We start from the raw sequence: 62,581 nt of genomic DNA, 5'->3' as shown, positions 1-62,581 counted from the left end.
AGTGGCATTTAAAAAGAATGTTAACTTTGTGCGATTAATACCTTAATTGTCAAATGTTCACCATTTGAGTCAATAAAGCTAAAATATTCAACAAAGACACCATGACGTTCAGTAACAGTTTTAGTACTTATAGACAGACAGACAGACAGACAGACTTTATTGTCAGACAAGCACAACGCAGTGAAAAATTGCTCAAAGTATAAAAATTTGCGGTTAATTAAGCAGACACATTTAAAAAGCAAATATAAGTTCATATGAAGTTAATAAATTTGTATGCAATGAAATTCACTGTTGCTAATTATTTTAAATATACCTTGAATTCAAAATATCATCTCGAGACACAGGACCACTCAATTAGTGTTTCTTTCTCACCTGGACTTTAAAATATCAGAACTTCTGCCTTGAATTTCTAATATGGGCTCATATTTTGCATAAACTTTGTTTTTCTTTTTTATTTGTCTTAGTTGTGTCTAGAAACTTAAATATGTCTTGAGATATTTCATAGAAAAAAGAAAAAGCAAGCGAGCTAATGTTCATTGGTTCCATTTGACCACCAATTTTATATTTGCTGTTGCTTCAATAATGATTTTGTTTTTAATTTTTCAAGTAAAGTGAACTCAAGTTTTGCTAAACCATTCCTCAAACACCTTGTTTATTGCAGCTTAATTACATTTACTTTTTCTGATTGTGACTTTTACAGAGGTATAGCATTTGATTAGTTTTATTGGTTTATTAGGTTATATGGCTGTGGGGTAGATAAAGAACAGTACATTTCTATCAGAGTCAAAATTATGGCAGGTCAAATATTGGCTTATGTCCTCACATAAAACCATGACAGCAACCTCTGTAAATCTACGAGTAGAAAGTAAAGATAACTGAGTAGCCAATCAGAAAACGTATAAAGATTCAGTGGTTTCCACTAAATGATTGGTTAATGTGAAATCCTGATATCAGCTGTGAGTCTCAGTGTTTTCTCAGCTGGTCTCCAACTCAAACTGACAACCTGTGGCAGGAATGTGTAGATGCACAAACTCTAACAAATACTTTTAATTTGAAAAGAAATCAATGTTGTTTAAACAAGAAGTGACATGTTTTTTGATTACTTTAAAAAATAATTGTTATCCATTATTATCTCTATTTATAATCCTGCAAACTAAACCCTGAATAAATAACAAAATCTGAAAACTTTCACTATTTACTAGTTCAATCGGCAAAGGCATCTGTCTGAGACACCACTGTCCTTATAAAGGATGTTTCATAAATGTGTCATTTAATAATTCATATTCACAAAGTCCTGTTGAAGTAGCAGGTTAACTTGATCTAAGAGTTAAGTGCTCTTTTACCTTGAGGCCTGTGAAGTCAATTTTCTGTCCATTTGGTATCAATTTGACTTAAGATCCAAGATTTCAACCATCAAGCCAAGACAACTTTTTAAAAATTTTTATATAAAATAGCAGGAACTAACCAAAGTGGTGAATGATCCATAAAATTAACAAAACAATAGAATTTAAAACTTTCAAATGATTAAATGCAACCAGCAGTTGTAGCGTGGAAAAACGAAAACATAATGCATTCCACAAAAATCCCCTCATTTGTTAAGTTTATTCATGTATTTTTATTTTTTATTTTCTTAATTTTATTGTCTTTCATTTTTATCTTGAAATTATTATTTTAAAAGAATCTATAATTCTGAGAAAATTTCGCTTAGCTGAAGTTTTGCGGTCGTGACCTGTGACGTCACTTCCTCTTTCCGTTCATGGCTGTTACGGAAGAAGGTGAGTTTCTCACGGAACTTCTGTTTTACTATCTGAAAGTTGCAGTTGATGACAAAATGTTTTACTATCTTTTAGCTAACACTTTTTGTAAGATGTTCGTTTCATTTTTTTATATATAGTTCAGCGGAGGATGGAATGTTTTTGTCGAGTGTTAGACCGTACTGTTGCAGCAACTGTGTGAACAAGCAGACTGTTCTTCCCACGTTGTGCTGCGTTTTTTAAAAATGTTTTTTATGTCACCTGCCGGTGCATGATTTTGTAAATTATGATAATTTAATGCAAAGTTGGCATTTTTAATGAACTTTCAATGCAACTTTTAGAGCAACTTTGCATTAAAAGTGTCATTATTTACCGAATGACACTTCATGACAACTGTCATGAACAATCATAAAGATTCTTTATGTTCATGACAGGTGTTATGTCATGTCAGTCTTATGCACACCCCTTCAAATAAAGTGTTACCGAAACTTGTAATACTGTTCACACTGGTTAGACATCAGTTCCTTTCAGTTTTTCTTTTTTTTTAAATGTCTTTTTCAAGATGAACTAAAGGTAAGAGTTGCCTATAATAACCTTATAAATGGCCAGGGCAGGACATACCTGCCACACACCGGATTTGATATTTTGTCCGACTGTCTCCTGGCAGATTTCTGATCAGTTAGTAAATGATTCCCAGATCCCAAATGGATCCCAGCCGGTTACTACGCAGATTCCAGTGAACTTTGCGTTACAGTTTTGTGATTTTGCCAAGTTTCTACGACGGCTCTTACTACAGGCTACTGCAGTTTTTTACTGTCCTGCTGCATACTTGGCGCCCCGCTGTCTTACCTCATACTATTCTGTGTGTTTATGGCGAAATGAAAAGATATGAAGGATTTACTTACAGGTTGTAAAATGGAAATGAAATGAAAAAGGTTGATCACTGACAATCAAAAATCAGTCAGTGAGTCATTTTACAAACTTTGTACCTTTTTAGTCTTTACCAGGATATGTCTGTCAGGTGTGTCTCTCAAAGAGACACCAATAAATGTCTTTATTTGGCCAAATATAGAAGCGAGAAGCACTGAACATGCTTGATGAGTCTCAAAGGCTCGGCTGTAAAGCTCAGAATTTGGGTAGTTTTGAAAAAGGACTTTTATTTTCAGATTTTTGAAGATGTTCTGGTCAGATTGTTTCACATAAAATCTCTAAAATGCCAATGTTGGAATTAAATAATATTAAGTTAATTTGGAGAAATTCACAGCATGACTGTGACCCGCTCTAACATTATTTATTAATAGTCCTCTCTTTGATTTTGAAACCTGTCTTATTTGCTGTTACACTGTTGTCTTTGTTGTCTTGACAATTTTCTGGTTTGAAAATTAAACCAGAAAATACAGTTTTCTAGTATTTTTAATGCTAGAATCAATCAGATATGCTATATTTATCCATATCAGCCACTGAAATATATTTTTGCACTTTAATGCATTTTAAAGTCTTTGTTTTACAAAACACATGTTTTATACTTTGAAGAATATCTTCTTCATCTTCACCCCAGACATGAAAAAAATAAGTTGACTTTTTACTTCTTTAAAATAATTTCTCTGTTTGCAGGTATATAAAGGCTAAAACATGAGAAAGAACAGACGTCGGTGTTCCTGGAGCTGTGATTCGAATCAGATCTGCTGGTGAAGTGTGGAGTTTTCTGGCTGCAGCTTTTCCACGCGTCGTCTGGAATTCCCTCTGAGCTTTGACCACCAGCGGCACACAGCAGGAAGCGTCACTGCTGACGTTTTACTGGAGGTGAGAGTCTGACCGGACCTCCGGGCCGTGTTACTGTGTCAGCTCTATCAGCTCACTGTGCAAATATTACATTCACAGCTGATAAGAACTCACCTTTGATGCTGCAGACTGTCCTTTCATTGCACAACTTCACATTGTTCCCTTCCTTCTGTTCTCCCTTACTCAGCTGTCTGTGAACAATGAAATACTTAACTGTTGAGACTTTGTGTAAATTGTTGTATGTGACACAAGACATGCACCATTTCTCCTAAGTAAGCTGCTGTACGTGCACTAATCTGTTTCAAGACCTTTCAACTTTGCATCCAGTCTGTCTCCAATAAGCATTGATTCAACCTGCGAGTTTAAATCTGCTGAGATGATTTCTAAAATGACCTTTTGGTGTTCGTACAGTTTGGCTCTGTCGATGTATTGCTGTAGAAATGCAACCTGACTTTAAATGAGTTTAATAACTACATTCAAAACCGGAAACTGATCCACTTTGCATTTTTGCAGTGATTGACAACAAATGGTATTTCTAGTACAGTTTCACTCCAGTATATATGAAGGGTGAACTGAGGTTGGGCTGCGCGTTGCCACAGTTTAACACTGTTGCCTTGCAACTGAATCTCACCCTGGGCTCTTTCTGCATGGAGTTTGCGTGTTGTCCCCATACATGATTTGGTTCTCACCAGGTACTCTGACTTTCTTCCGGAAAAATATGACTGTTAATCAGTTACTGTAACCCAGCTTAGAGGCGAGTGTGTTCCTGCATTGGTGGTGCTGTGTGTCTGTGATGGCTTGTCATTGACTGGCCTAACAGTTTTTTTCTTTTTAGCAAAGTGGATTTTGTTGAAATTTGGTAAGTATTAAGGAAGGAAAGGAAGACCCAAGACAGATGAGACAAAATATGGAAAACTATCAAAAATCTCCTTGAAAATTGGGAAAATATTTCTTAAATTCAACAAACTCAGTCAGCATTCACTAATCCTTACTGTATAATGCTGGACTCCAAGCCTTTATTTGAGCAGCAGCAGCTGATAAACTTTTTTATCTCTTAGAACAATTTGTCTCTCAGAAACTGTCTTCGCTTGTTCATTCATGTTCACTGGGAATTACAACTTCGCTTGTGAAATAATCTCTCAGTAAGCAGATAACTTTCACAGTGCTATCCTTTCATGATGTTTTTATACATGCATATTGAATATTAACACAATTTGCACATCGTAAAACTGAGGACATGGGATGTACCTCCTGTTTATTTCAATAAAGAAAAAATAAGAGCCCTTACTATTTGGTAAAATATAGTACAGCTCTTTAACTAGGACAGATTGGCACACTGGTGGTGGTAAGTTACTATAAAGTAGCCAAAGTTGCCCTGGGCAGTCTGACATCGGCTGTCATAATTTCCTTGTTTGATGCAGAAAAGCTGAAATAATTATTTTGCTCAGAAAAATAACAATATTATAACATCAGGCTAAAGATCTCACAATGTGTTGGAAAAAAAGAAATTTGATTGATTTTTTATTACTGTTTTTTAGGTTGAGTAGAATTTAAAATGATGTGAGAAAATATACATACTATAATATTATGTAATGGTGTGACAATAAAATTTCTAAAAACCAAAACTGTTGCAAAAATGGTGAGAGTAACTGATCTATCATGTTACATAACTAGGCCATACAAACCTAGAAAACAGGAACATAGGGTATAAATTGTACACTGAAACAAATGTGTAAATTCACAGATAATCCTGTTAAATCACAAACAGAAAATGTGATAAGAGCTGAGCACAAAAACATGTTTGGGACATGCTGTAAAATTAGGAGCTTACGTTCTTGCAAGGTAATTATTTCTTCAGATAAGGCAGCTGAAAAACAAGAACATTCAGACTGTCTGCACATGGCAGAAAGCAAGTAAATAATTGTCAGCGTAATCCGAAAAAAATAATTGTCTTCTTGCCAAAAGAATCAGTGGTGAAGATTTACTTAGACACATACTAAACAAGATTCTGGTTTTTAAAGATGTAGGTGAAAGGTCATGCAACTATTCCACTTTGCAACTGACATACAGCTCATGTGAAAGCTTTTTATTATTATTATTTTTTACACATTCTGTATTATAAACATCATTAGAAAATTCACACATTTTAAAGATCACACTAGCTGCAAATGAGCTGGGATGTGTGGACTTTTAAATTTGCTGAAGTGACGTTAAGATCACCTCTGAAAGCTGTGTTTGTTTGTACCTGCTAAAGCAGGAAAAGATAAAACTTAAATACCATCAATAGCTTGACAACATTTAGGAGAAGCAGGACTGAATAAAAATCTGAATGTTTTTATAATGTTGCATCCATAATGAAGAAGGGAAGTTCCTTGTAATCTGTCAGCGGATGTTACTGGAGCACCTTACACTTGTTTGTATTGTGTTTTTAAAATCCTTCTGGAACAGATTACAGCAGCATGAAACAGCAGAAGTTTTATCAGCACACAGAATTTCAATGTGAGAGAAAGTCAAAAACATTCGAGTGATGATTAACTGTGGTTCCTTCATTATCTTCACCTGTTATGAAACCACAGCGACCACTGGGACAGAAACATGTGGCCTCCCACAAACACAGTTCAGCTGATGACGATCCGGGGTTTTGTACTCCATGTTCATCTGAGATGTTTTTGCTTATGAAGAGAACTGAAAAAAAAATAAAATAAAATTCCACCAGCCTTAAAAAAAGGTTGATTTTTACTTTGAAATTCAATACTTTGCATATTTTTGAATTTTAACATCCAAACTCTCTGATCTTTTAAGCTTCTGTATGACAATCAATGTTTTTTGTACTTCATTAGATTTTTTATTATTTTCCAGCACCTGATCATTTTCAGAGCAGTAGCTTAACTCCGATCTAAAATATTTAAGCATAAAAAGGATCCTGAACTCATACGATGCATCAGAGTTGTGTACAAACATTAGACGACTAAACCAAATTATATTTAAATATTAAATATGTTTTCTCCTCATTAATATTATTATTAGGTATCACTACTCTTACATAAAACTTTGGGATACTCCATCTTCTGGAAAATAAATCCACTAAATGAAGGACAAATATGTTTTAACCAAAAATACATGAGATACAGACCCGAAGTCTGTGAATGTGAGAGTTCATGTTTGTACATATGCTTTCTTGTGTTTTCTGTTTGCTCAGCCTATTGTGACATTTGAATATACAGTAAATACCATACAATGTCACTGGCAGTATTTACCCTCTTCTAAGATACATTATACAAATACGACCTTAAGCATTGTTTTGTCTTGGTCTTTAAAATAAATTATGAAATACTTAATCAGATGTTTCAATTAATTTGATGCTACTCCTTAGTTGTCTTGTCTTAGTTCTTGAATCAGTTGTTTCAGATGATGCTAATTGCTACTCTTTAGTACATTGCAGAATTCATGTGTTTGTAAAAAATGTTTTGATATAAACATGCTTTGTCTACTGATGTCCTAACGATAAAAGGAGGAAAGTCATCATGGCAAACCACTGAAAAATGAATCAGAATCACAAATATATCTTCAAATGCATTTATTGCTGTCTTCTCATTTGAGAGATTCAAATTATAATAAACAGAACAAAATGTCACCAGTGTTGTATAAAAATAAATGAAGACATCAAATAACATGAACAGAAAACAGTTATCCCTTTAAATAGGAAACGATGGTGTATATCTCTAATAAGTTACCTTTAAATAGACATACACGGAGTAGGACAACATATTACAAATGGTTTTAAATACACTGTCCTGCTACAACAGCATATGGATGGAAAATAAATATTTCTGGAGGAAATTATACATGCCAAAAGTATCATTAGGTATTTCTTGCTAGGTAGTAGAGAGGAAAACAACATGGAAAAATATTAAAAGAAGGATTGCTCATAAAGGTTGCGAAATTAAACTCTATGAAGAAATATTTTACAATTCCAACTAGCTTGTTGAATTTTATACGTATCACTTTATGATTGACAAATTGAAGACAAAAATCCATGTAGTTTCCATTAAAAATACCTAACCTATGCTTTCTTCCTCACTACATCTGCTTCACCCTCTGCTGCAACAGCTCCAGCTGACGGGCCATCTCATTGGGCAGGTCATCGTTCACCTGTGTGGTGAAATACTTCCTCACTTCCTCCACTTCCTTCTGCCAGAACTCATGTTCCAAGGAGAACAGCTCACTGAGGTTCACCTTTCCCTCTAGGCCCTGGAGGTTCAGGGAGTCGTTGCAGGGCAGGTAGCCCACCGCAGAAGGCATGGCGCCGGTATTGCCATCCACTCGCCTGAACATCCAGTCCAAAACGCGGATGTTGTCTCCAAAGCCAGGCCAGAGGAAGCCAGCTTTGGGGCTCTTTCGGAACCAGTTGACATGGAAGATCTTGGGCAGCTTGGCACCTGGACGGTCGGCCATGCTCAGCCAGTGAGAGAGGTATTGGCCGAAGTTGTAGCCGAAGAAGGGTCGCATGGCAAAGGGATCATGCATGATTACCTTGCCTAGGTAAATAAAAAAATGAGAGAGGCTGTGAGTGAGTGTGGCTTTACTTCACTTCTGTGGAGTTGCAGATTGTAAAATACCCAAAAGACCAAAGGAGATCTTCTTGGTGTCACTGACCTTTGTGTTCAGCTGCTGCAGTGGCCTCTGATCTCATTGTTGCGCCAACAAATACCCCGTGTTGCCAGTTGAAGGCTTCATATACCAGAGGAACACCTGAAGAGAATCAGTTATATTAGCATCTTTGCTAATCTTTTCTTACTTTCTGCTCCCAATTTACATCTTTACTCCTCTCTCTTGATTCAATGTTTGCTCACCTTCTGGCCTCCTGCCTCCAAAGATGATGGCTTCAATGGGGACTCCTTCTGGTGATTCCCACTGTGGGTCAATAATAGGACACTGACTTGCTGGGGTGCAAAAGCGAGAGTTGGGGTGAGCGCAGGGTTCCCCTATAGAGAAACAGACAAGACAATTTATTTTTTGCCTTTAAACAGAATGGAAAGTTTGTATTTTATTAGATATCTAAGTAATTTATTAAATCTTTTCTGGTCTTATTTTAAGCCTGTGGGTTTCTTACCGTCTTCTGAACTCCAGGGCTTGTTTTTCCATGATGTGAGCGTTACTCCCTCAGGCAGTTCCTGCTCCATTCCCTCCCAGTATATGCCACCATCACTGGTTTCTGCCACATTTGTGAAGATGGTGTTCTTAACAATAGTCGCCATGGCGTTGGGGTTGGTTTTAGCTGATGTACCAGGTGCAACACCAAAAAATCCATTCTCAGGGTTGATTGCGCGCAAGTTGCCTAAGAACAGGAATAACATCTGTTAGTTTTCATAGTTGTTCCTGATATTTCAGTTTTCCACAGCTGATGGCCAGTGAAAGATTTCTTACCTTGGTTGTCAAACTTCATCCAGGCGATGTCGTCTCCAACACACTCAACCTTCCAGCCAGGCAGTGTTGGGCAGAGCATGGCCAGGTTGGTTTTACCACAGGCACTAGGGAAGGCTGCTGCCATGTACTTCTTCTCTCCAGCAGGATTGGTGATGCCTAGAATCTGAACAGGAGAAACACTTAGTCGTCTTCAGAATTGAAAAAGCTGTTGGAAATGGCTTCAATCCTTTTTTGTGCCTGTTGCTTACCAGCATATGCTCAGCAAGCCAGCCCTCTTCCTTGGCAATGCGTGAGGCAATGCGGAGAGCGAAGCACTTCTTTCCCAAGAGGGAGTTTCCGCCGTAACCGCTGCCAAATGAGATGATTTGTCTGCGTTCTGGGATGTGGGCGACGAGGGTCTGCTCAGGGTTGCAGGGCCAGTTATTTACCAGGGGCTCTGAAAGGAAAATCAGAGAATTTTTAAAATATGTGAATTATTTTGGTTTGCAGGAACATTTGGAAAATGAGGAAGTAGCATATTAATACATATTCGGTAAACTTTTTTGACATACTTTTAAGTGGGAGAGGGCAGCCGACGGAGTGCAAACAGCGAACAAACTCGCCATTTCCCAGTTCGTTGAGCACAGTCTTCCCCATTCGGGTCATCACCCTCATGCTTGCCACCACGTAGGGGGAATCGGTCAGCTCGACACCAATCTTTGAGAGGGGAGAACCGACAGGGCCCATGCTGAAGGGAACCACATACATGGTGCGACCTGAGGACAGAAAGGTAAAAGGATTGCTTACAATTGTCTTTTCTTTCATTTACTTTCATCAACTGATTCAAAATAGACATTCATTGCTGTAGTACCTTTCATGCAGCCGGGAAACCGTTGAGCCATGGCTTTGTCAAACTCCTCCGGGGACATCCAACGCCCCAGTTGGCTGGTCCCACCTCCCAGTGGCGTGGGCACCGTTTCCCTCTGCTCCCGAGTCACGATTACCGTCTTGCTCTCGACTCTAGCCACATCCCCTGGGTCTGTTCTAGCCAACCAGCTGTAGAATTAGAAATATAAAGGATAAGAAAGACAAATTCACAGCAAATCGTGTCTTTGTTCTTCTGTCTTGTTTTAGAAAATAAAAAGAAAAAGCTACAAATTTTACAGATGTTAAGCTTGTTGCAAGTCATTCTCATCTATCACATTTTTCAGCTGCTGGTAAACACTTCTGGTTAGCTGAACTAACTGGACTTTCTGGTTTGTCAGACGGCACAATATTTTCTAAGTTTGTTGTCAATCAAAACAACGACTGATGACAGAATGATGCAAACTATCATCAACAACAACATGACTGGACAATTTACTGATTCCACTGATGCTTTGCTGCAAAAACAACTCTAGCTATAGTGATAGGTAGGCAAAAAAAATCTCATACTAAAACTGTTAAGCCCCTATTTCTTTGCAGCACTTTGCAACAAATTAGAAAAACCCTTCAAAGAGAAATCCTTCACATGAAGGAATTCATCCCTAATTAAATGCTTCAGATCAACCTACCAGTTCTCATATTTGGTGAGCTTCTTGATCATCCCTTGTTCCTCCAGCTGAGTTAGGATGGCTCGGTTTTCCTGATCCGAGCCATCGCAGATGTGAAGGGACTCGGGTTGGCACAGGGTAACATTGGTCTCCACAAACTCTCTGACCGCCGGGCTGAGGGCACTGAGCTCACCCTGCAGGACCCTGAGTCCGCTCTGGTTCTGTGACTGGATCTGAGGGGGCATGGTGAAGGAGTCCGGAGAAACAGCAAGTCGATAGACTGCGAGAGAAAAGATGAGAGGATGTCTGGAGTGAAGGGTGAGGAGAAAGTTTGCAAAAGGGAATGGGAAAAAGATAAAACCATGAAGAGAAAAAGAGGTACAGAAGATAAAAGTTAGCTTTTTACACAGAAAACGTCACAATTGTTCAGATTCTGGTTCATCTCTGATGGCATTCAGAAACATCTCATTTCATGTCATCTTTCCATGGCTACAAGAGCTGCAAAACTGAGTTTTGAAGTTACCTTCAACAATTTGTTGGGAGGAAGAAGTTGTTAGCTTGGCCTCATCGGCTGAAGCTTCTCGGTGACGGCTGTTCTCAGCTGAGTTTAGGACTGGTGGTCCGCTGTGTCTGCTCTGGAGAAGGTTTGCTCCTTTTATACCCTGGGATTTCCCTCTGACAGGGAGAGGGGTGTGTCAGGAGGTGTGTGCATAACCTCGTGTTGAAATGACAGTGTTACATGCCACTGAATAATTATTAACTAACCACAGGACGTCATGTCATCTTCACAGAACCGGTTCCCCCCGGTGTCAGATGAATGATGATAAAGGGTTCAAATCTCAGACTGAGGAGACGTCAGCTTTTTGCTCATTAAGGCAATAATAATCTGTCATGTCTTTAATTAATTGAGAGATGAGCTTGTTTTAATTATACATATATTGGGAACTTAGTATTAGGTGCGAAGCAAAATTTCTGTTTTATATCTAAAATTCCTTAAGAAACTGTTTTCTATGTGATTCAAACATTTTTTTCTGCTAATTATTCTTTCTGTAGAAGGCAGTTTGGCCTAAGATATTTAACATTCAATTCATACTTCATACTTGGCGCTGCAGCGAAGGATTTTGAACTTTGACACAGTAAGTGATGCAAGTTCAGGGTTCGCTGTCGTGAGTCTGCAGTGTGACGTTAAGAACATTTTGACTGGCCTCTTTTGTATTGGCTGACATCTGGGGGCTTGTTGAGTTAAAGGTTCAGTCAGGGGTTGGTGTGCGCAGAGAACTGAAGATAACGAGGGATATAGTCGTTGTTTTAACAGAGGAGATATTTGTATTTGATTAACACATCTTTAAGTTTGACATGGTCCTGCAGTACAGGGGAATGAAGACTGCAGAAACCTGACTTGTTGCTATTTCAGGGTTTGGGTCAAATGCTGCCTACAGTGAGCTAATTGAGCTTTTATTGCTGCTCAGCCGTTTTCTTCTAATCTTTCAAAATATGTTGCCTTTACTGACGGCAACTACTAATCTAAAAATGTTGTCCAAGATTCCTGGCTGCTGTATTCATTTCAGAAAACCTTCAGAGTTTTCATACTGTTTGGTGTTGTTATCCTGAGAGAAACTCATAGTTTAACGTGCAAACTGGCCTGTGGAATCTGAGAACAAGCTCTGGGATTAACAAAATGGCTCTAAATACTGAGTTACTTTGCCATGAACTTTTTGTGACGTCTACAGCTAGGACGTATATCAACTTAAACTTGCAAACAGTGAATCTGGTATTGGAATAAGAGACTTCCAAGTTGTTTGGAAATGGCCTATTGACCTTTCTTGTGTGGGCAAAAACAGCTGCTTCTCTTGAGATTTTTGTTTTTCCATTTAACCTTAACACTAAAACACCTGAAGGCTGAGAACAAAAACTAACTAAATCTCTACTTTCATGTAGACACTTAACTCTGCTGATGAATTATGCAATACATTTACCATTTTCTTCAGGATTAACTTTAAAATGCAATTAAGTTATTGCCAAAAATCTACAGTGGCAGAAACAATATTCAGTATAACTTCACAGGTTTCTAAAACTGATTACTGGGCAAAAAATGTGAATGTGTCATAGAGGCACTTATGATTTCACAACAGCTTCTTTGAAGCTGTTTTATGAACAGCACTCTGAGCTGGGCATTAACTTCCTGGCAGATTACAAAACTAGGACAGTCTGCACATTTCAGTCTTACCTTTTCATTTTTATGTTTAGCACTCCTCCATAACTCCATATGCTTGATGCTAATTAAAGTCTACTGCATGTAAAGTTTTTATACAATGATGATAGTTAATTTTGATATGGGAATGACTTAAATTGTTCCATTTTTTCCCAGTGTGACAGAGCTGTCATGCAAGTTAATTAATTTAATATTCACTTTGGTTTATTTCACAAAGTGGATGAAATAAAGAAAGGCAACTTTCAGTTTCCTCCCAGCTAATGTCTTGAGACTTGGTGTTTACTCTCTGACTGAAGTTAGTTGATACTCTGAATAAATGAAGAGTTATTTAAAGCTTTGTTTGATTTAGCCCTTCTGGTTATTCAGGTTTGCACTCACTTGTTTTCTCACAGCACGCTTTAGCTGATTCATTCTGACAAGGATCATAATTCTCTGTTTGTTTAGGATTATATTTATTTAAACATTTCGTTTTTTCCAATAACCTGTGATCAAATTGCAATGGACCTCTAACGTAATAGATTTCCCAGGTTAAAGTGCCGGAAGTAAAGAAAATTTAAGGAATTTGCAGCTTTAATACATATTTCTCTCTGAAGTCATCGGAAAGTCCAACCAACCTACAGTGGCAGCTTGTATCCAGGATCTCGTTCTTTCGGTTGTGATCCGTGTGTGACCCCACGTGAGAGTGATATTGCATTTTCATGTCATATAAAGTCACATTGAGATTACAGATTTTGTGAAGATTCAGAACATTTAGCCGTGATTACTGATTTAATTTAAGCACACAGGTATCAGAGGTTCCCAACTAGCTTTAACAATGCAAGCTAATTACCTGAATTCCCCCTTTCCTGGAAAATAAAGGCTGTTAGATACATTTTTAGTCAAAGTTGATTTCTGCATTTAGATAACTTGCCTTGAATCAAAAAAGCTAAACTATTTTACTATTGCTCCAATCAAGCATTGCAAATACCCTAAACAAATGTATTATAAGTTCTTTAAGTTTTATATCCTAAACTGTGCAGAGTGATCAATTTCCCAAGAGGAACTGGCTCCAACCAGGTTGCTCGGTGTCTGTGTGCGAGTTGACTGGTGCTTCCATGAGGAGTTTGGTTTATTTAGAGCAAAAGACATCAATACAGCATTGCTGACCGAACAGCTTTCTCAGCAAAAGATAATGTTATTTTGTAAGATATGTGCCTGTGTGTGAGCAAAAAGAAAAACAGATGATGAAATGGATGTAATCTTTTACTGTAAAATTGCATCAGTCTTCATTTAGGTTTTTTTTTTTTTTTGTCGGCAGTTTATTTTTAAGTAGAATGAGGGAAAAATTAGATAAAGTTTAACAAAAACAAGTTCTTACAGTCATTCATTCAATGATGTGTTCATCCACACACAAAATAACAATCGGTTGTTAAAATAAAAATAAGATTTTATGTATTTTTCTCCTGCAGCATAAGTATGAAATCATATTGCACTGCAGTTCTAATGAAATAAGTTGAATCTACACTCCTAGACCTCAGGTTAGTCACATAAATATAGAGGAAGAAAGTAATTTTTCCCTGAATTTAAGTATTCTACAAAATGTGTAGATAATCTTATGTAGCAGTTGTTTAAGGGAAACAGTTTGCCCAGCTTCACCAGTGAATGGAGGTCAGCCAAGAGGAAGGCTTGTTTTTAGTTCAGACGATCAAAAACATTTCTTTAAAAAACAAACGCACATCCTTGCTGTTGCATTAAAATAACCCAGTGTGTGGACACTTTGGCACAGTAATGTGTGGCACAAATCTGATGAGACAGACAAACTTCATAAAACATCAAAGTAAGTTGGTAATGGGGTCATAATTCAGTCTGCATAATTTTAGCCTAGACTGGGCTCCTCTTCTCTCTGCCCTCTTCCTGTGGACTGAGGACCATTAGTGCTGAGAAAACCTTTTAAAAAACACATTTGCTTTGGATTCGCTTCTTGAAGGGGACAATTATGTAAAATCATTTTTTTTGTTATGATATTCCTGAATAATTTTTCTTTACATATTCCTTTCCAGCTGCTCATTTGCATGTCTCACACAAAAAAGATCTGCAGACTGCTACTAGTAGTGGCTATATTTACTTCTAAATCTATCTCGTATAAAAGTTTGTTTCAAAAATAAAGAAAAAGTAAAAAGTACTTGTTTGGTGACAAGACTTGCTAAGTATTTTCCACCTCTAACTGGTTTGTACTTGTTGCCTTCACAGCACTGGTTCCTTTGATTAGGTCATGAGACGCATTTCACTACTGCTTTCACTTTCAAAGATAAAAGGATAACCACGTCACCATATTTTACCCTAGTGGTAGAAAAACAGCTTTTCCTGTTTCAACCAGTGAAACACCAGGTCTTTCTTGACATCTCCATCAGATGCATCCTGTCTGCAGACTCTTAGTTTCCTCCACACAGAGTCTAATTCTAACCAGCTTTAGCATTCACTAAAGTCTCTGCTAGCTGCAGTGCAGCATAGCAATGAGGGATGAGGGAGGAAGAATGAGCAGCACCACATGAGATTGTGATTGACAACACTAACTTTTTTTTTGTTGCAACAAATAAGTGAAGAAATAAGTTACAAAAGTTACGTACTGCAGCTTTAATGATAAAAGTACAAAATCAGAAACATGGTGTTGGGTTGGACCAGGTCCTCCATGCTCCATGTCACATGCTTGTCTTCCTGCTCTGCTTAATGTTACTTTAATATTTAAGTTCTTTGGTTAAATCACAAGGACTCCACTGGTTTTTAAGATAAAATAGCTTCTCATTAGGTAGTGATGCTGTGTGGCCCAGTGCTACGACAGCCATGTCCCAGCACTGGTCCGGCTCCCAGTGGTTTAGGACCCATTCATTGTTATATCCTCATACAATTTGATGTGCTCTGCTATAAGATGAGACTCGACAAGTTTTAAGTGCATTACAAGTGTTTATCACATCATGATGTTTGGAGAACCTTTGGTGTTTTTATGTGCGTTACCAGAGTGACGCCAGCAAAGAGGAAAAACAGATAAAAGTGTTGCAGACATCAGTCTGAACTGCTGTGTGTGAATCGCTGAAACAAACAGCAGCTGCTGAAGAGGAGGGTAAAGTACCAAGAGTAGTGACGTAAATCTGCACATCTGATAACATAGAGAGACCCACTTTTATGAGGACATACATGTTTGTGAATTTATTTTGTAATTTGGACAATTTTGACATAATATAGAATTAGTTTAAATTTAGTTTAAACTGTGTAATTTGCAGATGTTTCTCAATTGTTCTTCATCTTTATCTTCATCACTCTCAAACTTGACTATTGTCAAAGGGTTTTGTTAGTTTGGTTTGTCTTTCTTCTGTTTTTATGCTAGAAAATAACATAACTTTTCTGTTTATAAATGGGACATATAGTTTGGTGTGTTTCTTCTTGGTGCATCATTAAATACAGATTTTCTGAGATGCCATTTGAGTCCTGAGCCCATAGGTTCCCATGTTTTCATTTTTTAAATCTCTTGGTATTTCAAAAAGTCACGAGGCAGTGCAGTTTGAAAAGCTCCAGCTGCCTTTGGAAGAGAGCTTTTCCACTGTTAATCATAGTGTGTTCATTGTTAGAAAGCTCAGTTTTAGCCTCATCTTTTCCAGGTGAAGACTCAGTCTGCAAATATGGAAAAGAATCATTGGTTGGAAGATGTTTTAGGGTAAATAGTTTGTGCTTAAACAGACAAAACAGATGGACCTCTGAGATTGAAATTTGGCTATATCTGCAGTCTTCTGGCTGTGAATTTACTGAGGTTTTCACAAAACTAAGCAAAATTCAATTGACATAAATGACAAAAATATTGTCAAACTCAAGTTTTCCTTAAAAAAAATGGGAAAAACTAATTAATGTGTAACATTTTATTAACTGTTCCTAAGTTTCACACTAATAAAGGCAAAAAATGCTTCCAGTTTGCTGCCCCCTTTCTGGAATAACTACAGAAAGACTCACAGTTGAAGGAAATGGTTTCTCCTGATGTACTTAAAGCCACTTTTAATCAGTTTGTAAATAAGATTTGTTAAAGCAATTACAAAGAAATATATTGAGTGTTATTTTATCCTCAGTTTTACTTTTACGGATATGTTTGTATTTTGTTATTTCTCTTCCTTTTTTAATCCATAATGTATTTTTATTGGTTTTGGATGTCTGTGGTTTTATGAGTCATAATTGTCGGTGTGCTGCTGCTATTCTTGGCCAGTTCTGTGTTGAAAAATATATTTTTAATCTCAATGTAACATACCTGGTTAAATCAAGATTACAATCAAACAATTGGACATAATTAATGGTGTTAACTGTGAGTCACTAGTGACCTAAAAAAAATTCATAAACTTGAAAAGGTTGATGGTGACATCCAGTGGACAGAAGAAGCAATTGCATAACTTCAGGAACACCAACATGTTTTATTTTTTATTTTAATAATGAATAAACCCACTAGCTATTAATGTAAATGTTCTGATATTTAATAGCCCATGATGAGTTATTCTAAAAAAAATAAAAAAATAATCATAACCCAAAACCATTGCGTATAACCTTACATTCAAAAGAATGCAATCTAATTATTTGATATTAAAATATTTAATTTAGCAATTTAGCAAGCAGGTTCTGAAAATCAATTTTTATATACTACCTCAAAGTTTCCCAGCTGAATTGCTTTAAAGTAACATCCCCGTTTTTGATGCCTGACATGGTGGTTGATAAGGAATCTGACAGAAAAAAACTTGTGCATGCAAAGTCAGTCTTTATTGAGATGAAATGTATATTGAGGAAACATTTTGTCAAATTTTACTTACTGTACAAATTTTGCTTACTGAACAAATTTATTTAACACATATGAAATTAAAACAGCTGAATATGAAACATGCATTAGTAAAAAATAAAATTATATTTCATACAAATATTTCTAAGATGAAGAAAAAATAAATCACACCAAAAGGAAAAAGGTTTTTCCCTAAGAAAGTTACAAGTTAATAAGCAACACCTTAAACTAAACTAGGAAGACTTCATGGTTAGTAACACTAGTAATGCAACGAAGGAAATTGGTAACCTTTTGATAAAACTTATTTTTTGAAAGCTCAAGAAAGAAAAATCACACAGAGGTTGAAGTAATTCTTATATCTGTGCCCTTGAGTTGATTTGAGCACAACCTGTTGATTGGCCGCCCATTGGATCTCGAGTAGACAGCAGGCACAGGTCTTCTAGTATGTTGAACAGGATGCTGAAAGGGCGGCATGAATGATTTTCCTTTAATGATTCCATGTGAGAGGAACCAGCAGACAGGAAACGGTTTGGTCAGGAATGGATCTTTCAGAGTTGAGCCATTGAGAGTTGGACCATTGAAAGTCGGAGCTTTCAGTGTCGGACAATTCAGATCTTTCATCGTCCAAACATTCAGAACCAGCACTTTCATAATTGGACCGTTGAAAGTCGGAGCTTTCAGTGTCGGACAATTCAGATCTTTCATCGTCCAAACATTCAGAACCAGCACTTTCATAATTGGACCGTTGAAAGTCGGAGCTTTCAGTGTCGGACAATTCAGATCTTTCATCGTCCAAACATTCAGAACCAGCACTTTCATAATTGGACCGTTGAGGCGGTGGTGACTACTTGGTAGAGAGCAGAGTTGAAAGCGACAAAGAGAGAGAGAAAAATAAAGTTTCCATAAAATTCAATAATTGTCCATCCACTTTCACACTAAAGTATTTTTAATGTGTCTTTGACACATAACACACTTAGCTGTTAACCTATCTAACATTCTAGCATAGAGATATTCCAATCCAGTTCTCGAGGGCTGATGTCTTGCAACTCTTAGGCATGTCTGTGGTCCAACACACCTGAATCAAATGGTTGAATTACCTGCTTGGGATGCAGCCAAGTTCTCCAGAATCGTGCTAATGACCTGATTATTTGAGTCGGGTGTGTTGAAGCAGAGATGTTGCAGGACTCAGGCCCTGGAGGACTGGATTTGAATACCTTTGCTCTGTCATAAGGGTTATGTTCAGCAATATCAGACTCACATTAACTCTCTGGTTTAAAACCTGCTCATCCTGAGAATATGAACATGAAAATAGTAAAATTTATGTAGTTAAAAACAAAATACATCTTAAGAATATTGGCACTAACTGATACAGAAGCTGATATTGTTAACAGGTGCCAGATTTAGAAAATGTTGACATGAACACTAACACATTGCCTCTTCATTGCGCTCTTGGGTGTTACCTGTTCATTACGCTTCCTTTTTGCTGCTTGAGTCTTCCTTCCATTGTAGTCTGCTGGTTTGGATCTCTTCTGAGCTCCTTATGGTTTCATTTAAAAGAAAGGAGGCCAAAATTAAAAACAAGTTTGTGCATTTACATGACTCAGAGTTTGAATTAGTACACTTTCCATCTTGGGAAACTGCATTAATTCTGACTCAGTTTGAATTGATGGAGTCTGGATTTATGTGTGAGACCTAATATAATTATTTTTGTCTTTCATGGTAAAACTTCAGCCAGTTTTGTTTTGTTGTAGCACTGTTGCTTTGGAGCAACCCAGCCTGGGATCTTTCAGTTAAGGAGTTTGCATATTCTCAATTCAAAAATGTTTTTTGAAAGCTCAAAAAACAGCCATGTTATTTGAGCATGACAGTTTAACCTGTTTAGGTTAATTGTTCTCTCTAAATTGCCCTTATGTGTGAGACTGTGTGTCATTAGTTGCTCCCCAGGGTGACCCCACCTTTTGTACACTAATGGCTCTCTGCTGAAACACTGAGCAAGATGAATTGAGTATGAAAGATAAATGAATAGAAGTATTTTTCTTTGGAGTTTGTTTTAGGATAGCATCCCTCTTCTTTTGTCTTGGTGCATTAGGTTTTCACCAGGCATGTGTAGGTTATCTCCAGTTACTCAGGCTTTCTCTAACTTTCATAGAACATGCCTGGTAGATTAACTGGAAACGCCAACGCCACCATCATTGACATTAAAGTTTAATTCAAACTGGAGTCTACGTCAAGCTTAATTCATAATTCACACATTATATATGATTAAAGAGGAAGTTGTGAATTAGAACTATTCTATTAGGATCTAAGAAAACTCTGTGCTGAGATTGTGATTTTTATTAACAAAAAAAGTGTAGATCAGACCTTAAATAAGTCTGTTTATCAATTTCATTTTCATTCCTGGACTTTTATCTGTCCTTCCATTCATAAAGCTGTAGAATATAATTTCTTATAAAAATGTCTTTTACATATTTCTTGGCTTTCGATATTTCATGACCATATATTATGAGAGAAATTATCTGTTCACAAGGGATGTTGACTGTGCTGAGACACTCTTCCTGACTCTGATTGGTTGTTTCTGGCCAAGCTGTGTATTTCTGCAGATAGCAGGAGGATAAGAGGGAGGAGACAAAGGAGCTGAGTGTTTTCACAGATTATCTGTCTCACACTATCAGGCCATAGTCAGAGTTTCAACAAATATGAGAAGGACATATTTGTATAAAAATTATGTACTACATCTTTAAGTTTGAAATGGCAGATGTTACTAAAGTATTCCAGTGCTTGTGACATTAGGAAGTCCAGTTTGATTAATCAATTACACTTTGAAGTATTAATCTGTGTGGTCAGTAAAGTAAAGACGACCTTTTTTCGAAGGTTTTCCTTTGGTGGATGTTTTTCTTGCACGTGTGGCTTTCTCCCTTCTTCTCACTGCAGTCTTCAGCTCCACCTCCACAGGATAATGGTCGCTGACGCTAAGAGCCTTGGAAACCAAAAGGGAAAGAACAGTGTTCTGCTCTTTAAAAGCTTCAACTCATTTCTGACCTTTACAGTTGTGAACATGAAACTTACTACTTTCTTATTTAGCCTGAACTCTCTCTGGAAGTTGAAAGGTTTGGCTGAGTTGGGGACGATGGTATTTTGCATTTTCTTTGTGTACACCACAATCCTGTTGGAACAAGAGGCATCACAGTGTCTTCAGTGTGGTTCTTAAAACATTCAGTTCCTCCCAATTATGCATTACCTTGTCCTTTTATACCAAATAACATCCCAATAACACACAATTAACATGGATTTAAAAAAGCACACATTCTAAAACAGAATTGCTTTTAAGAAAGAAAATGATCCTGTCATGGTCATCTGTTAAGTTAATCTGAGTTAAAAATAATCTTTTATGAATGGAAAGAGCTGTCTAAGGACAAGATGAAAGGCCTGTGAATGGCTTTTTCCATTTATTCAATGTATTTACAGAGACATTTTGTTTATATTTTATAGTTATAACCATAAGATGGAAAAATACCATTTCAGCATGACTGTATGAGTTGCATACTAAATTCACAGAATGTGTTAAGATAACGCCTCACCTGTCATAGGCGTGCTTGTTAGAGTGAGTTGTTGTGTCAGCCGTGTCGTCAATCAGCCAATAGAAAGGAGGAGAGGAGATGCGTATCACTTTCTTCTTCTTCTTTGAAAGATATGAACCAGCTGCATTGAAGTCTCCCAGAACCATAATGTTCTGAAAAAGAGAAATATTGGTAAAGCCGTTGCCTATCATAATGTAGCATTCTGCTGTGTTTGTCTGGTTTTTACATGACTTCAGCAAAGGATTACTAATTTAGCACTGTTCATTTAGTGATTAGTCTGTTCTTGTTACTCTGTGCTCATTATTTCTAAGTTTGTGTTAAACCATTCAGCGGAGTCGCAATAAGTGAGTGACATAGTGATCATAAAGATGTATGCGTCTCACTTTGTGCTTGTGCCTAGATAAGCCTCAAAAGCGCCATCTGGTGGTTGGTTCTTAAGCTACATCGAGAGGTGTACTTTCATTCAGTAGCTGTGAGGTACCAGAGTACAATCTTCATTTAAGGAACATTTTATGTGAAAAGAAAGTGCAAAAATATAGTTAGTTTCACATTCTCAAGTTTTTCTTGGATATCAATCTTTAATCCTTACCGGGCTTTTCCATTTCCTTCTCATGGTTTTGACCACATCATGGAGCTCATCCAGTTCTTTCTCAGCATCATTTGGTTGGGTGTGAACCGGGATCAGGACCAGATCTTTGGCAACTGTTGTGGGACAGAAGAGAGAAATCCCAAGTATACTGTATTCCTGTACACACATTAACAAACTTGAAAGTTTATATTGTAGATTAAACCTTTTATAACATAATGCACTTACGACAACACAAAGAAAAAAAACACTGACTTGGTTATGAAATCAATTAATTAAATGGCTAAAATGATGCAACAGTTTCAACTGAAATACAATAATTGTGATTCAACATATTCATCTTGGAGTATTTTTACACAGTGCTGCTGAAACAAAAATGTCTAAAAACAAATCATTTATAATAAACTTCACAGCATTCTTGATACAGATAGGTGCATTTGTTTTATTCCTTAGCAACCAATGTATTTTATGAATAATGAAATTACCTCTGTTAACATTAATGATATTTTAAGACAAAAGTATTAACCATACTAAGAACTTAAGGGATACAATGACAATAATAAAGATGTGACAGAAAAGCAACTGCTGATATTCTGGCTTTGTCAAACATTGCGTATTCTAATATTTGTTCTTCAGTCAACAGTAATTATAGTAATTATTCTAAGTCTGAGCAACAAGCTAATCACAGCTAATGGTGTAATAAAATCATTAGATGAACAGCGCAGACCTGTGGTAGGACAGTAGAAGCGCAGAATCAAGGGCTCTCTGGCAAAAGCGTCTTCGTCCCCCGGCTGATTGTCTTCATACTGATGCTGATCCGTTAGTTCGACCTCATCCTCTCTGAAACATACAAAGCACCGCAGAGAGAGGAAAGATGAATGTAATGTATGATGAAGATACTTTTTTATGTTACTGACAGCCTCTGAAACATGGTTTATGTGACCCACCTATAGAAACAAACAAACTTCTCCTTGTAGCCATTTCTGCCGAGAGCTGAGCTGCAGACCATTTCATATTTATCACAACTGTTGGAAACAAACACGGCATAAGAAAACATTAACTTATATTATTATCACAATGTTATTATATTTTCATGTCTTTGCTGTTTTCAGTTATAACAGCTTTGGTCTTTAATTTTCTTCTAAATCTTTGCAAGATCATCTTAAACCTCTCTTTTGAAACACATTTTCATGCATCCATATCTGTCAGATTTTTGCTGTAAACAACCAACATGATTAGGTTTTTGCATTTTGTTTTTATAAGTTACACTCACACAGCTCTGAGCTTTTCCAGTAACATCTCCATTGCTTTCCCAGTTTTATCCATCACCTCCAGTATGAACACTATGCTGTACTGAGAGATGATCTAGGAGAAATGTATGGCAAGTAAAAAGTATATTCATGCTTTTGTTGTTCCCATTTCTTTTTATGCGACTTCCTATTTCATTTGCCATGATTCAATTAAATTCCATTCAAGAATGAAAAGCATTTCTTACCTTAATAAGGTATTTGCAAACTTTGGTGTTTTTGACTTTTCGAAGTCCCAGTTTCTTTGCATTGAAGGCGGCGATTTTCATTTTGATCTCATTTAATAAAAAAAACACACATGTACACAAACACGCATGCACGTGCACACACACACACACACACACACACACACACACACACACACACACACACACACTAGTATGTTTAAGAATTTACAATCCACACTTTAGATAACTTAAGTTTTAGGGTTTTAATTTATACATGACCTAACATTTACCAGGTTTCAATGATTATACTGTGGTGTAAATGTAACCTGAAGTTTATAAAGGCACGTTCATTCTATGATGTTAGCTAAGGAGTTGGTTAAAACCTACATTTTTTAAAACCTGTTAAAAGTCCAGAGAAGTATCAAACTAAACAACTTCCTCAAGAAAAGAACAGTATCTGAAAGTCATATCTTGAAAACAATGCTTAGAAAATGGACTACGGCAAACATTCTTCCTAAAACATCAGAATGTTAAACTGAAAATGAATAACAGACCAAAGACTAATGAGAAGCTTAAAAGGAAGCTTTAGAAATGATTGTATAAAAATGCACTTGAACAGCAGAATCGGAGGAGGTAGAGGAGGCAGATGCAGTATGACACAATAAATGAGAACTACTGAAAGTTAAGAATCACAAATCTATAAAGAAATGAAACAGCTGTTTTACTTACAAAATCAGACTAAACAAATACTTTCCATTTGCAAAGTAGTGACAAAATAAGGAATGTGAAGTAAGTAGAGCAAAATACTTACAAGTCTAGTAATGGTGATCAGAGTCAGAGAAATTCAAAAAAGTGCGGGAAGGAGCTTTGCCACTCAAAAGGAAACGGCACTGCAGAAGCAGCTCAACAAAAAGTTTTCCAACTGAAACCCGCCCATCGTGGTCCATCACACGCCACTCATGCTTCCTGCTTTTGTTAGTGTATTTAAGGTAAGGAGAATTTCACATTTTTTGTTTGATATTGGGCACTGTGGCTGATAAAATGTGCATGCCTTTGATGGTGTGAGTCACCTCCTAGTTGTCTAAGAAAACAGGAAATTAACATGTTTGCCCTGCTTAGCAGGAAAGGAAATTGTCCTCCGATGAGAGCACTGGCAAAACAAAGACTTTTTCAGATGTGTTTTTGAAGTTTTCTGTAATGTTAATTTGAACTGCTGATGTGAGGAACAAAAAAAAAACAACTGACTTTGAACATTCCTATTCATACACAGGTGCGATAATTTTACTATTTGGACCAGGTGTGATGAAAATGCCTTCAGATGTGATTAGATTGAACTAAATAATCTTATCTCCAGACACTGTCCTTTTGAGATTTCTCAAAAGCGGGAGAAACGTCCCGCTTTTGAGGATGATATTCCAGATAATCCCTGCTGGCAGCGCCAGAGAAACGCTGCCATGGGAACCGTGCCCACTAAGGTCCCACATCCCATTTGCTCAGAGACGTTACAGCACTGTTACTGGACCACAGTGGTTTCACAATGACTCACTTAGATTTTATTTCTCTTTTCCAAACTTTCCCTAAAGTTAACTAATGAACACAGAAAATTCAAATTATCCACAGGTTTACCTTTGTAGAGGAAGAGATGATCTTTATCCAGTAGATGTAATCAGCCCCATCAAATTTCTCTAAGTGTCACTTAACCAATAAGAGTGTCATTATTAATTATTGATATTTTGTGTGACAGGATCCAGTATAATAATTCAATTTACAATCGACTTGTTAATATATTGGTATTCTGAGAATATCATATTCTTAATAACCTTCATGATGATGTACATTGCCTGACGCTGTAAAAAAGTATTTGTTATTCACAGGACTTCACATCCTGGATATCGCCTCTTCCAGCTGTTGCCATAACCTTTTGTCCAAATGCAATAATGGCTATAACTTTATAATAAAAACACCATCATATCCCTCCCATTAGTGGACATCCCTCTACAAGTGCAATTTATTTACATAAGAGGACATTTTCTACATATTGTCATGTAGTGCATTTATTATACTGAGTCGTTTTTTCACTAAAGTTACAGTAAAAATTTGTTTACAATTTAACTCCTTGACAGATAAAATGAATCCATTCAATTTTGTTACACTAGCTGCATTTCCCTTCACTGTATAATTGCACAATTTAATATTTCAAAAATAAATTTGCTTAATTGAAACGCACCAATTTTGAAACAAAAAAACTAACAAAACAAAACAAACTTGGTTGTCAATAAAAAGTTCTTGCGTTAGGTTGAGGTGTTTTGTTTGGTCGTATTAAAATTGGTTTATTTCACAAAACTGCAATACAAACACTTTTTTTGCTTCACACGAGTCACATGATCAACAACCGGATGAAGAAGAAAACAGCAGGGAGGATGATACTGTGGCATGTTTTAATGGATTTTTGCATTCAACTTAGGTAACACTTTATTTGAAGGGGTGTGCATAAGACTGACATGACACTGTCATAAACATGACATGACACCTGTCATGAACATAAAGGAGTCTTTATGAATGTTTCAGTTTCAGTTAAAAGTACTAACTTTGCATGGTTTTGTAAATTATGATAATTTAGTGCAATTTTTTTAATGGACTTTTAATGCAACTTTTAGAGCAACTTTGCATTAAAAGTGTCATTATTTACCAAATGACACTTCATGACAACAGTCATAAACATTCATAAAGACTCCTTTGTGTTCATGACAGGTGTTATGTCATGTTTATGACAGTGTCATGTCAGTATTATGCACACCCCTTCAAATAAAGTGTTACCTAAACTCATTTATGTGATTTTAATAGCATTTCTTACTTAATGGAAATATTGCAATTGCAAAATTGTGCTTTTTTTTTTTTTTTTTTTTAAACTTTAATGAAATATTGACAAGGTTTTACACATATTTGTAATGGAAACGCAGCTAGTGCCAGTCAGGAAACTTAAATCAGAAGTGTGTAGTGTAGGGAATAATTATTTGATAATTATTTGTTAATAGATTTTTTTTTAAACTGTTTTGCAGTGAGGCATGTTTTTATCAGAAGGAAATTGATGTGTGCAAAGTGCTGGGTCACTCTGACCTGAAAAGTCAGAAAGGAATTCAGGAACTGGAAAGATGTGCTTTAAGCAGCTCGGCTGATAAGAAACAAGTAATCAGGATTAAAGGAAACTTTCATATCAGTTCACCGTGAGAGTCGCAGGTTTTCTGAGAAGTTTGTGAATATGGAACCAGTGTTTAAAAACAAAAACAAAAAAACAAGCAGGTGAACCAGGGTCCCTCAAATGTTGGCCTAAATAAAGCCAAGTGTGATGATTTGTTTTTGTAATTTGCCTCTTTTTCACTCCCCTACATGGAAACTTGCAGTTCAACATTTTTTAAAAATAAAATAACATCTTATTGTATGAGACTAATTTACTGATGCCTTTGATGCAGTGTGTGTAAACTTTGAGAGATTTATTCACCCCCTGGCAGCAACAGTTGCATACCAGTCTGTGAACCAGAAAGGCAGGTTTAGTGCATGAAAGGTAGAGTGTAAATAAACTTCCCAAGAAACTCCACACTGACTCCTGCAATAAGTTCTTTTACCCTGAGTGGTTGTTGATTGCTAATTGGACAAAATGCAAAAAACAAAACAAAACAAACAAAAAAACAAGTCAGAGTAGTATTGATACTTTTGCAGGCCACTTTTTTCTTTTTTTTGTTTACCCTTGTGAGGTACATAAATGTGCTTGCTATTATTTATATAAAAAACGAGCCTTCAGACAAAGTTTATTTGTATTTTTATTATTTTGGAGAATGAGACGAATGCAATAGCTTTTTCTTTAGATGCCAACATAATCAAACTCAGCCTTGCACCTTAGCATTCTGCAACACCTAACCCATGATCTGGGGGGGGGGGAGAAAAAGTAAAAGCTCATTAGGGGTCCATCTTTTTCAATCATTAATAAAAACACTGAGAGTTTGGCTGGTTAACACTTACTGAGTCCATCCAGCTGATGTAGGCAGACACGCGGGTGAAGACGGTGGGTTTCTGATAATAGTTGCAGCCCAGACCAGACACGAAGCTGGCAATGCCGTGCACGTAGTACTTGCCGCTAACCTGGCAGTTCAGAGGGCCTCCAGAGTCACCCTGAGAGTAAAAACCAGAAAGGTTGAAGTTTGATGGGGTGTTTCCCCCCAGAACCTCAAAAATTCAAAAATCCTGTCCGTGTAAATCTAAAAGAAATGATCAGGAGTCAGTCCCGGTGTTTCTGATCTGTGTGACAAACATGACAGCTGCCCTCTAGTGGCCATTTGTGGTACTCCTGAGGACTCCATCGTAAATCTTGGTTGGAAGCAGATGGATGTTATTGGCTTTAGCTTATTATTGGCATGACAGAATTTTACTGTCCTGGAAAACTGCTCAACCCCAGCAACTGGCTGCAAGATGACATGTCTTTTTTTTTTTTTTTAAACTAGAAAAAAAAAAGTCAAGTTTAGGCTCAGAAGGAATACTGACATGTTTTTCAGACATAACTTTTTATCAATAACTTTAGTTCCTTGAAGACAATTATACAGGACTGCACATAAGCATTGTTTTTGTCTTATTTCTGTTACTGTTAGCATTTGAAATTAAATGACTTCATTTAAACGTTCCTGAATGTAAAAACCTGGAAAACTGAACATCTTCAGACATATTTGGATTGAGACAATCAAACATTTTCCTAAACATTTTTGAAAATGTGCATATTTATACTTCAATCTTGCATAGTGATTAATCACAGTACCAGAGTGTGATTAATTAAATTAATTTTTTTAATTGACTGAAAGCACTTTTTTTAAAAGTACCACTTGTATCCGATATGTCAAACTACATGTCAAAATGTATTAATAAAAATGAGGGGGGAAAAAGGAAACAGACTCACATTGCATCCAGCCTCATCATAACCTCCAGCGCACACCATGGTGGTCTTGACGGTGCTGCCCCACCAGTCGCTCCTGGAGCAGGTAGTGTGGTCAACCACAGGGAGGTAGGCCTCCTTCAGCTGAGCAGACAGGCTTCCACCAGCTGATCAAAAGGAACATGATGCGTTTAGCTTTAGCATAAAGAATAGGAAATAATATCAATATTGTGCAAAGGCACTGACTGGCGGTGCGTCCCCATCCAGTGATGTAGCAGAGGTTGTTGTGAGGCAGAACCTGGCCGGAGGGGGGCAGAGAGGCGAGCTGAACGTAGCTGTTCAGGGTGGCGCTGGATGACAGCCTCAACAGAGCAATGTCGTATCTGAAATACAGAAAGCAAAACTGTTAGCATGGATGCCAGACGTTTTGCAAAAACATGTTTGAAGCTTAGACCAAAAGAGTCACATTCAGCCCCCAGTGAGCTCAGAATTAAACGCTTTCTTATGTTATAACTGTGTTTTAAAGACACGTCTCACCCATTAGCGACGCTGCTTGAAGCCCAGTTGGGGTGGACGTAAATCTGGCTCACACTGATGACCTGCTCGGTTCCACCGTTGACGTACAGGTCATGCTCACCAAGAACCACACGGAAGCTTCTTGGACTACAAAACACAGAAACGGTATAAAGTAGTTAGTATATCTTTATGTTTAATCATTTTAAAATTTTCCATACACAAGTCAAAAAAGAAAGAACACACAATGCTGAAAAAATCACGACAAAACGAATTCATTCAGTAATAGGAAACCTTATCAATTATTTTACACATTTTCTTCTATTTAAAGATTTAAAAACATAAGTTTTAACTCCTTGCAATAATTATTCTGTACCTGAATGTAACTGTAGTAAAGTTGTTTTTGATATTTGCCCTGACATTTCGCTTTTTTTAAATGAATCTTCTCTCTTCATCGTTTTTATTTTGTTTCGAACCATTTTTGTATCCACCTTGGAAGTTCATTAAACATAGTCAGTGTATTCTGAGCAGGACTAACTCATAACATTTTAAAGTATGTGATGAAATAAATATTTCTTGTGAGATATCATAGTTAATGAATTAACTTATTAAGCTTTAATTGTCTACACTTTCTGAAGTTGTGAGAAGTGTAATCAAGGTCGATGCATAAATAAGAGACAAATAGGAGACAAAATAAATGACAATTTTTTATACAAACTGAAATTTTTGTGTCAAATAAAAGCGTAAGCACAAAACCATGAACATTTCAAGGTAAGACTCTTTACGCTACCTGTCCACACAGTGAGCAGCGGTCATCACCCAGCCAGTACGGATCAGGCTTCCTCCACAGGTGTGGTACCAGGAGCTGCCAGACAGGTACTGAAGAGAGATCTGAAAAGAGAATGAACGCAGGATTTAGTACTTTCTTCAAGTTTTTTTGTCATTCTGTTTTGATCACATTTGATTTCCATTTTAAATCAGACACATTAAATATAACTAGTAGCATCCGCAGTGTGTTACCTGCCAGGGCCAGGAGTTGGGTTTGGCAACCGATCCTCCAACAACTCTCTGCACGCTGTCTTCCAGGTACTTGAGCTCATGCTGCTGCTCAGCTACCGCTGGTTCAAAACACAAAACAACAACTTGATTTTGACACGGAAATTCTTCCATAATTTCAAAAACAATAAGAAGTAGAAAGAAATGATGTAGCTGGTAGATAGAAGTTACTGCTTACTTAAAGTAAACGATCTCATTCAGATAGTATGCAATTGAGCAAAACTAATAAAATTAGCTGCAAAAAATTAGAGTATTTTTATTGTTTTCAGTGTACATGTTTCTTTGTTCTTACCCAAGGCAGCGAGGCATGTCAACACCAGAATCCTGAGCATGTTTGCGTCAAGTCAGAACAATTCTGCAAGGAGCGAATGCTTTTACCGCCTTTTATACACAAACCAGACCTTGACCTGGAGTGGAAAGTCATGTCCATGACTGCACCTGTGGTTTCTCACACAGTGTTTCTTGAAGTCCAATGAAACACGCCTCTTTATTAGGTCAGCGATGGAAAATATCAAACAGAAAAAGTTGCAGCTACAGCTCTAAAATTACAGAGACACCAAGGTTATGGTTATTTCTAAATATATTTTATCTCTCAGTGTAAGGTAGATGTGTCAGAGTGTTTCAGTTTAAAGTTAACTGTCATGTAGGAGTGTTTGACTTCTTGGAAATTTATATTTATTTTTAGCAGTTATTGCACAAAGATACTGGAGAAATAGCAGCTGTGACTGTGCACTTACTCACTTTGCATGTGTGAACAAAACTAATCTAAAATTAAAATAGCATGCAAGTTTGTGATTAGATGTTTAGTAATACAAAAGTGTAAAACATTTTATAGGGTCAAGTTTCACAGTGTCAAAGGTTAGTTAGTTAGTTCAATACTGGCAAATAAACAAGAAATGCAACATGTGGACCTCCAGAACTGAAAACTAAATGTATTGATTTTATTTGTTTTACATTTTGATAAGCAGTTTATTTCATGTTAAATTACTAAAATCCTGTATCATTTCAAATTTTCCACTTTCTGGATGTTTGCTTGTTAACGTAACAGTGTTAAATTCCAACACTAGAGGGCAGTAAAGACTAACAAACTTAACAAAAACGCTTATAATGTCAGAAACACACACCTAATGTTTCTGACTGATTAGTTAGGTGTTTTTATGCTTGAAACATCCAAATCTTCATGAGATTAAACATGAAATATTAGTTATAACTGCTGAAATATAAATATTTAAAGACAAAATGAGGACCTACATTGCAACCTGGAGAGTTCAGCATCAGAACTAACAGGGGATTTCCACTTTGTTCTAACCTCTCTGACATTGAGTAATAAATAACATGGATTACTGTACTAGATTATTTTTTGCTCTTTCTCAAAGAAAAAAAAACTACTTAGTTCATCGCTGGTCACACTGATATTTCCAACAATAGGTTCCTGTACAAAGGGACAGCCTCAGATGTGTCCATCTTTTGTAAAGCAGTTCTTAATTAGACAGGAAGTCATTAAAACGGCATGGATTTGGGATTATTGCCTTATCAGGCTATTGAAGAGATAGTTATGCTGACTTGTAATTGAGCTGGCCCTTTACACAAAGGGAAAGGTCCTAATGCTGCGAGACTTTCCGTACAACAGGGGCACCGCAGTTTCATCATTTTCTCATTGCACGTCTTCATTTCCATTCCTAACTTCTCGTGGAGCCCTCCACCAACCTTCTCTCACAGAGGCATAAATCAAACGGCGAGATCAAAGACAGGAAGTGCTGGGGATGCGTTAATTAAAGATGTTGGTTCTTGATATAGCTTCCTCTCATTAGCGAACAGTCGATTTGGTTCCCATAAAGTTGTCTTGCACACACAGTCAGGAAATTGAGGTTCCAAAGAAATTATTGGGATGCTCTGATTGGGCCTGTGATAGAAAGTTAAGGGTTATGGCAGAGTACATGTTAATAATGCCAGCTGTATTAAAAATGATGGACTTAGATTTCAAACTTCCTAAGATGAGATATTACAAAAAAAAGAATCCAAAACCTGATAAAAAAAACATGTACATAAAACAAAAACTTAAAAGATTTTATTCCAGTAGGAAGATTGTCTTTAATTTACATGCGATTGTTTTTTACATAATTTTTCAGGTTGTTTAGAGAGTCTGAACTTTGTCATGTTTGGGTTTTTGGTTTTCATAACTGTTTTGATTATTTCAGAGTTTGTTATTAATGTTAGAAAGGTCTTGCCATATTCAGGTATTATTGTCACTAGGGTTTTGCCATATATTAATTCCTTGTGGTGATTTCCAAGTTATTTCTTTTGTTTTGTTCTCTGTGTTTTGATTTATTCTCCTAGATAATTGTCATTTTTCCTTCGGTAGGTAGTTTCTCTGATTGTCTAGTTCAGCTCTGTTTGTGTTAATTATTCACCTTCCATCGGTTTTGTTGTTTTCTCTCCTCCACAGCTGCTCTACATTCCTCTGATTAAACTCACCTGCATCCAATGTCATTTTCCACTCATGTCTCAATATGCTAGATTGCTGGTTTTTGAACATGTAACAAAACAGCTTTTTAAATTGAATTTTGGTGAAATATTCTTGTAAACCTGTAAAACGTGCAGGTTAATGCTTCCATTTACACAGCAAGTTTTCCAGGCATTTATGCAAAAACCTCTCAAAATTATTGTTATGACAGCAAAGATTGGTTAAAATGATTGTTGTATAAAATTGAACAGGTACTTTTCTGTCTCCCTGTCAACATGAAGTTATTGGTGTTTGAATTATATTTTGGCTCTGTCATTCTGCAGCCTCCGATTTTATTTTTCCCTCAGCCAATATCATATAATTGGTTTGGATTTTCTAAGAAAACAATAATGTTTAAAGTAAAGCTTTCACCGGAGGTTTAGTTGCATTTGTTTGCAGCCCTCACAGCTTTTATCAAAACCTCTGTGGTTCATTAAAAAAACAACATGCAGACAAAATAGCTCCGCACAGAACAATAAATATGAGATAATGGTAAATGCTGTAATCCCACTTTCACAAGCACAAAGTGTTGCAAGACACGTGGAGTGTTATTAGTTCAGGAAGAGGCTATTAATGTTAAAAATATCTTCAGTGTTCCAAGCAATAACTTTTGTGTTTTAGTGTAAAAAAAACAACAACTTTTCCCTAAAGTTTAAAATGTCAAGAACTAACATTTTTTAGATGGTGACTTTGACTAGGCCGTTGTAATGAAAGTTCTTTGCTATGGATCATTGCTCTATAGCTCTGGCTGAATGTTTTAGGGTGTTTGTCACCTCCACCCCCTGTTCCACCAGGTTCTTGCTAATTGCTGCTGGCTAGTCTGAAGGAGCTGAGTGGGGGAGGAGCTTCGTCTCCAAGGGGGAGCTAGGTCCACCCAGGCGTTTTGCACATGTGTTTTGAATGGTTGCCATGGAGAGTCAACCGTTTCTCAAACATGCATGGAAACAATCAAGGCAACACTCCAGCTATGTTTTTGATGAGGAAATAACAATAACAAGATGTAAAGCTATAAAAAGTTGATTTTACATGACACTGCCGCTTTAAGAACCTAACTCTTGCTTAAACTTCTCTACAACTTTGTGTTTCTTAATAATGCTGTTTGTTCTGTAGCAATAATACCTCAGAAGCCTCCAAAGATCAGCTTGATTGAGGTGAGATGAAATTACACATGGATGCACTTCATTTACCAATTAGGTGATTCTTGAAGGCGGTTTATTACCCTGGGCTTTACTCAGGACTGTCACAGTAAATGCGAGTGTCGCTCTTTTCAGATTTGTATTTTGTAAAAAAAAAATTAAACCATCTATTTTTGTTACTTCTTTGACTTGAGTTTCAGGCAGGCTGGTGCCTAAAAGTCAGATAAATCTAGCAGTCATGTTTTTTGGACTTTATGGAAGGGAGAGCCTACATATTCATTGGGGAAAAATGCAAACTACATTCAGTAAAACTTGAGGTCAGGATTCAAACCCATAACCTCCTTGCTCCAAAGGAGCAGTGCTACCAACTGTGTCACTCCTTTTTAAAGCAGCAGATCCTTTTTCTTCCACTTCCAAGTTCTTCATTACACTGTGTTGGACTGTCACCAAAAGCAACCTTTGAGTTTACAGCTGTAATCTGTGCTGGATCACTTTCAGAGTAATTTACTGAACCAAGGGAGCATTAACAACCAGGCAGTCGTGACCATTATCAGGCTCAAGGTGGAGCACAACGCTATTTTTATGTTTATACCAATCAAAGTGACAAAATGTCGCCTCCTTTATTAATGCTGTTTCTACGTTTGCTTTGAATCTGAAATATACAGTTATTATTTAGCCACTTACTCAACATAAAACTCAGATAAACTCTATTTATTTCCTTTATGAAATGCAAAGTGGTTTTGGTCCTGATGTCACTGATTTTATTTTATTTTTTTAGCGTCTATGATGTGACTGATGACATCCTTGTGATGTTTCATCAAACTGACATTTAAAGTGTGAATAGGACTAGTTATTTTTTAAAGATGACAGCTCTTAGTAAAACGGTAAATTTTTCTCATTTTTCTCTCTCTTTCACTTAGGAAAAGTCCTGGCTTTTAAAATGTATCTTGGGATTTGGACAGGAGTATGATCCACATGCTCATCTTTTCTGTTTACCATTAACTCTCTACTTCCAATCTGTTATCAGTATGCTGCCGTCAGGAAGCCTACAGACTCTGTAGCTATGCTAAGATTTAATGTAGCGTCACGTCCCTGTGGATTATTTCTAATTTAGCTTTGTTTAAAAAGTACAGCGACCATAACTTTGATAAAATGTAGCTTTTAGTCTAAATCAAAGGACTCCACAAACCAGATTTAATGGAAATCTATGCAACCAATTACAGGAGCGTACTGGAGGTGAAGCCCTCCCGGTCTCAGTTCACATGGTAATCCAAATTAATTCTATTTTAATGTGTCTTCAAATAGAGGTTAATGTCTCTTTAAATCAGACACCACCAACTTCTATGACAGAATAATTTGAAGGTTTTTTTTCTTCCTTTAATTCAAAAATGTGTTTGAAGTTCCCTCAAAACACCAAAGTCTTGGGTTGAAATCCCCCTCAGGGTGGTAATGTCTCCTGATTTCTGGGCTTCCTCCAGCCATCAAAACAATGCAAATTAATTTAGTTAACCTTGCTTGATTGTAACAGGTGTGAATTAATGTATATGGATGGTTGTGCTGTTTTTGTGTTACCATATGATGAACTGGTGATTTGTGTTTGTCCTGCCTCTGCCAGTGACACCTGGAGATGGACAGGCTGGCTGGACTGATGCTGCCTTCCAGTTACCTGGGAAATATAGGAACTCAGAGCTCGGATTTGACGTCAAAAACAAGGTAACAGTGTCCCAGTTAAGAAGTTGTAATTTCAACATGGCAACTCCCATTAACAACTCTTACAAATATAATTTTTAAGCTTTACTTTCACGTTGATTTTAGATGCACTTTTACATGCATGTCTTGTAAAATAAGCATGTTTCCACCATAGCTTATTACTCTTGATGCGACTAGCGACCATATTGAAACTTGAAGTCCACTTTACAAGTCGTAACTGGGGTAGACGGAGTTGCTCCCAGTTTGCCGTGGGAAATCTGACTTCAGAAGGCGTTCCAGTTGAAGTTGAAATTTCCCAGTTCTGAGCAAAACTGGAAGATGAATGGATTAATGGGATTGTTAATGGTTTGAATAATTGATTGTTTTTCGTCCCTCTATTTCTTGTGCCTCCCAGAAGAAAGACATTAAGTTTTCAAATATTTAAATCGGCTTTAATCACAAATATTCCGTTCAGTCTAATATCTTTCTGTCTGATCTTTGTAGAGGTGCTATATGTCAGTAAAAAGCAGCTTTTTATTAGTAGTATTTCAGCCTCACAGTTTGAGTGCCTGGGGTTATTACTGGCTTTCCCTTCTGGCCACGGAAATGTGTAAGGATCCATCAATGCTGCCTTGCATCCCTGCATGGGCGACAGCTGTGAAACTGATCCACACGGCTGTTTGCAAACTTTAATTGCAATTATACAAAAGCGAAAACAATCAATATAGGCTCCTGCTGTCCCTGACAACTCTCTTACTACAGTGCCTGATCACATTCTGTCCTCCTTCCATCGTCCTCTCTGAGCCTGCTCCTGTACATCTGGTGGCTTTAAGGCGCCAGGTGACGTGGCTGATGGAGGAAGGGGCAGGATAGGGTAGCAGGATCCTGCTGCTGGAGAAAGATGATCTCCTGTGGTCATTTGTGCCTGATTGATCCCGGGGTGCATTACTCATCCGTCCCCGTCCCCTAATGACTGCTGCTGCTTTCACCTGCAGCTTCTTGGTTCTTCCCGCTCCCCTCTGCCCGGGGCTCAGCTGCGGCCGTGTTGCCAGGTCCCAGCCTTGGGTTTGTGGTCCGCTGGGTCAAGCGGAGTGGAAACGGGCCGGGCTGCTCCGAGCTTCCTCCGCCGAGTGGTGGAGGAGGAAAGAAGATGATTAAAAATCTGACACATTGTTATTCAACCTTTTTTGCTCTGCGTGTTCCAGCAGCTGTGTTTATTACATGGACAATTTGGCTGAAAAACGCTTCACTATATGAGTATTTCATATCAGTCTATCGATAATTATTGATTAAATGTCTGAAATATTACCAAACTTTTTTCATTGTTTTCAATGTTTTCCTTGTTGAGCAGTGATAAGGCACGGTAGCAAAACATTAAACTGCTGCTGGCACAAATTACTCAACAGGTTGTTGCTAGGTAACCAAAGAGTGAGTGAGTTAGTTGATGCCACCAAACTTTAAATCGATGTGAGAGGTCGAGTGGCTAAAGTCCTTCCTCTACCTACATCTCCCAGAATTCTGTGCGGTTCTGGATCTGAGATCAGTGAATATTCTATTTGTTAATATTGATCATGTGTCTATCGCAATAGTTATTGATTTATTGTCCAACCCTACATGACATTCAAATAGTTATCAAGATGTGATAAAAATCTCATTATCATCTCCAGTTGAAGAGAGACAAGAATTAAAAATAATCTCCAACAAAAAAGAGACTAAAACTTACTTTAAAATGCATTTCTTGGGATTGCTCTGTCAAAAAACATGACAGCAAGGGGAGCTCTTGTATCTATTTTGCAATGCATGTTTTCAAATTTACAGTTTACCTGTCACTGGCTGTCAAATACAATTATTCCCACAGGAAAAGAAGAGCAAATAACTAAACGTCAATTAGCACGACATCACAAACATCAGTTTGGGTAAATGTGTCGTATCAGAAACTGCTTCATTTGCAGACTAATGTGTCAGTGTATAAATTGTAAAGCTGTCACAGTTTTACCAGATTTTGTTTCTCCCTCCAAAATTCAACCCCATGAAAGAAAAGCAGGTTAGAGGCCGTTTGATGTCTGAGGGCGACGTGAGTTAAACAACACGGAGCAAACCTCCGAATCTATTGTGTATTCTGTCAATCACTTCCCACCTCTGACAATTGGAGGCACACAGACAAAGAATGTAATCGCAGGGCTTCACTGGTCTGTGCAATATTACTTTCATGCATGACTTCAGTCAGTGTTATGAAGGGATATTGGAAAGGGAAAAAAATTAACTTAGACATCCTTAATTTTGAATAGTGAAATGGAATGAAGTGTCCATGTTGAAAAATCAACTTATAATCAACTGCAGATGTTTTACATGATCATCAGTGTGATGACCAAAGCATCTCAGAAGCTTGTCATGTTGTGTAAAAAACTTTTTGCTTGCATTAGAAGAGCTTTACAAAATTATGACTCAACATTGTTTAAACATATTTGTTGGAAAGACAAAACAAATCCAGTCTTGAGGCATCAAGATTTATTCTAGCCAGCAAGCTGATAAAGAGATTATCTAAAACGTTTACATCAAGAAAATTCCCTGAATTAATTACATCCATGGCTCAAAAATACTTCATTTTACGTTTAATGCATGCTTTAAGTGAACTTATCGAAAACGCTTTGAGTTTCCCTGTTGGCTCTCTTTTTCGTCAGCACTTAAAAGTAATTGCTGGTGATTTCATTTTTAATCATTGCTTCAATGTGAATTCTTTCATGTCACAACGTGGAGCAGCTGCCCCTTTTTCTAAGCACATATCTCATAAAAGCAGGGCATAGGTTTGCTTTAGAAAACTGTGCAGCAGCACACTACCGAGAAAATAAAATAAAAAAATGAAGCCTAAATGGAGACATGTTGGGGGGTTTGAGTGAAACCTGGAGGTGAATATTTAATTAGTAATTAATGAAACGTAGCAGCTTGGGTGTTTTTTTTCTCTCTAAAGGATTATTTAAATTTCCTTTTACACTTCCTGCAAGAAAGCAAGCGGACATTCAGTTTCTGTTGTGTCATATAATAAGGCCTCAGCGGCAGACAATAGCCAATCACTCAAGAACATGCAGCCATTAAAGTGACAAGACATGAAATATGCAATCAGCTCCAATTCTCTGTAATTCTCCTCAGTATGAAGAATATAAGGCAAAAGCATATAGGGAGCTAAACTTCTGAAATCCTATCTGACACCAAATGTATTTGGTAATTGGATTAAATGTCAGCCCAGTAATTATGACGGGAGTCCAAAGTTCTCTGCTTTCCAAATATCTTATGACACTCATTTGCGGCGGATCGAACCTCAGGCTGGGAGTGCACAAAGTTTGTCAAAGGTAATTCCAAATCTTTTTCTTGCCAGGGCAGAGAATCAATCTTCCAGCAGAGATGGACCTGATGCTGTATTGAACTGGCGATGCAGATGAATAACCCATGTTCAGACACAATCAGGAACACGAAAAGATGGCAGAAATACAAGTGATGAGATGACACCACCTACCCATCGATAAATAGCCTTCAGGCACGTATTCATCTGTGCCTGCAGGTCTCTGTAATCAAAGTGGCTTCAGACATTATAGCCGGATCAGCTCCACATAAATAAACCACATCGCTGAAGAGGTGCATGTCAAAGTTGAAAATGAGAACAAGAATAGCAATTTTCAAACTCTAATTATTGCTTTGCTACCATCCTAGTTTTGGTACAGTAGCACCAAAACTGTTACACATTTTGTGTTACAGTGAAGTCAATATGTTGACAAATCTAATAAGAGAAATACAGTCCAATGCAAAAGTATTTATTCCCCTTAAACTTTTTAAAATATTTTTACATCGGAGCTATAAATCTCTACACTTTTCGAATTTTGTGGAACAGACCGACAAAGAGTAGCAAATAACTGCAAATGGGGAAACATTTTTACTCATTAGAATCTGAAAAGTGTGGCATGCATTCAGCCAACCTGAGTAAATACTTTTCCTTAAGATACATCTTCAGATCCTTCGGGTTATATTTCTGCCAGTTTTAAATAATTAAGTCAGTTATTTGTTGCACATTTGTTTTGGTTGTATTCATTTACCCAGAATGCCCTGCGGTATAGTTCACTCCCTGCTTTTGGAGTGGTCTCTAGTCTGCTTGATGTTCACATAAACATTCAATCAGCACCAGAGTTCACTTTAATCGAACTGAGATCTTGGTTTTAGAGTTCAAACCTAAGTTTCATTAAATCATACTAAACAGGACAGGTGTGAATGCACCCTTAATATCACTAGGGCATGTTACCATACATATAAAAAGTAATGAAAATGAACATGCACATGCACACATATATGGCATCAGTGGAGGTAAAAGAGATCTGAGACGACTGTGTAGTAAAAAGTCACAACTGGGAATATTGAGCCTTTTTAATGATTCCCTCACTTGCTTTCAATGAAAGTGTCCTTGACTGATAATGATCATTGCCACTAAAGCAGTGGGCATTTGTCTGGGCAGGAACCTGCAGATACCCATTATCAGATCTAATGACCATCTGTCTATGAGGACCTTATTTGGATCAGCGCCAAGACAAGAAAGCGTTGCAATCAGAGGCAGGTTCTGGTCATGGATATGAAAGACCTAAATCATCTGGGTCAAGAGCCTCTCGCTCCCACTGTGTGCTGCCTAACCAACGATAACTTAAGAGACATGTCAATAGGACCCCTGAGTGTGTTCGGGTTTCCTGCCAGCTCCCTCTGGGAAGGTTGGCAAGCCACACAGCTTTAGCCGCCTTGGCCAAAATAACAGCTAGCATGCATGGAGGGAGCTGAAGGGAGATGCAAACACAAGAGAGAAGCAGTGAGAGATTTTAGATCCTCCTTTGTGTAAACCCACTCTCTCTGCAAGTGTAATCCAAATGACATCTAAAGAGAAATGGCAAAGCAAACTGTAAATTGGACAGGAGTTTCTTTCCCATTCTGGAAACGAATAGAATGTTTCTCTTCAAGTACTCCACTATATTCTTGCATACATTTCATTTAATGTTAACGATGTGCTGACTCGTCGAAGCTGTTTGCCTCGTTAAAAACGGAACATAAGAAAATAAGGAAACAGATGTAACCCTTTCAGTTCTGTGCATAATAGAGTGGAGTTTACCGTGTACAGCACATCAATATTGTAAACTTATGTTTAAAACACAACAAAAAGCACAACTAAGGCTCTTTCTTTTTTATACACTGTGTTCTATTCTTAAATCTTACATCTGATAGTCACGTTTTCCCGTTCCACATCATTAACACATTCAAATTATTATGGATATTGCTTTGTATAGTTTTTTTTCTTCTTGTGAATCAGCTCCTTCTCCAGTTGGAGGGATGGATTAGCTCTCCAAGCCAGTAGCTTCAAATATCTTTTCTCACAATTATCCACTTGAGCTCAGTGGAGTTAACCTAGGAAGCTGCAAGTTTATGAACTTGAGAAAAACCCAGATTCTTGCAATTATTTCCACATTTGCTAAGTTTAAACTCAATACTACAACTGACCAAATCATGCTTGGGTTCTTCAGATCTTTAATGCCCTTTTTGAAATAAAATGTCTCTTGTATAGATTTTATTGGTGTTGCAGAAAAAACTTTTACATCTTTGTTTTACAAGCGTTTTTAGTTTAATGATTATTGCATCTTAGCTTCAGAGTTTTCAAAGTATCTGTTTAAAATAAGACCCCCTATCACAGTTTATCATTTAAACACTTATATACTAACATAAATTAGTACCCAAAATTCAACTCAAGTAAGAGTACCACTATTTCAGCATTACTTAAGTAAGAAGTATTGGTCAAAGAAACTACTCGGCTAAGAGTAAAAGAGTAAAATGAAACGGAGTAAAAGTAATTAGTGACTACTCACCTCTTATTGTGAGAAAATATAAACTGATCAGGGAAAAAAAAGACAACTTCATCAGAAAAGTCTGAGCAGAATTTTACTTTTATATTCATGGAAGCTCCTGGACTGCTGTGGCAATATCATATAAGCTACAAAAAGACAAAATCGGTGTAAATGTAAATCATGTCCTATCAAAATGCCATTTAAAAATGTAACATTTACTGTAATATCAAACAGAATGTCTGACAAGGACTCACATCCCCTTATTAGAGCAACGTATGGCTCGCCTTCCCAGCAGTAGTGATCAATAAAAAAGGAAGGCTTCATAAATGCTGCCACATTTTCCCAGTCAATACCATGCCAAATAGCAATTTTGGACGTGCTACGAACAATTTCATGGGTGAGCTCTCCTTGCCTTTTGGCAATATGGTGTCTATGACAGATCTGGCAGTGGCAGTCGAGTGACACATCTGCCTTATTGCCTATTGTTGGCTCAGCCGTTGATGCTGACATATTTCCATTCGTTGTTTGGAGCAGAACACAGATTCGTAAAGAGATTTTGTCTGAAAATACATGAACTGTAAACATGCATACATGTAGAAATGAATGAGCCTCTGTGTAGGAAATGGACTCTGTTGTTGCTGTTATGATAATTTGCTCAGAACTAAATTAATCTGAGTGACTGAGTGTGCCCTCTGGTTGGTACAGCTGAAACCATATCCTCCTTTTATTGTTTGACATTAAATCACTGAGTAAAAGTAATTAGTGACTACCCACCTCTTATTGGGTAATGAGCTGTTTGCCTCATTAAAAACTGAATATGATAAGTGGGAACACAGACTTAAGTCTTTCTGTACAAAGATCAATAGGTGCTGTTTTAGCAGTAAAGCTTATAGCATACAGTGCATCAGTATTGTAAATAAATGTTTAGTTTCTGTAAGAAAACACATGGCCAAGGCTATTTCTTTTCTTACTACTGTGTTCTTAATTTTAAAGCAGTCTGATGCAGAGTTCAGTCTTGATGTGTGCAGAAACCAATACACTAAAAAACACCAAACAGTTTTCCTCTTTTGATAAGATATTGTTCACAAAGACAATGGTGCAAGTTATTGTAGCTTGTAAATGTTGATGTCTCTGTTGCTAATAATTGAGTACTTGTCCTTCTACAAATAAATAAATTATTAAAAGGAAAAGGCACTCTATAGAGGAAAGTGGACATAGACAGTGCAACATTGATTCTCTACTCTCAAAAGTTGGGTGGGGAACAGTATCTGCGTTTGCATTACAAATGTGGGCAAAACTTTGTCAATATTCTGGTAATGTTGGAAAAACACAATTTTGGCATTGCTGTTTCCATTAAAATCACATGTGAAGTTTGTTCATTTATTAAAAAACATGCTGCACCATGATCCTCCAACTACTTCCTGTCGTCTTCTTCAGCATCTGGTCACGTGACTCGTGTGATGCAAAATAAGTGTTTCCGTTGCAGTTTTGCAAAATAAACCAATTTCAATACAACCAAAAAACCACCTTGTTCTGGTGCCAAAACTTTTTATCCAAAACAAGAACTTTTTTTGAAATTGGCGTGTTCTTGTCAAGTGAATGCATTTTTGAAATGCTAAATTGCACAAATGTATGGTCAGTGGAAACACATGAGGATGGAGCTGGAACTGAGTTTGGTAAATTATGATGAACGTGACTTCATGTCAGAAGTTTTAAAAGTTATAAATACCCTGGTTTGTACAGCTGAAACCATTTTTCACAACATTTGGGTAAAATGGAGGCACACATCAAACCTTCAAACACACAGCTTCCTTATGTTGACTGTCTGGGTAAATCAAAAGAAATCTTCCATCATGTCAGAGGGAATCTTAGAGCTCCACAAACCTTGGGTTCAGTTTCCATTAGCACAAAGATATGTTATTCTGTTCAAGCAATTATGTGCAAGGAGACGCGTTCTGTATCCCCAGGATGAACATGTTTTGTTGCATAACGTGTATATGACTCTCAGAATAAAAGCTAATTGCTTTGTGAAGATGCTGGTTGAAGCTGGTAAGAGAGTTATTATCTACAGAGAAATTAGTCCTGTTCCAACAAGGACAGGCCACTCAGAGAAAAACTTTCATTATTATTCTGGCATTGAGCAAATACAAACCATGTTGGTAGTCAAAGCTGACCAGCAACCTTGAGTTGGTAACTGACTGGAGACAATAAAAAGATGAATGGATCTAAGCTGACCTAAAACAAGAAAGTTTAGTCTAATTTAATGTCATACAGTAAGAAAAAAGGCACAACAACAGCTGAGTTAGTATTTTTATATTGGAGACAATCATACAAGATAATAGTTTTTACTAATCATAAGTGAAAACATCAGAAATGTGGCAGTAACAAGATAAACTCAACTAATCATAAGAAGTTGTTTCATGAATGTGTCTTTGACTTGTAAATGTGATTATTAATGCTCAAGTATTCCTGGGATTTATCTTAATATCAGGAATGCTAAAGACAGCGACTTTTCCATGAAGAATTTACAAGATGTGCTGAATAATTTGGCAAAAGCCTGTTTGGAAAACAACCAGAGAGAGAACAGTTAAAGTCAAATTATTTTCTGCAAGATGCTTCTCTGTAGTGAATCCCAAGAATAAATGGTACAAACACCATACAGGCTAACAGACTGCCTATTTAGATTGATAACTTTATTTTTCTGCTTAAAAGAACTGTGTCTTCTGGCACTTCCTGGATCACACAATGTACTGTTTTTTGCAAAAGTATTTACACCCGTTGAACTTTTTCACATTATCACATTACAGCCACAAACTTCAGCACATTTTATTGTCACTTTATGTGACAGAAAGTAGAGCAAAATTGTGACGTGAAAGGAAAACTGCAGTTTTCCAGTTATTCTTTTTTATTGTTTGCCAAGCATTTGTGTTTAGCTATGTTTAGTCAATACCTCAAACAATTCCTTTCAGGGTAAAATCCTTCCATTCTGAGTGAATGTAAGGATTTTACCAAATTCCAGTCACAAAGTAGAAACTTACCAAAAACACTTGCTGTTGTGAGTGAAATAGATCTACAGACCCAAAGTTATAGACATGGCAGCCATATTCATGTCACATTATGTGTAGTGGTTGTCATGGAACCCACATTATAAACTTAATACTTACATTAGAATCTAATGTGGGAAGTTAATTCTTTGCAAGGTTTTTGGTTGTTTTCTTCCTGCCCTTGGTGCAATCTAATTGGGTTCTGTTGTAACTTCTCCGATGTTATTTTAAAATTATGTTTTGTCAGTTATTATTATTACCTCTAATGGCAGAAAGAGAAAACTTGATGCTCTCTGAGCTGCCTGAAAGTATCAGAAAACTGGTTCGTTTTTCAGTGACATCCTCCGTGATGTAGTTTTATTCTAATAGCCTCTTCAGATCCTTGCCTGACACAAGTCGTGTGTCGCCGACGTTGGACTCCTTCAGCCCGCCGTCCTATCGCTGCTCTCTCCTGTTTGGGACGAATGGAAGTGATCCAGGCAAGCCGCCACCGCAGCTGCTGACAACCTCCACTGAATTCAGAAGGAAAGGTGTTTCAAGCAGGAACAACCTCCTTTAATCCCTGGTCGCCTTCGCTTTTTTCTCCTCACATAAACTTGAAGATATACGGGGGATGTGAGTGTGTTTGGCGTGCTGCTCCCCGCATTGTGGTGAAGGAATGGATGCGAGCAGAGGCGCACCGACCGAGGCAGCTCTGACACAGACCCTGCTCCTGTGTGATGCAGCTGTGGAAAACCCAGGAGGACGAGCCGACGACTGCTTTTAAAACATTAACAGGCCAGAGATCAGCGGCTCCTTGTTATTCAGCACGTGTTCGGATTTGATTTGAGGATCTGGGAAAAAGCCATGTTGCCTGTCTACTCTCCTGCCTTACAATGAGAGAGAAGACATCAGCGCTTTGATTTCTTAATTCCCTTCTCTTCTTGCTCTGATTATTCCCCACTCGTGTGTTCCTGGGTTTTGCTCTTTTTGGTGATCACTGTGGAAACAACTCGCTTAGATTACAGAAGTGTGCAAGAGAAGAGGACAGCGCTGGCATCTCTCCATGCGCGCTCCTATGTTTTTTTTTTTTTTTTTTCAATATTAAAATTATGGAACTGTGACTTTAAACTGAGGCAGCAAATATCGCATGCTTCCCACATCTGCTCGGTGCTCGGTGTACGGACTGAGTGTTCAGATGCGATTTTGAGTAAAATGCTGTGATTGAGGTGCTTCTCTTTTTTTCTTTTTGCCGGCTGTTAGTGACGCAACATCTCACACAGACTGCATGAGAAATACATGCGTAGAAGGGCGTGAACTTGGCAACGGCCAACATCCTCCTTATAAATAAAGCATCAACTTATTCATAAAGCCAATTCGCGCGGTTTGCAGCCTCCCAGTCACCATCCATCCAAACTCATCCCGCTGGAAATAATGGATCTGAAAGCGGACCCGGAGGACGTGGACTTCAAGCGGCCGGCTCCCATTGAAGTTTTTGCCACCAGGTCCACGCTGCACGGCATCTCGCACATGTTCACTTATGAACGAAAGTACGTGAAGCGCAGCCTGTGGATTGTGTTCTTCATGGCCTCTTTGGGGGTGCTGGTGATGGTGTGCGTGGACCGAGTGCAGTTTTACTTCGAGTATCCCCACGTCACCAAGCTGGACGAGGTGGCCGCGTCCATGATCGTGTTCCCCGCGGTCACCTTCTGCAACCTCAACTCCTTCCGCTTCAGCCAGGTGACTCACAACGACCTGTACCACGCTGGCGACTTCCTCGCCTTGCTCAACGGCAGGTGTGTAGATCAAATTGAAACTATTAACCTGTTGGCGGTTTTGTCTATCTCTGTGTTTTGCTGATTCCAGCAGAAATCTGTTGTGTGGTAAAGTTTTGAACTTAATTGGTGAACAGAAATTGGTTCATAAACACATTCTTCAAATGTTAAATAAGATACACATTTAAACTGTATGATTGAAAGAAACATTGAATACACATTTCTTTTAATGTTTATAGTTACGAGTTACAGCTGATAAACCCCCCCAAATTATTATCTTTTGGGTTATGAATAGCCGTGTTTACATTACAAATATGCACAAAACTTTATATTCTGCAAATGTCGATAAAAAAATTCCGTAAAATAAAGCAATTAAAATCATACACGAATGAGTTTATTCACACAAGTCATTAAAAACATGCAGTTCCTACAACTACTTCCTGTCTTCTTCTTCTTGGTTTGTGCCAGCAACATCCGGTTGCTAATGACATGACTGGTGAGATGCGGAAAAAAAAGTTTTCATGTTCAGTTTTGCAAACAAAACTAAACAAACACACACAAAAAACACTTTATCCTAGTGCCCAAACATTTTATCGGAAAACAATATCTTTTTTTTCTCTAAATTGGTGTGTTTCTATCAAGCAACTTTATTTTTGAAATGTTAAATTGCACAAATATATGATCAATTAAAATATAGCTACTGATACTCCACACACAAAGGGTTACCCACAACAACTCTCTGTCCAGTCCAACTGTATCCAAGCATGATATTGGAAAGTTTGGTGGAAGAAAAAATGTGCACAAGCAGAAGGGATAACTGCAGCCTTTAGAGGTTATGTTGCAAAGCCACTTGAAGAGTGCTTCACTGTCCGCAGTCGCCATGTGCTTACTCAGAGGAATGGCTGCTAAGTCCAGGATTGTAGTGTATAGATGGCGGTTTAGTAATGTTTAAAACTGTCCAATTGTGAGAATGTTGCAGAAAGGGACTCTTATGCCACAGGATATATTTTAAAAAAGCCCACTACCAATCTGTGCATCAATCTAAAGAATAAATTGTGGAAGGAATCTCCAAAAAAGCCGCCACTACACCTATACATCTTTAAAAACACACATTCCCATTATATTTGTTTTTTTCTTATAACTGACCAGGCAGCTCCGATCCTGAGAATGCTGAGGGAGTTTTGTTGTCAGGATGTGGCTGAAGAACCATGTCTTCTATAGAAACCTCAGACAAATAGGGAGTTATCAGGAGCCAGGGCTTATTACTGTCTTACAGTGAAGGAGTGCGTCTTCTAAAAGCATTCCCACGTCTGTATTTCGGCTATGACACAACTCCCTTTTCTCCCAATAGGAATGAACTCATGATGAGCTGATATGAGGAAAATAAGTGTTAAGCCATCATTTATGTAAGCTGTAGATGCCCCGGTTTGTTGTAACTGGATTTTTATATTTACACACAGGCACATCGTGGACACTGGTCACGACTCTTTGCTTTTGAACTAGAGAAAAAGTCAGAAGTGTCTTACCTGGGTGAAGCAGAAAAAGGCCTGAGCTGCTGCTCAGTGGTCCAAAGGCTTCTTTTATGATGAAAGTAAACTTTGTATTTCGTTTGGAAATCAAGATCCAAGAGCCTGAAGGAAGATTGAAGAGGCACAAGTTGTTTGAGATCCTGTATGAAGCTTCTGCAGTTGATGATTTGAGGAGCCATATTATCTGCTGGTGTTGTATTACTGTCTTTTTATTAAGTCTGGAGTCAGCATGCTTCCCTCTTCTGACAAGTTTTATGGAGATGTTGGTTATATCTTTCAGCAGAACTTTTCACATTCTAACGCTGCCAAAAGTACCAATACCTGCTTCCATGTAGTTATTAATAACGCTAATATTAAGTTCTCAAGCAACTTGATTTAGATTTTTTTTTCCCCCAGCTGCAAACCATTTTCATAAAAATGAACCAAACCATATGTTTGATTTAGGCCATTCTATGAAACAAATCAATTTAATATGCAAATTTCACTTTTGAAATTGATTTGTTTGCATTTAGTCCGAAAGCTGAACATTTCTCCACGCCAGTGGAGCGATGTGATCACGAACGCTTCTTGAACCAGCTGGCAAGATGCTTCAGGCTACCGTTTCACTCTGAAGTCGTACAAAATGTTACTTTTGTGTCAAATCATGTTAACAGCAATGAAGGCAAACTCAAGTCAGCTGTGACGTCTGAATTGTCTTGGGTGATGCCATGTCTGCCACGCAAGTGCAAAGCACTGTTAACGTTGGCCTGCTTTGATTGTCACTTTAGGAGCTCTGGGAGATCTGGGAGATGTGCAAAATAACATGGACAAAGCATGCAAAGCCTTTTAAAGCCCTGAACTTTGCTGCCCTTCCTCTGACGCAACTAAGGAAGATGGAGGGTCATGCATGAAAGGTGGCCCCTGAAAGCTGGGTGACAGCAAATTAAAGCATTAGCATCAGAGTTAATAATGAAGAGAATTATGAGTCGTGTTTTATTGGACATTAACCCTTCCTGTGACCGTTATGTAATACTTTCAACATGAAATATGCTTCTAGCATCAGTTTGTTGAGCTGTGATAAGTGTTTGAAAAAGTACGTTTATGAACTGTGCTTGGATGAGAAACCGTAGCTGTTTCTGGGGTGATTACACACCTGGCCTGTTCGCTTTGTTGTAATTGAACTCTGGTTCATTTTCCTAGAAAATCTGGTTTATTTGGGGAGGTGTGAATGCGTAATCAAACTCTAATGTGAACCAAAAAATGCAAACTGGTACGCTTACAAACCCAGATATCAGTTAAAGTGAACTCTGGTGCAGTTTGAATGTTTATGTGAATGCCAAGGCGACGAGAGACCGCTCCAGGGCATTCTGGGTAAATACAACCAAAACAAACATTTGAGTCTAGTGCTAGCAGGAGAAATGGTTTGTGGTCTTTAGCCAAATACAAAAAATAAATCATCTCACCGCTAAAATCTAACATTTTGTGAAGAAGTAAGTTGTGGTTTTTTAAAGGATTTGGTTTTCTTGACACAGCACAGTGTGAAACAGAACTGCAGTAGCTGAAAATGTGACAGATTTAGCAATTTTTATCCCTAGTTGAACCAAGTCTACTCTACTATAAGGTGTGAAAATACCCTAGGTCTTAAAACAACAAAAAACAAACAAACAGGGTAATCTTCAGTACAAGTACTGATGAACTCATTTTTAAAAAAAAAGTTTAAAAGAGCTAAAGATGTATGTGAAAAGAGCAAAGATATGTGATTGCACACAGCGGTACAATCACATACCTCTGTGATTTTGGGAGTTTAGATAAAATGGCAGCATTATTCAATAGACTTCTTAAAAAAGAAAACAGCGTGACAGAGCTACGAACTGACCAACTGACAGTTTCATGTAAGAACATTCTGCTGATTCAAATCATTTCTTTATTATTTTATTATTCATGGTGCACAAATATCCATGCATTAGATGAATGACTCCAGTTGACTTTAACGTCTCCTGCTGACAGTGTGGAGAGATGCGCGTTATTCACAGCTGCCATCTCTTCCCTCTTCACTTGTTGCTCCCTGTTGTGCTTTGATCATATAGTATCGTCGCAGCCTTGACAAGCTCGCCGTCTCATGTTGAAAGTGTTGAGTTTTAATATATTCACTTTTTGTTTTCAGTGCCACCCCCTCCTATTCTGATCACAATCCCTAGAAGAATACTGATGGAGACGTTGTACTTTGTTCTGGAGGAGACAAAATTCACTCGTCAGAAAGCGCACAAAAATTAATATTTCATTAAAGCGAAAATAAAATATATATGGAAACCTGACACATCTTAATCCCACCTTGAACACATCACTTCATTTATTTTTAGCATATTGATCCACTAAGCTCAGCAGCCTAAGGCACAGAGTACCTCTCTGCATGCTGTACATGTTTGGCTGACATATATCTAATTCCCCATTTTCACTCTGAGTATTGTTTTTCTATGACCTCTGTGCATGCATGCATACTCCAGCCGTTCTGGAAAGTAATATTTCCCTCTTTCTTGAGTCTGCAGCACAAATGCTTCAGACTCAAGTGTGTGATTTAAAAATCAATACATGTTTACTATATAATATGTTTTTGTGTTTTACTAGCAGTTCTAATAAAATATCAGGCTTGTGTTACACCTATTATGTCTCAGACAGAGAAACAGGTGAAAGACCAAAGAAAAATCAAAACAAAAAAAGCAAAAAAAGAGAAAAAAACAGGAGGCTGAGGGAAAGTAAATGTAGTTGCATTTGCTCCGAGTGACTTTGATGAGCTGACTTTAGATGGAGGGAGGGGACTACAAGCTGAGGCAATTAACTTGTGTCTCATAAGCTGTGTGATGAACACGTCTTTATCCCGGCGTAATTAGTGCTGTTTGTTAAGCTACAGAGTTGTCCCTCTGATTAACACTCTCACATCTCCCATTGTTTCTTGCCCTCTCTGTTCTGTTGGCTTTGAGGGGACTTCTATTTTAATTTTTTGCTACTCAGAGAAGTAAAGCATGAGAGATTTTTCTTATAAAAAAACACTTTGTAGGCGGGTATATTCGGATTTCCGTAAAAAGTAGAATGAGTCGTAGATGTACCAGCACCTATGTTCAAAACACATTGAGTCATAAAGCGCTAACGCTGGAAGAGGAAAGCTGATATTTTAAGTCTACTGGGCCGAAATGTGACTGTATTCAGTCATTTTGACCAGGTTGCTTCAGCATGTGTGCAGTTTGTAATATAATAAAAAACAAGAAGCTTTGTTCAATTTTACAAATTAAATTAAAAATATTTCAGTGTTTAAGAATGTTTCAGAATAAAACTTTGCTGCAACTTGATGCTGAAAATGAGCTGAAAATGAGCATTTCTCTTCCCACAATCAGAAAAAGGCAAAGAGATAATAAATAACTGTGACTTGACTTATTGTGTATTTGCATAGTATGTTCAACAATAGTACAATAAATGTTACAACCACACTTAGGAGGGATATTTGATTAAATTAGTCTTTATTTCTCTATGGCTCCATCAATGGGAGCCAGAAATTTAAAGTATGGCTATATGAGGAGGCAGTTCCCTCAAGTTTAATGGAGTATTTTTCATAGGTTGTGTTACAACAGCTTTATAAAGCTCCTGAAACGTAGCTACAGTTTTTGGTTTTGCTTTTGCTACACCAAGCTTACCCACCAGACGCTCCTGTTTTGGCTCTACTGCAGACATCTGATGTTTGCCAAATGTCATTTCTGAGATTTAGGGTTACTGGATTGATTTGTGATTTCATCTGAGGCTCTCATTGCTGGATCTTAAAAAGGAAAGAATAGTTCTCCATGACGTATTCGTCTCCCTACTCACAGCATCGTTAATGCTGTAGTTAAATCTTTGATTTTCTAAACTTTAAACGAGACGTATGCCTCTTTTTTTCCGACCAGTGCATCATTTTCTGTGGTTTTGATATAAGTTTGACTTTTCCTTTGGTGCAGAATGCCTCTCATATGTATCATTAAATAGCTATTTTTCTTTCTTGGAAAGAGTAAACTTTGTAGTATTTGATGATACACTTGGTTCCCCTCCAGTCTTTTACTTGGAAAATGTATTTAAAGATTGTTGTACAAAGAAACTGCCAATATTGACTCCAGAGAACAGTCATCATCCAGTGTGAATCATAACAGCGCACAGAGCTTAAACTACAAATCAAAGTTTTATGCTCAACTAAATATACAAAGCTGTGCAAAATCTTTTATGTCCCTATTTTGTCACATCAAAACTGAGACATTCATTTCAGATTTATTTGGGTTCTATGGTATAAATACACAAAGACATAATTGTGGACAGCAAGAAGTTAAAATTAGTTTTAGTTTCTTCTCCAAAGATTGTTGTTCATTTCTGTTCAGCTGACCTGAATCAATCCTTTCTAAAATCATGTTTCCCTGTGAGTACAGCTGCAGGTGTTTTATGCAGTGTCTCTACCAGCTTTGCACATCTGGAGACCAACAATTTCTCCATTTAATCATCTGAAAGCAGATATTTACATATCCGGTTTTCAAAACCACATCTTTTTTTGAATCGGCATTTGGCATTGAATCAGCATACAGTATTTCAGTTATGGTTACCACAGTTATTTAAATTTGATAAATGCCAGAAGAATTAGAAGGAAACATATTTGTACCACTTTCTACCAATTCCAATTTGACGTGCAGTGAGATTACTAAGCCTTTAAAGCCCAGAAGGTGATGTCACTGCTTTGTAAGGTTCTGAGTTAAAGGCCTAACGTCTACTGCTTCACTGGGTGACAGCATGAAAAAATCAGAAGAAAACATCAAGGACAGAAATGTTTTTGGCCTCGGCAACTTTCCTTGATCTCTTGGTACCATTTCTAGATTCCCAAAGATTACACATTTATTTCTTCAGAAATTTATATCCAAGTGTGCAAGTAAAAAGTATGAAAACACAACTTCATACTTTGTGAAGTTGTGTTTCACAAAGGACTCTCCTGTAATTAGCTCCAGCTTCTCTCTTTTCTGCAGAGAAAAAAAATCCCCACAACATGATTCTGCCACCATCATTTTTCTGAGGTGTTTGTGTAATGTGATGAATGGCTTTTTGTTTTGATAGCTTTGCATTGTAAGTTGTGTCTTCTCCCATAAAAAGTCAACTGTTTGAGACTTTCTTTCAGCCACAATTTTTCTTCTGGCTTCTAAAAACAGTTGCTAGTTTTGTATTTTATCTAATTCATCACTATTTGTGTATCTCATAAATCCCAATAAAACTTAATTTAAAGGGGTATGAATATTTCTTCTGTAGAGCACTTGCAAATTCTTTCTCTGGTTCAGCCAGGAGTGGCTTGAAGTCCTTATGAGTATTTTTTTTTTATAAATAGTCTGACTTTATTAAAATCCTGAACTACAAATACAGACTCTCTTCAGCCCAATAGGCAGCTGGGTCAGGTAATACATGAGTCATACTCAGTCAATATTTTCTCCATTACACACCAGTGCCATAAATCTTTGGGTTCAGTTTGAATCATTTCTGTAATGTTTTACTTTATGTCTTTGACCACTTCATCACTCTGCTATTTTTTGAGAACTGTAGTTTTGTTGGCTTTTGTTACTGGTGCGTTCAATGGCAGACGGGGAAATTTAATCTCCTTACAGGGAATGTAGGTCCAGCAAACTGCCTAAAGAATAATGATTCTAATTTTAATATTTAATGATAATATTTATCACAGAAATGTCAAAGAGTATCAAAAATCCTGACAGAACATTATTAATGCATTTTTTTCAAGACACTTTGGCTCAAAATTTTCTCATTCCAGTTTTTGTTGTTATTGGGAAAGAAAAATGCAAAGATAAAGCAACTTTTTTCCACTACAAATGGATTGTAAATCTGTAATGATCTTAATTTAAAGTTGGAAGATCAAAATGCTTCTGAAATCTTTTCCTTCTGACAATCTGAACTTCTCATGTTGGAGGTCGAATGGAAAACAACAGGTCAGGTATTTCGTAGTGATGGGTCTGTGCTCAGTGGCGTCCTCATCTGGCAGGTTCCACTGCTGCCACTCTGTTTAAGACAACATCAAGTTTAAAACTGGGCCTCTACAGATTAAACCGACTCCACCTTCTCGCTGTCTGTAGCAAGAAAAGGTGTGGGGGGAAAAAAATCAATCTGTTTTCCATCGCATATTTGCAGGTTGAAGTCACACCTGACAGTGCAGAACATTGCAAGTAAATTGCTCAGTTTTATTTTGATTATGTCGCAAAGGCAATTATAAGATAATTAAGAAAAAGGTCATTTTGGAGTCGGTGTTGCTGGTGCGATGTGCTCCATCAGCTCATGGAAGTCACAGAGGCGGGTCTTCTGCTTACCGCGGAGCACGGCTCCCACATGTTTCCTGAGCTTGCAAACGTTTCCCCCTATCCACATGAGCTAAGAGTGCAAAGCCACAATATATAACTGCTAGGTGGCTTTCTTTATCATCTATTTCAGCATGAATGTGGGCTGTGGTCTGAATTTGAAAGCACTGCTTGCTAATAAATTCAGAAAAAGATGATTCTTGCTTTTTAAATGTTGCTGCATTTGCATTTATAGTTTTTTTAGTGTATTTGTGGACAAGTGGCAGGGTAAAGGGAGGGCAGACATCAAAAGCAGACAGTAATGACATCAAATGAGACTCTGCATGAAATGAGTTGCATGTTTCTGCTGTGTTTTGGATTGGCGGTTTGTGTAATTGCTCATTAATATGACAGAGGCTTGTTTTGGCTTGCTGCTCTTCATGGTGGCACTACTTTGCATTTGTATGACCTTGTCCAGAGCAGGATAGTAGCTGTGTCAGAGCCAGGTACAGAATCACTAACACACGGTCAGGTAGGCCTTGTTAGTGCTCAGGCACAATTAGCACCAAACGGAGAACCATTTCAGAGTGTCTATCTTTCAGATTCAGGTGTTAAATAAACAGTAATGCTCGTTTCCGTTGTCTTGCTTTAAGAACTGAATTCAGTTTTTGTGATGCTCAGAAAAGCAGTAGCTGTTTGGACTCACCCATAAGGTGGCAAAGTTTTGCAGATGCGCCTTCATTCCTTTTAGTTCCCACAAGAAAATTAAAGTGCTTGTGGCCCATAATCCAATTTTGTCTCCCCCACCCATACACAGAGAGTTTGCAGTGATTGCTTTAGGGAGCGGTGGCAGGGCAATATTAAAAATCTAGCCGTATTATTGTGATTGTATGCGCTTCAGCTAAAGCCTCCTGACTCGGGGATGTGAGCAGAGCTTCTTAAGTGCTCTCCTGGCAGCTTTGTGTTGCTTATAAGACAGGAGCTCGGGATACAATTCAATTAAGTTCGTAATATACCACAACAAGCTGTAGCTTCTTATTAAATTGTGACAGCGTAGTGATGTAGTCATAATGTAAGCCCGAGTTCTGGGCTGTGATTTTATGTCCTTTTCACTGAGTTTGTGTGATTTGATGGGTCTTTTGGAGTATCACTGATTAGGTCAATTCAAGCACTAATTATACTTTTTAATTCTAATGTTTTTAAATGAAAGACATTATCCTGCTTTGATGCAGTTTTCTGATTTATTCTGAGATCTGTTTGTGTTCATGTTTCTTGATTATTGCATTTAAGACGGTAAAACTTGTTAAGATTAGGGTAGAAACAGGACAAGTGATGACATGTAAACAAGCTTCACCCAGTTCTACAAACATGCTTTTTAAATAAAGATGCAATCTTTTAAAAATGTAACAAAATAGAATCGGATGACTAGTGAATACTGGTTGTTTAGGCATAAAAGGCAGATAAATGAGCTCAATTATGCTTTCTACTGAAATTATACTGGAACAAAACTGCTCATGTCAGGATAAACATCCTCAAATAATAATTTTTGTTTGATCATGGCTTTTTTTTAAGATGAGAAATTAGCAGAGGAAACTTGCTCTCAGATTTCTGTATGACTCAAACTCTACAAATAATGGGTCAATTCAGACTCACTTAAAAACGTCTGTTGGAAGAAAACAGCGAAATTCAAATCAATCAACATTTGCGACCTGAGAGGTTTTAGTACTAAAATGAATAAAAGTAAAATACCATTTAACATTTACTGTCAACTAAAGTCCTGAATGCCTATCTGCTTTATTCATTAAATGGAGCCGACTTTATTGCCAGAAATCGTAGAACACAATTTTTTATTTTTATTTTTTTTAAGATAAATTAGATATTGGTAAAACTGATAGATATTTAAGGATCCTGTGCACATCCTCCAAGTTTCCTTAACCTTTGTAAGTAAGGTTAAACCACAGTTTTAGGTTGGTTGAGTTACATTGTGTGATCCCTCATTATTACTGGAGACTGTTGGACATTCAGTGAAAGAAATGACATCAGATTTGACTGTCGGGATTGCTAGAACATTTTTTATTGTTATTCAGAAGTTCACATGATTATAATTGATAGAAATCTTTTAAACTCTTTAATTGGGTCAGATCTTCTGGGTGTCCTTCCTTCAAACTGGTGGACTGGAGGTTTGACCCACTCTTCCTGAAAAAAGCCTGGCAGTCACCAGTTTTCTAATTAGTTAAGATGCTGGTTTTGTGACGGCCACTCCAAAACATTGACTTCATTCTTAAATCTGCTTTATTCTTTGTCTCTTTGTTCATTTGGAACATTTGCTACCAAGTTTTAACTCCCTTCTGATGTCTTGAGATGTTGCTACAATGTTTTCATATATAATCTTCATTATAATTTTCCCAACGCCCCATCAAAGTGCTGCCACCATGCGCTTTGCAGTAGGCATAGTGTTGGCATGCCTGTTTTCTTCTGTATGTAACAATGACCAATGTGGCCTAACTCTTAATTCTTTGTTTCATCAGACTCTGGATATGTTTCCAATAATTTAGGTATTTTTCCCTGAGTGGGTTGAGTGTAATCTGGGTTTTTCTAATGCTTTTAGAGTAATGGTTTCTTTCACCCCATGTTGGTACAGGACTGGGTTCATTGCGGATAATGACAACGGCGAGCATCTTAACGAGGTCTTTGCTTTTGTTCCATTTCACACAGAAACATGTTGATATCTGGGAACAGATTTCATCTCCCTCCTGTTTTAAAAATCAAAGCCGAGTTTAATTGACATGATTTTATGTTTCTTCTTGAAAGTTGTCACCCTATAATTTATCTGGTTGTTGAAGCAAACAGAAAAGGACAAAACGAATGGATTTGTCCAACGTCCACGTCTGGTTTGCTGTGCCTGGTCTGCACAAAAACACATTTTAATCTGTTGGAGTGACAATATATCAAACTGTGGGTGTTTCTCAGTATGACTTACTGTGTGGCATTCACTTCGACTGTAACGCCAGCCGCAGTGTTCTCACTCATATTAACTTCATCCAGCATGAAGCATGACTGACCTAAATCTCTGTTCAGTTGCAAACATAGAAAAAGAAAATTACCCCCCTTTCAAATTACACCACACACCGCGTGGCATTCATATTCTGAGTCTGAAGCGTGTATGCAAGCCCGCCGTGTCCACGGTGGAACATATGAAGGTGCTTGCAAGTGAGTCGGGAAATGAAACGAAATTGATCTGTGGTTTCATATTAAGACAGTGCTCTCTAATTTTCTTTCATCTCTTTTCGAGGCATAGACAGACTGACCTTGTGAAATTTTAAAAAATCCCATTTAGTTTTTCCACTAGTAATGATTTGAAATACTGCCCATGTCCAAAAGAAATAAGCTAAGTGTCAGCGTCAACAGAGCTTTGGACAGATTTATTGCTGGAGCCAAAGGGTTTAAACTTTCTCTTATTTTAACTTCTAACTTTGAATTCTTTGGCTTTAGAAAAAGAGTCATTGATGCGTGTAAATGTAAATTGAGCAATCCAAAATTATCACAGTAGCATGATACATGAACTGTTTAATGGGATGACTGCTACTGTTTCACAATACATTTTTCATTCAATGAATAAATTAAAAGTTATCAGTTATTTTCTAAAAAAAAAAAATCACAAATCATTTTCCGTGTTCCTCAGTCTGTATGTTTCACTTGTTCTTTTCCACAGTGCTTAAAATGAGCTCTTCATAATTTGGGTGCTTGTTCTGCTGATGGGTCGTTGCTCCTGAGGGGTCATCAGAGGCCCATTCTGCTTAATTGAGGTGCATTTGTTTCTGTGAATGATGCCAGTTTCCTAACTGAGGAATATTATAAATGGTTCCCAAAGTGTTTAGATCAACATTATTAGTCATGTGTTTTATGGACAATAAACTGAACAACAAAATTAACTATGTGTTTGGTTACATAAAGTTTTATTTAAAGGGGCAGTATTAGTGTTTTTCAGGCACATTGTGGCATTTTATAGCATAATCAAGTAACTATGTTATCTTCAGTTGCTATATATATGAAATATGTCTTAAAATAAATTTTAATTTGTAATTTAGCATCTTGACATTGGGACACTGTCTTTTTAAAAACTCCTGCTCTTTCTGAAACTCCGCCTTCAGGAAGTCAGCACAACACTGCGCCTCTGTTTACGCTTTATAAATGTTTTTACTAGTGTTGCACTGAGAAGCAGCTTGTGTAAGGAGCACAGCAGATGTAGTTCAACCAGGAGATGTGGCTGCTAATTGCTGCTGGCTAGTCTGAAGGAGCTGAATGGGGGGTGGTGGGGGAGGAGTGTGAATTGCTGCAGTGCAGGGCTGGAGTTAAGTGTATAGTGGACCCCAGACTATTTCAGGTTCAGTAATTACAGATATTGATGGATTTTTCTGTGGAATATGACTCAAAGTTATTTGTGAACTTTTTCACTAAGCATACTTAAAATTATTCAAGAAGAAATCCAGCTTAGGAAGCTGGAACACCTTGTTATAATGCAATATAAAATAGTGCTGCTTCTAAAGAAAAGCATGTTTTCCAATTGAGTTAAGATAATCAAAATGTTTAAAAATCTTTTGTCTCAGATTCAACATCTTTAACATAATGATGTTATGTTAAAGACATAACATCTTTATGTCTTTAAAAAGATGTTTAAAGACATAAAGATGTATTTAAATCTTTATGTCTTCAAAAACATAAAGATTTAATATAGGATAGATATTATCCTATATTAATAGGATAATATCTATCCTCTCTTGTGATGGTCATGTAACCTTTATGTATCTTTAGCAGATGTTTATTCTTACCCAAAAATCCCAAACAAACCGTTTCCGATCTCTTTACCGAAAACCACCAGTTTGCTGTTCTTTGTAGAAAAGGATTTTTGTAAATTATCCAATATGATTAAAAAATGCTTAAATCACAGGCATTTTTAAATACAATTATATCATATTTTAAACTAAATGAGTATGAAATTTGACCCAAATAATAATCTCATGTCAGTAAATATAATTTAATTGACTCTAAGATTCACACTGTGTTACAGTGGACTGACTAGAATATAGAAATTATTTTAAGTCATTTTGCTGTCAAAGTGGTTACAAAATGTCCCCAGCGGAGGTGAAACTTCACGCCTGGTTGGTGTCCTGAGGCAGAAGGATTGTTTCTGTGGAAGAAGAAGTTGGGAACAATGTCAGCAAAATTGCAAAGTTATAAAAAGTTAACTGGACAGAGTGAATGGCATATTTCTAAGAAATAATTTTTGTAGTTAATTGTTAACCACTAAATCTTTTTTCATCACCACTTTCCTACTGAGGACTTTTTACATCTCTATATATGTACAATATTCTATTCTATCAGAATTCTTTTTGTAAAATCTGTTCTGCCTTTCTTAATTGGAACTAATAAGGGACTTTATAATTGTCTTTTTTAAACAACCTTACAGACCACTGTGAGGGAAGTTGCAAGTTTTATTTTTGCAAGATTTCTGTAGTTAATGTCTTTCGTCGATGACCGTTCCTCTGTATGTTTACCTGAGCTTAATCATGCATATTTCTCTGCATAAGTTCCTGTCTGTATGCAAATTTCACTGATGCACTATTGTACTTTTGCACTTTAAAGATGCAACTCGGATAACTTCCTCTTCTGGGTGTTCAGAAATATCTTTCGAATAAAACAACTAACACAAAGAGCCGCTTTAATTGCTCAATTTTATAGAAGAGATTTGAAAAGGAGGAGGAAAAGTAAGGCAGCTTTTCTGCCTTTTTATTTTAAGCTAGTTTTATTATCACTATTGTTTCCCTTGTGTTTCTAAATGAAAAGCGGAATGACAGTTTTAGATTAAAAAGCTCTTTTGAATGTTTTATGTATTAAGTTGAGTGCCTCTCTGCCCAGGTATGAAATTCGGGACCCACATCTGGTTGAGGAAAGTGTTCTGAAGATCTTGAAGGAGAAGACGGACTTTGCCGACTACAGGCCCAGACCCTTCAACATGCGTGAATTCTACGAGCGAACGGGCCACGATATTAAGGAAATGCTGCTGTCCTGCTCCTACAGAGGGACGGAGTGCAGCGCTGAACACTTCAAAGTGGTGAGTCTTAATACTGCAAAAACACAAAATATTACCAAGGATTTCTGACTGTTTTCTAGTGCAAATATCTCAATACACTTGAATTAAGACAAAACTAACTTAAAATTAACTTTTCAGCAAGACATGGGAGCTTGTTTAGAGTCAATAAATGCTTAATTTTAATAAAAAAATACTAGTTCCTCTGGCAGATTATTTCACTTATATGAAAAATGTCTTGTTATAAGTGAATTTATCTGCAGGTGGAACTAGTATTCTTTCATCAATATTAAAGCATTATTTGTAAGAGAAACTATTCAGAAATACTTGATAAGATTTTATGTTTTTGCAGTCAGCAGAGTGGTTTTATGAGCATGTTTGTAACACATGGTTGGTATTGCTGCTGTTTTTCTTTTGGGGTGGTTTTTGTTATTTTTGAAATGTCTTTTTGATGTGAGTTTTGTGGAACAATCCTTACTTTTTCTTGCATATATACTGCACATATTTTAATGACATGAAATGCTAGGTTTCAAAAATTTTTGACAAACATTTAACGAAAAGTGAGTGACAGAAAGACACCCCACTAGATATGCAGCAGTCTCTTATGTCTTGTGTATTTGCAACCGGTAAATAAAAGTTATCCAACTCCTTCAGAAGAGCTAAAAAGGATTATAATGTGTTTTTAAAAAATTGTTTAATCTTCTTCAGTAAAAGCTGTGACGTTTTGCTTTGGCTCCATTTGGTTTGGTTTACAGCATCAAGAATTTAGTCATTTCTTCTGTCATTGCTCAGCAGTTGTAATAAAATGCCTCATAGGGCTTGTTGGACAAGGGCTGCTTATTGCTATTGATGCAGGACTGATAAGTGCATTGATTCTCAATTAGACTTTAAATTCTGTACAACAGAGTATTGGAGGAGGCTGATATTTCTTTGCACATTTGTGGCATGTCATTAATGACATCTTTAAAAGTTTGTTGAATAGATGATTTCAATTTTCTTAACCAGTCGTTTAGTAGTTTTTTTTTAATACCACTAAGTCACAGCAGAAAATCATCTCAGCAAAGCTCAAGTAAAATTAAACTTTTGAAAATACAGCCTTGATAGAACTCCTTTGGTTGACTCTTTATATTCGTTTTTCATCTTTGTAGAACACATTTTTTGATCTAAAAGGCAGAGATGTGTAATACCAAAACAAAATGTGGTGTAATGTTTCACTGCTACGGTGTTTAGTTTGATTAGAAGCAGGTCGGTAACACGAGCGTCCCTCAGAGTCCGACAGAAGTAAGCATGAGGCGTTTTAACATCAAGTGAAAAATACTGAGTGTAAATAAAACATTAAAACTCATCATGATTTCACTGGAAAACTGTGAACATTTCATCAAACTGTCGACATATATTTGTGTATATCTGTCCTGTCTACATGTTGGCATTGATTTACTCTTCTGTACATGTTAAATACTTCTCTTTAAATGTTTATAGTTTTCATAATTATGGTTATTTCCAAAAATATTTCTGCAGCACATCTGTTTTCACGTTAACATGAATGTATTTTAAACAAATGCTCAAACAGATTTTTAGTGAAGATCAGTGATGTCTTACCATTTCTGCATCTTACGAGAAAAATCAAAGTAATATATTTTTGGAAATCTGTCCCTGTGTGCCCTTCATAGTTTCTTAAGGGTGAAACGTCTCATGATCCCTCTGCCCCCATTCCTATAAAAGCATGTAGTACAGCAATACCCACATCATTTGGCTCCTCTAATCTGCTGATGTGTCCACATTAAGTCTAGGTAGTTGTGTTTATGGCAGATGGTGCATAATATGGCTGTACTGTATTAGTGCAGTAGAGGAAATGGATGAACAGCTCAGCAGAAAGTGACTAATGGTGTGGAAAGAATCTCCAGTGTGATATAAAGTGTGACAAAAAGAAATGATAACAGCAAACCTCCACTGTGTGGAGCTTCTGCAGGTTTCTTCTCAGTGTCTATGATGTGTTTTGCTAACGGACATCGATATGCTATGCTGCTTCATCAGACGCAGAAAATGGGAATAAAGTTGATTTAACTTAACAAATTACCAAAAAGCTTTGATTTTAGATGATATTTGCTTTTATTTTCACTACAACATAACCACACCATGAGTACTGTATCACCATATGTGGCTGGGTGTTTAAATGTAATGTAAACTTGTATGCTTAATAACTTTGATTCATATATTTTACAGTCTCAACAACAGCAGAAGTTGATGCTAACATACCAGGGAGTCAAAGTTGCACAAAAGACTCTAAGTATTTGTTTACAGTTCGGTGGATGGGAAACAGAAGGACTCATTATTTATTAAACCAAAACCAGCAGCGCTGCTGCGGCAGAGGCGTTCGTGTTTAAACCCCAAAAAATGCCAACCAAAGGTCAAAGCATACCATGGAGGATAAGGGTTATTATAAATAAAAGAAAAAAATATATATCCATGAAGGAGCACACTTCTGCCAAAAAAATCCTCCAAAATTTAGATTAATTTTATATATTAACAAGTAAAACTCAGATATTTTATGATGTCTGAAAGACATAAAGTTGCAAGACAAGAAGGATAGTTTTGGATGATTAAAGGTGTAAATTTATGACATTCATTCATGGTGATTCTGGGGAATGTCGCTCTGACCCAGGAAACGAGCCCAGATGAACCGCTTACATGTTGGAAAATATCCAGATCCTACATTTAGCAGCTCAGTCCTTGAGAACATTTGGCTTTTTCTTTTTGGTAGCAAATATTTGACTGTACATTTTTAGAGAACATCTTACTTTTAACATTGTAACTTCATGCTTTTAATCATTGAAAGTTATATTTTTTTGGTAAATTTGCCACTTTCCAACATCAGAGAAAATTCAGGCTTTCTCTTGTAAATATAGAAAGTTAGCGTAGAAATGTCTGAGGTTTTTGGGAGAAATCTACTCCATCATGACTGCATTGATTTTTGCTTTGATTCACAGTAGCTTTGATACTCCTTTGTAGGGACAGATCAAAAACCTGGAACTAAATAAGTTCAGAAGACAACATGTGTGATGGTGAGAA

The 62,581-nt window shown here is 37.2% G+C and overlaps 4 protein-coding genes across 5 annotated transcripts; 1 reads left to right on the top strand and 3 right to left on the bottom strand.

Annotated features, from left to right (window-relative positions):
* Positions 1-7,098: 7,098 nt before the first annotated feature.
* pck1 (phosphoenolpyruvate carboxykinase 1 (soluble)) lies at positions 7,099-11,124 on the bottom strand. Of its 2 annotated transcripts, none has more exons than XM_015002220.2 (10): positions 10,998-11,124; positions 10,496-10,780; positions 9,814-9,998; positions 9,515-9,718; positions 9,212-9,399; positions 8,964-9,126; positions 8,650-8,874; positions 8,390-8,521; positions 8,193-8,288; positions 7,099-8,074 (listed from the first exon to the last, which is right to left on the bottom strand). In XM_015002220.2, the coding sequence occupies exons 2-10, from the start codon at positions 10,717-10,719 to the stop codon at positions 7,617-7,619; spliced, it is 1,875 nt and encodes a 624-aa protein (XP_014857706.2). In that variant the 5' UTR covers positions 10,720-10,780; positions 10,998-11,124; the 3' UTR covers positions 7,099-7,616. The 2 variants fall into 2 exon arrangements, with proteins under 2 accessions (XP_014857706.2, XP_014857707.2); XM_015002221.2 differs by having other exon boundaries at positions 10,496-10,754; positions 10,998-11,115.
* A 7,075-nt stretch (positions 11,125-18,199) lies between these two features.
* Positions 18,200-24,556, bottom strand: LOC106926982 (deoxyribonuclease-1-like). Its single transcript, XM_088005818.1, has 11 exons — positions 23,919-24,556; positions 23,129-23,215; positions 22,907-22,998; positions 22,581-22,658; positions 22,361-22,473; positions 21,637-21,749; positions 21,048-21,199; positions 20,536-20,632; positions 20,329-20,446; positions 18,930-19,006; positions 18,200-18,316 (listed from the first exon to the last, which is right to left on the bottom strand). The coding sequence occupies exons 2-11, from the start codon at positions 23,207-23,209 to the stop codon at positions 18,314-18,316; spliced, it is 924 nt and encodes a 307-aa protein (XP_087861944.1). The 5' UTR covers positions 23,210-23,215; positions 23,919-24,556; the 3' UTR covers positions 18,200-18,313.
* Positions 24,557-26,912: 2,356 nt separating this feature from the next.
* LOC106926983 (elastase-1-like) lies at positions 26,913-30,014 on the bottom strand. The gene is made up of 8 exons (XM_015002225.2): positions 29,887-30,014; positions 29,559-29,656; positions 29,329-29,429; positions 28,563-28,688; positions 28,272-28,408; positions 28,050-28,192; positions 27,125-27,274; positions 26,913-27,030 (listed from the first exon to the last, which is right to left on the bottom strand). Exons 1-8 carry the CDS (start codon positions 29,924-29,926, stop codon positions 27,019-27,021), a joined length of 807 nt encoding a protein of 268 aa, XP_014857711.1. The 5' UTR covers positions 29,927-30,014; the 3' UTR covers positions 26,913-27,018.
* Positions 30,015-44,101: 14,087 nt separating this feature from the next.
* Positions 44,102-61,162, top strand: LOC106926986 (acid-sensing ion channel 1-like). Its single transcript, XM_015002227.2, has 2 exons — positions 44,102-45,605; positions 59,341-61,162. The coding sequence occupies exons 1-2, from the start codon at positions 45,244-45,246 to the stop codon at positions 59,582-59,584; spliced, it is 606 nt and encodes a 201-aa protein (XP_014857713.2). The 5' UTR covers positions 44,102-45,243; the 3' UTR covers positions 59,585-61,162.
* Positions 61,163-62,581: the final 1,419 nt, after the last annotated feature.

Source organism: Poecilia mexicana, unplaced genomic scaffold (genome assembly GCF_051168715.1).
Source record: "Poecilia mexicana isolate PSO_F unplaced genomic scaffold, ASM5116871v1 scaffold_5, whole genome shotgun sequence".
Classification (NCBI taxonomy): domain Eukaryota; kingdom Metazoa; phylum Chordata; class Actinopteri; order Cyprinodontiformes; family Poeciliidae; genus Poecilia; species Poecilia mexicana.
The sequence above is the reverse complement of the archived record's forward strand: the minus strand, read 5'-3'. Positions and strand labels throughout refer to the sequence as shown.

Bases quoted from the DNA above. Each gene is read 5' to 3' on its own strand.
- LOC106926982 (XM_088005818.1), bottom strand. From the start codon at position 23,209: ATGAAAATCGCCGCCTTCAATGCAAAGAAACTGGGACTTCGAAAAGTC. The intron at 22,999-23,128 runs GTAAGAAATGCT...CATTTCTCCTAG, and splicing joins TTTGCAAATACCTTATTAAG to ATCATCTCTCAGTACAGCAT. The intron at 20,447-20,535 runs GTAAGTTTCATG...TTGGTTTCCAAG, and splicing joins TCAGGCTAAATAAGAAAGTA to GCTCTTAGCGTCAGCGACCA.
- pck1 (XM_015002220.2), bottom strand. From the start codon at position 10,719: ATGCCCCCTCAGATCCAGTCACAGAACCAGAGCGGACTCAGGGTCCTG. The intron at 8,875-8,963 runs GTAAGAAATCTT...TCCTGTTCTTAG, and splicing joins GATGAAGTTTGACAACCAAG to GCAACTTGCGCGCAATCAAC. The intron at 8,289-8,389 runs GTGAGCAAACAT...GATTCTCTTCAG, and splicing joins TGGAGGCAGGAGGCCAGAAG to GTGTTCCTCTGGTATATGAA.
- LOC106926986 (XM_015002227.2), top strand. From the start codon at position 45,244: ATGGATCTGAAAGCGGACCCGGAGGACGTGGACTTCAAGCGGCCGGCT. The intron at 45,606-59,340 runs GTGTGTAGATCA...CTCTCTGCCCAG, and splicing joins CTCGCCTTGCTCAACGGCAG to GTATGAAATTCGGGACCCAC.
- LOC106926983 (XM_015002225.2), bottom strand. From the start codon at position 29,926: ATGCTCAGGATTCTGGTGTTGACATGCCTCGCTGCCTTGG. The intron at 28,409-28,562 runs GTGAGACGTGTC...TCTGTATTTCAG, and splicing joins TCAAGCAGCGTCGCTAATGG to ATACGACATTGCTCTGTTGA. The intron at 28,193-28,271 runs GTCAGTGCCTTT...CCTTTTGATCAG, and splicing joins TGGATGGGGACGCACCGCCA to CTGGTGGAAGCCTGTCTGCT.